The following is a 72,089-nucleotide window of genomic DNA, read 5'->3' as shown; positions in this document are numbered from 1 at the left end:
AAAATAAACATACATCTGGCCCGCAATTCAATTTAATTATTTATGCTTTATTATGTTCGTTTTCATATTTTATCTTAACTTGTATTTTGGTGTGTGTGTGTGGTTTTTGTTTTTTTTTTTGCTTACGCTGCGTTGCCTGCTTTAATAGTCTTCAGTAGCCTTCAACAGTCTAACCTTGCAGCCGTGGTGTGTCCACTAAACTCCGTAGTTATAAACATCCTGAGGTTAGCAGCGCGCTAACTGACCTGTTTATAATGTAATCCCAGCAGTGCCTCCGTGACGCTGCTCTAAACTGCTGCTGTTAGCTGCTTGGGCTGAAAGATGAACTGTAGAGAGCTGTATTATCCGGTTAGTGGGGTTATTTTATTTCATACACAGAAGAACTTACAAATTTTTAAAAACGCTCCAGACTGGCTCAGCTGAGCCCTGTAGCCCGTGGCTGGGCTGCAGCTCTGACTAAGCAAAGACTGCGGGCTTGTGGTGCTGCAGCTGCAGCTCCGACTAGTGGTTGGATGAGGAACTGCTAAATCTGAGGAAATGCTAAATCTGTCACAGCTCACAATTTTTGATTTTATATTTATTAAGCCTTATTTCAGTATCAAACGTTTTGATCAAAGTTAATATAACTTATAAATTAAAAGGATTTATGTTAATAGAGCAACAAGCAACCATTTTTCCATGCAACTGTAATATTTGATTGAATAAATAGTATATTGAGAGTTATTTAACATTAAGGAGTAATTACATTCATTTTGTATTACATCTGGTTACATTTTCTTATATTTATAAGTTACATCTGGCCCTCAGAGGACAGCCAATATGCCAATGTGGCCCTCGGCAAAAATGAGTTTGAGACCCCTGGTGTAGAGGAAGCAACATAAGTTATACAGAAATAATAAGTAGCAATTGAGGATTCATATGGAGAAAAAAAAGTAAAATACTTTTTAAACACTGAATATTAAACACAGAACCTACACTGCATAATCAGATATCATAAAAACTGATGCATTTAAATAAATATCCACCCATCAAACATTAGCCTGCATCTAAAACACTGTGTATGTTTTGAAAAAGTGTCCAGATAGTAGTAAGTTAATCTGGAGTAAATCCAGGCTGGTGTCCCTGCAGGGTGTTTGAGCTTGAGCTCTCTGTTGTCTGAACAATAATCAGCCTCTTGAATACAAACTGCATCAAACAGCACTTTCTACACCTCTCCCCCCTCTCTCTCTTTCTCTCTTTCTCTCTCACATACAAACATATATACATATACACATCTTATACCAATACTAAAAATGATATGGCAACACTTTACATTAATTCCACATTTCAGTTTCATTCAAATTGAATCGAGTAGTGAATTGTATTCAACATGAATACATTTTTATTTCTATAAATACATTTACATTTACATTTACGGTATTTAGCAGACACCCTTATCCAGAGCGAAATGCAGACTCTAGACTCTTCCGTTCCTAACCACAGGTTAGAATGTATTTGAATAGTGTGTCATTTTCAGCACTACAGTGGCACTGATATGGTGGTGCATATATATGCCCTATATTTTGTGTTGTGCTGGTAGGAGTGGATCAGACACAGCAGTGCTGCTGGAGTTGTGGGAGTATCCTATGATCACTGATATATAAATAGGTCAGAAATCATATTTGGTGGAATAACACTGGTTTTTAATCACAGTTTTTATGCATCTTGGCATGTTCTGCTTCACCAGCCTTACACACTGCTTTTGGATAACATTATGCCGCTCCTGGTGCCAAAATTCAAGCAGTTCAACTTGGTTTGATGGCTTGTGGTCATCCATCTTCTTCTTGATTATATTCAAGAGGTTTTCAATTTGGTAAAACCAAAGAATGTCATCATTTTAAGTGGTCTCTTATTTTTCCAGAGCTGTACATCATAACGTTTTTGAGATCTCTTCATGTGTATATATGTATATAGGGTTTTCTACGGTGGCCGAGAAAGCCCAGCGCAGTGCAAATTGAAAAGCGCTGCAAAAGCACAAAACACATCCATCAAAATTACAACACAGGCGCAGCAAATAGAAAAACGCGCTGCAAAAAGAAAAACGCGCTGCAAATAGAACCACAACACAACGGAAGTGAGTCACAACACAACAGAATTTTCCCGGGGGACCTTAAAAGATGCTGTACCAGCTGTATACAAAGGACAGTAAGTGGCAAACAAGCTTCTGAAAAGTAAGTTATGTTTATTACCTGTGATTACCACGGTTGTGTGCATATTATTAAAAGTTCTGCTTCACAAAACGCCTTGTTTGCCACTTATTGTCCTTTGTACACATAGTGAAGTCCGAGACGTTACTGAAGACGCACCCTAGCTGGTACAGTATCTTTTAAGGTCCCCCGGGAAAATTCCGTTGTGTTGTGACTCACTTCCGTTGTGTTGTGACTCACTTCCGTTGTGTTGTGACTCACTTCCGTTGTGTTGTGGTTTTTCTATTTGCAGCGCGTTTTTCTATTTGCTGCGCCTGTGTTGTAATTTTGATGGATGTGTTTTGTGCTTTTGCAGCGCTTTTCAATTTGCACTGCTTTGGGCTTTCTCGGCCACCGTAGTTTTCTGTGAGAACGGCAAGGTCTCTGGAGAAACATCCAGGAAGCAGCAGTGCAGAGAAGTTCCTTGAGATGTTTCAGATAAACATGGGGGTAAAAGGATGTGTTAGAGCAGGTCATGGCGCACTGATGCATTGCCTTCCGGGAACTTTGAATGAGGGAACAGCAGTAATAAGGGCACAGTTCAGACAAGACGTTTAGGACAAGTCTCAACTCGTCTACATAACTGCATACTTACATCATACAATCTAACTCCTGGGGAATGACTTATCTGACAATAGCAACAACAAACATTGGGGGTTGTTGTATCACTATCAAAAAATGTAACTTTTTAATAAAATGTAAAAAATAATAATTTATTTTTGTCTTGCATTTATTCCCAGTTGCCAAGCTGATCTGTTTGCGACCTTTCTCTGCCGTTTGAAAAGATAAACAAACCTCGAGGAACACATAAACAAATTATTCTGAACAAACATCAGTATGAGTTTAATTCAAACAGACAGCAGATTTACACACCACTGCTGCAACAACGCTCTATTCAAATGCCTGTACTCATCTGTACCACACACACACACGCAATCAAATGCCTTTGTTCACCTCTAGACGACAAACATCTCTTCCCAGCTCACACTAAATGCTAAAAAAAAGATATAAAGATATATACCCAACACATGCTGCCGCTTGAATGTATTTATTTATTTTTACCCAATATCGCTACTTAACCCAATCGCTTCTATTTACCCTGCTGTTAAAACACCTCTAAGATCTCTACCCAACACAAGCTTCTACCAAAACACCTCTAAGCTAGAGCTTAGGCCTAAACTCAGGCCAAAAAAATTAAGCCTGACCTGGCCCAAGCCCGATTAAATGAGATTTTTTTTTGTTAGAGTGTTAAAACTCTATAATGTTAATGATGTCATTTAACATTGAAACACTAAAGAAGCACAGACCTATTTGTCACCGGGGAAAGGACACACACCAAATGACAAAAGAACTTTTTTTCCGGGTATTTTATTCTGATTTTTATTAGAGCTTGTACTCAATTGTACTCAAAATAACAAAAATAAAAAATATAGCCGCAAGCGGCGATTTACGGGGTTCGAGCATTACAGGCAAAGAGGCCCCTGGAGGCCAGTTAGGCTTAAAACATGTTGCTGGTTGACCGGCATCACCAAACTGGATGACCAGCATGGCAAAGGTTGTTGGCCAGTAGGACCAAGCTGGATGACCAGCATTGCTATGATTACAAAGCTGAATGACCAGCAGGACCATAATGACCAATGTGAATGACCAGAATGACCTAGCTGGATGGGCAGCGTAACCAATCTAGGTGACCAGCGTGACCATAATGACAATGCTAGATGAGTGGTGTGAGTAAACTAGTTGAAATGCATTGATAAATTAAGCTGTTGTGTTCATCAGGTTTTTTGTGGTCTCTTGCTGCACTCTAGTGGGCATTTGGTGAAACAACTTCAGTTCTTATATTGAAATATACAAGCCACAATTATCCTGCTGAGAACCTAGCAGTGAGGCATAAAAGGGCACATATCAGTAACCAATAATATCAATAATAGTGTATAAGTTTTGACCTGATTAACATTCAGCCTGTCAAAAGCTTACTGGAATGTGATTGGCTTATAGTGACTACAAAAGTGTCCATATCAAATTTTCATTTGGTGTACCATTAGTGCATGGGCCGTAGATGATAATTGCCAAGGATGATCTTGATAGCTTGTATGGTTCTAGAGAAACAGCTATCGTGCATTGGCCCCGCCCCCTGGGGGTGTATGTCTACTTAAACTGACAGGGTATCTGAGAATCATGTGATGATCAAAGGACTGAAGTGGTATTAGTGTCAGGTTAAGCATTCAAAAGTTATAAGTGTTATAAGACATTTTACTGCACTGTGGTAGAACTAATTTGCATATGGCGGCCATATTGTTTACAAAGGTAAAGATTTATTAAATAATTATTGAGGAGCAAGCTCTGCTAAATTGTTTGACACCAAACATGTCATGATTGGTCAAGGAGGCAAGGACAAGATCTCAAAAGTAGGTTTTGCATATTATGCAAATTAAAAAAAATAATTAAGTGAGTGAAGCATAAACAAGAATGACCCAGGTGGCTGAGCATCATGAACAAGAAGGATAAAGATGTTCAATTAAGCAAGACAAGCAAGATTAAATAAGTTCAGCAGAGCTTTAATTTAGAATAATTCACCTGTAGCTGTTTCACCAAATGACCACCAGAGCGCAGCAAGAGTCCACATATAACCTGCTGGAAATCTATCACTCTATAAGTAAGACAGAACATTCCCTATTAGTGTGTTTCTATTTATTAAAAAGAGAAGAAAAGTCCGATTGGGCTCCAAATTGGTAGTCATGATCAAGTGGTCTGTCTATATATGTGTGTAAATTTGTGTGTTGATAGGGTCAAAGGTTCCTGACTTCTGACCATTTAGGTTTGAAAAAATACAGGCTTGAGGCCTACAAAATGGCTGTTGCTCTTTGGCCATATTAGAGGCAAAAAATATCTGATTTGGCTCAAAATCAAGATCACAATATCAGTCTATATATGTATGTAAATTTCTGTGTTGATAGGGTCAAAGGTTCCTGACTTCTGTCCATTTAGGTTTGAAAAAAGCAATAATACAGGCTTGAGGCCTACAAAATCGCTGTAGTTTTCCAGCCGTTGTAGAGGGAAAACATGTCCGATTTGGCTAAATAGTAGCTTCAACAGTTTTGGCCTGTTTAAAACTTTGACAGAGTTTTGGCCAAATAACTCTGAAAAGGCTTTCACGTACATGTTTCTTCAAGGTTAATGGGCCTCAAATAGTTAAAATGTCAAGATTTTTTCAATAATTATTTACCTACAGGGTCTCAAGATCGCATCAAGACCAAATTTGTTGTTTGACTTAAAGACAAGTTCGAAAAGAGCCATTTTTACGCTTTTGGCCATTGATGAAAATCTTTGCATTTTTGGTAAACATATGTAATTACAAAGTTGTAAAGGCTACAGCAAAGTATACAACTAAAAAAGAATAACAAGCCTAGGCCACTTGTACCTTTAGATATAACTGATTTTCTGCTATAGCGCCCCCTAGAGGTCAATCAATGCCATATTTTAATGGATGATAGAAGGCCCTCATATACATGTAGGGTATGAGTATTGTCCTGATTGGTCATTGTTTAGCCTGTCAAAAGCTTGCTGGAAACTGATTGGCTAATAACGATCGCAAAAATTTATATATCAAATTTTCCTTTGGTAAGTCATTAGGACATAGGCTACAGATGATACATGCCAAACGAGAGCTTGATAGCTTGCACGGTTCCTGAGAAACAGATTTTTAGCTTTGGCTCCGCCCCCTGGGGGTGTATGTCTACACCGATTGACGGGCTACCTCAGAATAATGTAAGGATCAAAGGTCTAAAGTGGCATTAGTGTCGGTTTAAGCATTCAAAAGTTACAGCTGTTAGAGTAAATTTGGGTGTGCCACGGTAAGAGTAATTTAAATATGGCGGCCATATTGTTCACAAATTTCAAGATTTTTTTGATAATTATTGAGGTTGGGACTCATGTCAAGATTGGTCATTGAGTTTAGGACAAGTTCTCAAAAGTAGGTTTTGCATATTATGCTAAATAGCAAAAAATCTAAGTGGGCGGAGCTTAGTGGTTCTATTGACCTTTTTGATTTGCCATTAATCAAGGAATCATATAATGCAAGAATTTTTGCTCTAGCTATCAGGGCGTGGGAGTTACAGGGCAAAAGGCGTTTTGCTTTGCCATAGTGCCCCCTTGAGGCCGATAGGGCTCATCTTTTGAATCTGAGTAGCGGTGAGAAGTACTACCATATGACCAAGTCTCAGCCCTGTAGGCCTTACGGTTTCTTCTGCCCGATCACTTCTATGGCAGAAAAAGAATAAGAATAATAATAATCAGAACAATTACAATAGGGTTTCTAGCACTACGTGCTCGAACCCCTAATGAATACACTGTAAAACCCTAGCTTAGAACACAGTACAGTATTTGGTAGTGGCACTAATTACAGAAAATAGACAAATAACATTAATACCACATTAATACCATTAACAGAGCTCTTTTTATATTTGTTTTTAAGCTCACCTCAATTTACTCAGCTTTACTCAACAAGACTTGAGCATTTCATCAAGAGAACTTGGATAAACAGCTTCTGTAACCCAGAAAAATACAAGGCTTGACCACAAGGAGCACACTACCCCACAGAAACAATGCCATCTACCCGCATCTGGTTGTGATTAATTCAAAATACATGTTTAGAAAGGCAATATAGGCATCTACTACTGTTATAGGCCAACTAAACCTTATATTGTTCAGTATTTCCTGATTTTTACCTCTTATTTCATTAGGATGGCTCTGGATGGATCCTAAAATGGAGCACCACCATTCACTGCAGCTTGAGCCTCCTTCTCTACCATGCTCTTAGCTCCTCCCTTTCCTCTCTCAGGGTGACAACACTTCTGATTGTGTTTCTTAAAGTTACAGACACACATTTTAAAGGTGCATTCTCAATTCACCACCTGGCTACATATTATTTAAGAAAAATGGTTATTAAGAACCGATCTCCTCATCTACTCTAATATAATTAACAATGTTTAAGATCATAAAACACTTTCTAAATTCTGAACATATAGCCAAGTGCAAAACACAAAAAAACAGCAATAGGGCTTTGCACGAAAAATCGGAGGCGTTTACATGTGTGCAGTGCTCACTGCAGTTCCAGAACTGATTTTAACATTCTAACCTGTGCAACATTTTTGTTAAAACACAGTTTGATTTAATTACTTTACTATATTGTGATTATCATATCATAGCTTTATTTAAAATAAAAATAGCATTAAAACAAGAGCCCGACCCGGCCCAAGGAAAGTGGTGGGAAACTTTGGTCAGATTAGGACAAAGAATCTAAGCTCTGCTCTGAGCATTTCACCCCAACACCCACCACTGACAAAATGACTCTAGACATCTCTACTCAACTTAAGGTGCCACTAAAATGCCTCCAAACATCACAAAGCAACACACACCACCGATCAAATACTTCAGCTCAAGTCATGCTGCCACCCTCAAACACAAGCTGTCACCAAAAAAGCATCTAAAGAGCTCCTCCCAACACAACCTGCCACCAAAATGCCTCTTAAAACCTCCACTTAGAAAAAACTGCCACCTTAATGCCTCTAATCATCTAAACATAAGTCAGTCTGCCAACCTAATGTCTTTTTTCCCTACCCAACACATGCTGCCCCTTGCACTGTTCTCACTGTCTGTCAGATGTCTCTAAAATTAGTTTAGAGATATAACTTTTCACATTGAATTTTAAGGTGTTTATTGAGTTGTGTCTGAATTCTTTATGATGTTCATTTTAATTTTACAGAGACAGTAAAGGCTTTCTCAACATTTCAGTGATGTGAATGAAAGCAGTCAAAACTTATAGAGTTTCAGAAACAACACAACTAATATTAAAGTGGAGGAGAATATGACCCTGTAAAGGATAAACTAATATTAAAAGCAGAAGCCTGGGGGAGATGGTCTCATGATTTGAGGTTTAAAGAAGCTGGGGACGCAGACCTTGTGGCAGAAATTCCATTACACGAAAATATTTTTGGAAAGTATCCAATTCAGTGATATTCAGGACCTAATGAACCAGACTGGTTTTCCCAGGCAGCTGCGCAAACAGTGACGGCTGTGTTTTCTGTGTTTGCAAACACCCGGCTCTTCGAAATCCATCGTGAAGTTTTTTACAGACCTTTTATAATTGTTTCAATGGAAGAAAATATAAAAAGTGAACAGCGTGTTTGTCTTCAGATGACTTTGCATAGCAACAAACAAGAGAGAGTGAAGAGTTTGTGTTGTCTAAAAGTGCACAGTGTGATTGTGCTGTTAAGGAGCAGGACGATGACGAACGGTTTGGGAAAGTTTATTGTTTATATCATGAGTTTATACTTCATATATGGCTCAGTGTCCATACACAATACATCACCCAATTGTCAGTTGTGTATCTTTTCTGTGGACATTTCCCACTGCACTTTAAAACCACTCAGTATTAGTGTTTGTAACAGGCTTTAAATAACAAGCACTTCATCTATTAACGTCTCATAATACTTTAACTATAGTTGTAACATGCAACAGATCTGAAACAGATCTGCTTTAGTGATCATGAGAAAACCAATGGCCTTTTTATTATTTAACAGACATACAGGTGCTGGTCAACGAATTAGAATAATTTGAAATAGTGCAATCATGAAATTCTTTGAATGCATTTTTTGTGCAGAAAGCAAATCAGGTGTTCACCGCACCTGTCCTACTCATTAGACTAATCACAGAACTCGTTACCTGGAAAAAAATTTGCTCAGCTGAGCTTTCCAAAAGGCCCATTTAGGCCATTTAACTGTGACACTGTTGTTTTATTGAATAAGAATAATGGAGAAACCGTTTCATTGAATTAGAATAATTTTTATTATTTAATTACAATCATCACTTTCTCAGTATTTTGTGGCTGCCCCCTTGGCTTGTATGACTGCCTGAAATCTCCACGGCATCGATTTGACCAGCTTGTCGCAAGTTTCCGCACTCACAGCTTCCCAGGCAGTGGCGATGTTCTGCTTCAGTTGGTCCAGCGTAGTAGGCTTTCTGTCGCGAATTTTCCGCTTGACGATGGCCCAAAGGTTTTCAATGACATTGAGGTCAGGCGAGTTGGCCGGCCATGCCAAAACTTCAAGCTGTTTTTTAGTGAACCAATCTTTGGTCGACTTTGCCGCATGAGCCGGTGCAAGATCCTGTTGAAATATGAAGTCTTCTTCGCCGAACTGTTCCTCAACAGTCGGAATCAGGAACGTTTCCAGAACATCTTGATATACGGCAGCATTGACAGTCTTCTTGAGGAAGCAGAGTTTCCCTACACCTCGAGCGGACATGCATCCCCAGACCATAACGCTCTGGGGAAACTTGACGGATCTTTTCACGCACTCGTGGTTGTAGGTTTCGCCACCACGACGCCAGACACGAGGACCTTGGTCACCGAAGGAGATGCAGAAGCGTGATTCGTCACTGAAGACCACTTTCTGCCAGTCTTCAGCAGTCCACTCGCCGTGTTCTTTGGCCCACTTCAGCCGTTTCTCCATTTGTTTCTTGTTTAGCATCGGTTTTACTGCTGGAACGCGAGATTTGAAGCCGAGTTCGCGCAGACGACGGTAAGTGGTTGATCTGGAGACGTCAGCGCCGGTCTGCTTGTTCCACAAGTCGGTGAGCTCGGAAGTGGACTTGAACCGGTTGCTGACTGCGATCTTTCTCAGCTGCTTGTTGTCGCGAGCAGAAGTTTTTCGGACGCCGGAACAGTTGGTGCGCTTGCTGCAGTTTTTCTTGAGAGCTTTGCAGACGGAAGACTGGCTGATGTCAAAGGCCCATATGCTGGCTTGACTCATGGCAAAGTCATGCTCATGACTTGGAAATTTTAATTTCTGTTAAATTGTTGGCAAAACCAACAACACAACAAAAAATGCCTTTTCATACAGAGAGCAAGTAGATTTACAATAACTGCTAATAAAAAGCAATAAATGAACATTCTGTGACATGTTTATCCAGGAAAAACTGTCAGTAGCATGTACTTATCTAATTGTATTTTTTATGTGTAAATGGGAGGTAACATTTTAAACATGACTGCAGACTGAGTTACACAAGATGAGTGGTGTCATTCATGTGTGTGCACTCATCTCATGACTGCAATATTTTTGCAGTAAGCAGAGTTTATTTACAGTTATTCAGAAATTAAGGAACGACTTCAGACATGATTGCATTTACATTCCTTTATTTTAGATTTATTGAGCCACTTATTCAAAAATCTACGCAATCAGACAGCAGTACAATTAGTCATAGTGCAAAATGGCTAGATCTCAAAGTTGCTGACGCAAAAATGGGAATTGTGGTGATGACTAAAACAAGTTCTGACTAAAATGAAACTGAGGAGAAAGTCACCACTGATACTGGAGTAGCAGTGAGCCAGTTAGCATCTGAAAACACTCAGGAGAGAACAAATCCATCAGAACGTAACTGAAGTATAATGAAGCTGAGGAAATGAGGAGAAGGAAGATAATTGCTACACAATACTGTGTGTGTGTGTGTGTGTGTGCCTGCGTGTGTTAACCGTGTGAGGAGTGCTGACGTCAGACACAGTCTCACACTACTTGTCTCAAAATATCAGCATTGCAACACACATATACTCAAACACACCTGCTTCTGTCCTGCCTGTCTCACACATTGAGAAGAGAATCCACAGAGACCAGAACTGAGAGGATCCACACTCTTCAGCCAAACACAACAGCCCACTGTTTATTAAGTTACCACACTTTATGACACTCGTGCTAGGTTTACCCTCTTTACTATTCAGCTACAGTTAAATTCACCACTTGTTTAGTGGTGTTTTTTTTCTGTGTTACTGTATTAGTATCTATTAGTATTGTAAAAAATGTTAAAGATTGATTTGAGGTTTGAAAAAACAAACATTTAACTCAATAAATTCAGCTCAGCTGGTTGTAATTATACAATATAGGTTTTTTACCATTCCTTAGTGAGGCAATTTGTAAGGTGATCCACTTAAAACTTGTTATTTTTTTATATTTGCAAATTGTTACATTTGAACCATTTTACTATTTTATCATTTTTTTAATTTAATGATTTACATTTTATGTTTTTTTTATTTTATCTTTACCTAATTTTTTTAACAATTCTTCAGTTTAACTACTTATGTCACATCTTTTACCTGTTTTCTGTCTATTCTCATGTCTGTTATTCTCACGTGACCCGGCTTCTCTGTGTTTCTCCCCTGGTGTTTTTCCACTCACCTGTGTCCATTTGTAGCTCCGCCCCTCATTAGTCAGTCCCCAGGTGTTACCTGTTCTCTTTCCCGCCTTGTGTGTGTATTTAAGCGTCTCTGTCATTAGTGTTAGTTTGTCGGTTCTTGTGCGTTTGTACGTCTGTCACAGCTGTGTATATCCCGTCTGTTATTTAGTCTCCCGGTCTCTGAGTTTCTGTTTGGTTTATGTTTTGTTTTCTGTTCTATAATAAATGTTACTTGCATTAGCATCCGCTCTCCTCGTCCTACCTTCACACTCATCGTTACAGAAGAACCGACCTAAAACCATGGACGCTGCAAGTAATCCGTTTTATGCATTCAGGCTGGCGATCCGACCCACTCCATTCTCTCGCGGCGTTCAGGAGGAGTATGGGACTGAAGACTCCTCCACTTCCCGGCGCCGGAGGAGAAAAGGGAGGCGGTGGCACTCGCAGCGTGCTCAGAGTTCCTGCCTGCCGGAAGAAGAATCCTTCCGGAGGGAGGATTTTCTTAGGGGGGCGCTAAGGATCGGTGCAGTGAGCCTCGGGTCGAGCCATGAGTGCCCGAGGCAGAGGACGCGCAGCCCGTGGGACTTCCTGGGATGTGCTCCCAGTAGCTCCGAGGAGGAGGAGGAGCTCTACCCCGCACCAGCCCGTACTCCATGGCCGTATTCCCTGGCGGCTGAGAAGCCGCGCTCAGTGACTTTCGCGGCCGAGATGGCGCGCTCCGAGAATCCCGCGGCCGAGGCGCCGCGCTCCGTGACTCTCGCGGCCGAGGCGCCGCGCTCCGTGAAGCCCACGGCCGAGGGGCCGCGCTCCGTGAAGCCCGTGGCCGAGACGCCAAGCTCCGTGAAGCCCGCGGCCGCAAAGCTGCGCTCCGTGACTCTCGCGGCTGAAACGCCGCGCTCCGAGAATCCCGCGGCCGTGACGCCGTGCTCCGAGAATCCCGCGGCCGAGACGCCGCGCTCCGTGAGGCCCATGGATGGGACGCCACACTCCGTGACTCCCATGGCTCATCCGCGCTCCTCGACTTCCGCGGCCGAGACGCCGCGCTCAGTGACTCTCGCGGCCGAGATGCCGCCTTCTGTGAAGCCCACGGCCGAGTCGCCGCGCTCCGAGAGGCCCGCAGATGGGAAGCCACGCTCCGTAACTCCCGTGGCTCATCCGCGCTCCTCGACTCCTGCCACCCCTGAACCTGAATGTGGTGCTCCCACAGCCCCGGAACCTGCATACACTGCAGCACCAGCAGCTCCAGCACCAGCAGCTCCCGCTGCTCCAGCTCCAGCACCAGCAGCTCCAGCACCAGCTGCTCCAGCTCCAGCACCAGCAGCTCCTGCTGCTCCAGCTCAGGCACCAGCAGCTCCAGCTGCCCCTGTTCCCACTCCAAGAACAATGTTTGGCCCTAGGCCCCGTGTCCCTAGGCCAGCTAGACCTCCTGACTTTGCCCCCAGTAATGTGCCCAGGCTAACCCCACAGACTTTTGCTGGTCCTGGGCACCCTCTTGTGTTTTTTGTGCCCCTCTCTCTCCCTGTCATGGTTCCCGTGTCTGTCCATGTTCCAGTTCCTGTCCCCAGTGGTTTTTCTGTTCCTGTCCCTGTTACTGTGTTCGTGTCAGTTCCTGTTAATGTGTTTGTTCCTGTTCCCCTGTCCAATCCGGTCCAGTCTACTCTCCCGTCTGCATCCAACATCAAGTTCCCGTTCATGTCCACTGTCCAATCCCCTGTCCAGTCTCTGTTCGTGTCCAGTCCCCAGTCCAATGTCCAGTCCACAGCTCCATCCCCAGCTCAGTCCACTGTCCAGTCTCCTTTCAAGTTTCCTGTCCAGCCCTGTGTCCTGTCCCCGGTCCAGTCCCAGTCTCCATTTGTGCCACATGTCCAGTCTCCGTGCGCTGTCCAGTCACCCATCCAGTCTCAGTCTACAGTCCAGTCTGTTTTCCCTTTTGTGTCTAATCTCCAGTCCCGGCTTTTCTCCCCTGTCCAGTCTGCATTTCAGTTTCCTGTCCCATCCTCTGGCCAGTCTCCTCTCTTCTGTGCTCAGTCTTAGTCTTGTTTGGTGTCTTGTTCTTTGTTTTCCACCCTCTCCTGACCAGCTCCTGGGGTTTTGTTTTTTCGCGCCCCGGGAGTTGCGCGTTAAGGGGAGGGTTCTGTCACATCTTTTGCCTGTTTTCTGTCTATTCTCATGTCTGTTATTCTCACGTGACCCGGCTTCTCTGTGTTTCTCCCCTGGTGTTTTTCCACTCACCTGTGTCCATTTGTAGCTCCGCCCCTCATTAGTCAGTCCCCAGGTGTTACCTGTTCTCTTTCCCGCCTTGTGTGTGTATTTAAGCGTCTCTGTCATTAGTGTTAGTTTGTCGGTTCTTGTGCGTTTGTATGTCTGTCACGGCTGTGTATATCCCGTCTGTTATTTAGTCTCCCGGTCTCTGAGTTTCTGTTTGGTTTATGTTTTGTTTTCTGTTCTATAATAAATGTTACTTGCATTAGCATCCGCTCTCCTCGTCCTACCTTCACACTCAGCGTTACAACTTAACAGTTTTACCTTTCATAGTTTTGCTATTTTTTATCTTAGTGTTGTGATGATTCTGGGAAGATTTCAGGCTGTGCCCCCATGGTGCCACAATTGCGGAGATGTTGACTGATGTTAATGAATGTTAAGCTGTTTTTTTTTTTGGATCCAATGGCAGACCACTACCTCTATTACTACAAATGAAGAGCCATCATGAGCAGTGCCCTCAATGGCTCATGGCTGGTTAAACAGAACTTTTGCCTTATAAGGAGCTTTTGTCTTTCCTCAAATGCCAACTTAAAGTAAAAAAAAAATTTGAAATAAACAGATAAAGAGTGTCTGTCTAAACGCCCACAGCTCCAGTCAGCCACACACAGATAAAACACAAACTCCTATTTGGACTGGCTCAAACATAGACTTATTCATAAGTGAATCAAATAAACCACAGTTAAAATAACATCAGTTTTATAGTTATTCTGGCTTTTGTTTGTTATAGGATGTGTCTCATTATCTAATGAAAATGTCTGAGATCTTTTTTTGCCCTTTTCAAAAGAAAAATCTTTTGTTAAACAGCCTTAATCAGACAGAGTTCTGTTCCAAAACTCCAAGCAAGCCTGTGGCACTCTGATGGAATTTATTCATATAAACTTTGACTCTTAACTTTATCCAGCTTAAGTGCGAGAAGATTGAAGGAACATTTTTGCAGGATCGCTGCTCCTTGTAAACTGTTTGAGTGTTTTTGTGGCTGCCAGGCTAAATGGGCAAAGAGCACGAGGTCTCTAATTCAACCAAGATGTGGTACATTAGCAGTGGAGTGGACCAGATGGAGCATTTTATCATTGAGCAAAAAACTAACAAAGGCACTTTCCTGAAACCACAAAGGTCAAAAAAAAGAATTAGCATAGGCAGTGTAATAATCGTCAAAGTAGATATATGCATATCAAATGGAGGATATGTAAAATCATATCATATCAGATGTTTTATAATGCATGCTAAAAATGTAAATGTTATACACTAGTACCTACGCCAACCCAGTATCTACAGCTGCATGCTGGATCAAATCCTAGAGTTTCCTACCTACCATCTACCTATCTAATCCTGTAACAAATCAAACAGTAATACCACGGATATTCCTATAGCCCCTGCAAATTGTGATGTTAAAACCAGCATGGGTGGGATAGTACAGTGAGTAATTGGATGCATATGCAAGGATATGGGTGTGGATGGATGCATAGACAGGAGGGGTATAGGATGATGAACGGGTACAAGGTATGGGTATAGATAGGTAGGAGCAAGTAAATGGTAATATAGTTCTTTATAGAACAGATAAAGGTATGGATGAGTAAATACAGTATCAAATGAATGAGCATTGATGGATAAGAATATTTTAGTTGTGGGTGGTGTTAGTAGTTTTGAATGGGTAGGGTATGAATAGGTGTGGAAATGGGCAGTTATAAATATGTACTGTAGTGAACGGGAAGGGGTATGGATAAGTATAGATATGATGGGTAGAGGTATAGTTTTGGAGTTTGCAGTTTGGATAGTCTGACATCAGTGTAAAAGGGTATGAATAAATATGGACAGATACGATTGGGTAGAAGTATAGATAGCATGGTTTGGTGTTGAGGTCATTAATGGTTCTGGGTGTTGATTGGTTGGGTAGAGATTAGGGCTGTGTATTGGCAAGGACTTGGCAATACAATATGTATAACTATACAATGTTTATGATAAAAATTTATTTCAGTATATTGTGCTAGTGTATGCAAGGCACTACACTGAAATCATTTAAGAGAAAAAAAATGGCATGGCATAAAAAACACATTATCCTATTTAATAAATCTAAATAAAAAGTTTATATGGAATCAGAACACTGGGATGTTACATACCATATGTTATATGAACATACCAGTATGGATTGATATGAATATGGAAGGCATATGGTGGCATGGATGTATATGGGTATTTGCGGATATAGAAGTTAGTGGTATGAATATGGATAGGTATGGTTTTGAGTAGGTATAGGTGGTATGGATTGGCACAACTTTATGAATACATGGATGAAAGCGTAACTAAATCCACGTGATTTTAGCTGGCTCCAGCTCAAATTTGAAAAAAAAATTTAAGTGGTAAAAAACAGAAGGGGTAGTTTGGCAGGGGCACTGGGTGATGTATGGGTTTAGGGGCAGGAAAGCAGAGCAAGCTGAGCTGCTGCTGTGGGTTATAGCTAACAGATTTCCTACCAGAGCAGCCAGAGTGAGCTGCTGGCTCTAACCATGGATGAGCTGATGTGAGGGGTCAGAATGGTAGGAGATTTTAAATAATATGTATTGACATCTAAAGAAATAAAGCAGATTTCTTTAAATGCTGTCTTGTTTCATCCATTCTGAGATCAACAAGTTGAGAGGGAGCTGAGGTGTGCTGTTAGTCAACAACAACAAAAAACACTGACCTATCCACTGTAGCCTAAGCTGGCTAACTAGTTACTTGATGTTCTTTAGCATTTCCAGTATCACACATTGGCTTTTAACACTACTTGTCTGAATTCAAGGACAAAAAAGGCTGTATCGTACCATACTTTTTGTTTAAATAGAATGCAAGATCAGCCCTCATTGGGGATCTCGCAGCATCTCTTTTATGCTGTTTGAAACAAATGTTATCTGTTCAGCATTCACAGTTTTAACAGAGCACCTCCCTGACATTACATAATGCTTAAGACAGAGAGACAAATAGTTTCCACTCCTTTAGTCTGAGTGCATGCTAATGCTGCACTGACATTAACAGTGCTTAAGAAGCAAAGATGCAAGAATAGTTTCCACTGTATCACAGATAATAGCACGTACAGGCTACACCAGTACACTGAGCTGGAGTGATTTTTGTATATTTACACAAACACCTCTTTTTTACATATACTGAGAAAAATCTGTTATGACAATTTTATTAGCAATGTAGGTATATGAAAAAGAGAAAACAGTGCTGCACTAATAAAGTGAGAGCAGTTTATATTTTTATAAATTAACAATGACAAAAACCATGAATAATATCAAACTGCACAGTTTATAACAGATCACAATCTAGAGGCTTGTGCAAAACATTGAATGATACTGAATTAACAATAAATATAATTTCATTACTTAAAAAAAAGGTTAAAATGTGAACAATTAACTATAACTGTTTTTTTATGATGTTTGGTTTAATATTTATAATATGTTACACTGGCAGCTGCTTACAGCTAGAACTGTTTAGATGTACTTTCTAAATGTCTCCGACTCTGAGGAGTCAGTGTTTATCTGAACGGAACAGTGAAGACAGTAGTGAACTGCAGTCGGACTATAAACATGTGATCTAAAAGACACAAAGCCATCATTAATTCAATTATTACGATTAGCAGTGCAATTCAAAAAGGATTTGCCAATCCTCATTTTACACAGTCAAGTCACAATATTATAACCATCTCCTCGTTTCTACACTTACTGTCCTTCATATCAGCTCCACTGACCATATTGAAAAAATATGTAGTTCTATAATTACAGGCTGTGGTCTTTTTGTTTTCTCTGCGTACTTTATTATCCTCCTTTCACCCTGTTCTTCAAAGGACAGGACAGACATGGTGGACAGTGGTGGTCCTCTGGGGTCCTGGTCATTGGAGAAAAGTGAAAATGGAGGATAATAACGTATGCAGAGAAACAGTATGCTGGACTACAGTGGAGCTGATCAAATGACAGAAATTAAGATGTGTTCATAATATTGTGACTTTATTGTCTATGTTGCTAATGTGTAAACAAATCACATTCAACTCAGAACAATCTTGGAATGCATTACATTCATGTTTAATCAGGGATACAGTTTATTTGCCTGTAATAAATAAAGACTAAATAGAAAATTTTACAAAAAAAAAGCACTCTATGTAGCTCTAATTTCATCTGTCTCCAAGAAAGCAACACATATCTGGATGATAAGTCAGGATTCCTTGTCCCTATAGGACATATTTGCATGATGTGACAACAACAACAAACATACTAAACATAACGACCATTGACATTCTTTGTATACACTGAGTATTTTTTCTGAATTATAATGAAAGCTAGAATGGAATATGGCTTTATTTATGTTGTTGTATGTTTAGATAACCCAGTGACCATAGAAAAGCATGGACAGTGCAATATCTCTCAAATGTAAAGCGCCTACATGTCTAGTGCCTCTGCTGTCTGGGTGCAGTATGATGTATAGCTCCACCTATTCACATATGTTTTAATGATAAAACCCCCCTTTTCATCTAATTCCATCCATTTCCAGTGTCTAATTCCAACAACTGCCACATTTTTTAATTCGCCCCTTTTTAAAACACCATTCTGCTATACCATAACAACTTAAAGCTATTTAAGTTAGTTACACTATAATCATTTCAATTGTAACAGATCTGGTTGAAGGGGCAGGGCTACCAAATTAGTAGTTTTTTCCATCCACCTTACATCTCTACTGAGCAGACTCAGATTTTGGTGCAAATTGTTGCAAATTTTACAACACTGCAGCCATTTTGGCTTCATTTCTATTGAATATTCACAGTGCCCCTGTTTCCACATTCATTAGACTAAGCTGTGTTTATAGTTTTTAAGAAATTTGGTGTAGACAGCTAATCAAAACACGGCAGAAACTAACAGATAAAATCCAGCTAAAGATTATACCAGATGTACAGCATATTCAACAGTACTGATAATACAGTTATGTATATATGTTGATATATGTGAACTAGTTTCCACTTTTTTCACTACCAGTCTGAGTTTTAAATTAGTGTATAAAGACCTGCATGACCATATATTTTTTGTTTTATTAATTAACGCACATTATATTTGTTAATATCCTTTACTTGGATTTAGATCAGGTCAATATTTTGACACATTTATTCAGAAAACCATGAAATTCCAAAAAGGTTCACATCCTTTTTTCTGTCTAATGTATGTGGACAGATATGCCACACGAGTGTGCAAGGTGAAGAAAAGAGACAGAGAAAGATTACAGTTAGAGTGCCATATGTGAAATGAGGGGCAGGCAGATGTATTTTACAGATCAGTCAGATAAGTTCATAACAGCCTGACAAACCAAGAAAACCAGTTTTTGTACGTTTTGTTATGCAAATCATTAACCTTTCTCAGTGTTTAGAACTTGGCATCACTTTCATGTGCTAATTGCTATTTCACCAAGAAGTGTTCTGAAGCATTTCTTGAATTTTATAATCTGTTAAATTAGCTGGATTAGTTTCATCTGAGTTGTTTCTGTGAATAGTTTGGTTTAAATTCAGTATGTATCTGCAGTGTGTGCAGTTTTTATAGTCAGTAAGGATTTGAGTAATTTTACTCTGGTATGAAAATGCAGTGTGTACATTTTACAGTATGTTTTGTACTGAATAAATTAGCCGTTTGAGCCATTGTTGTAGTCTGAAAGTATTTTTGCACTATAAGGCACACTATCGATTAACGTCTATTTTCTGGTCTATTTTCATACATAAGGTGCACTGGATTATACACTTATACACTATTATACACTAGTAAGGAACAGGAGTGTGGTCATGTTTTCCTTTTAGCTCAGCAGGTTTTGCCACTGGGGGACAAGGCCTGTAAAGCCAGTTAAGTAAACAAAACTATAAATTTCAGTCCTGGACGATAATCTACACAGATTTCTCTTCTAATAAACGTTTATTTGGGTGAGTAAAGTGCATTTATTTACAGTAAACATAGAATTCCAAATTTCCACTAAGGCTGTATGCAACAGCATTAGCAGCTAACCGCTAGCGCAAGCCGCAGTTAGTTGCTAATGCTGCCCGACAGCTCTCCACTGAGGAACCCTAAGTGTTCTGTTACGGTGATATCAGGGCGAGGTCAGCTAGAGGTTTATTCCACGTAGCTTGTTTAAACACTGTAAACACGCAGACAACAGTTCCATAATACTCAGCTCTGAATGGCGAAAGAGCTAGCACTGTGGTTAGCAGCTAATGCTAACACCGCTCAAGTCTCTGTGTTGAAGAACTATACTGAAATTCCTGTATAACTCTGTACTTCAGAGGAGTGGCTTTACTGCTCCTTACAATCTGATTGGTAAAATTCATACATAAGGCACACTGGATTATAAGGCACACTGACAATTTTTGGGAAAATTAAAGGATTTTAAGTGCGCCTTTTAGTGCAAAAAATATGTTAATTAAAAATCCAAGGCCAATCAGAACCCAGCAAATTAGAAAATTGCATAAGATTCACTAAAAAAACAATAAAACTCTACTAGAGCTAATGTTCACACAGAAATATGCCCAGAGTTTAAACTTGTAAACATCTAAGGCCGAAAAAAATGAAGGACACTGGGACTGTGGATAATCCTGCAGATGGTCCTGTAGTCTGTCTTGCATGTGGTCTTTTTTACATTTTATAGTCCTCAAGATGGTCTTGCGGAGGGTGTATTCTTGTAGCTGGTAGTCCAGAGGGTCCTGTGGATGGCCCGGTTAACCTATGCTTATATTGGTGGTCTATTGATGGTGTTGCAGCAGCCTTTTAAATAATCCTGTAGATGATTCTACATGTGTGCTTGTCTGTCTGATACAGTCCTGTCAACACTCCTGCAGGTAGTCCTGTTACACAGTCCTATAGACTGTCCTGCAGGTGGTGTTTTGGACAGTCCTTTAGACTATCTTGCAGGCCATCTCGTCCTGTAAAAGGTACTGCGGATGATCCTGCACAAGGCCTGGTAGGGAGTCCTTTAGAAGGTCCCACTGACGGCCTTACAGATCCCTCATGGGGTGTATTCTATTCAGGTCCTCTTTCACAGTGGCTGAGCTTTCATTTCTGCAGCTCTATGGGTGGGTTGGACGACCAGGACTCTGTCTGCGTGTGTGTGTTCAGTATCTTTTCCCGGGTCGACTGGGATCTGAAGACTTTACACACCATTCCCCAGAGCAGGCGGGGTACTGGTGGACTGAGGATAATGTAGACCCAGGGGTCAATGATTGGGTTCACGGACAGCAACAGCATAGCTTTGAGGTCCATCGCATTGTCACTTGAGTTCATATACACACGGATCTGTGGAGAAAGAGAAAAATATTAGCACTCAGAAACAAAGATGCAGGTGGATTTGATTGCATACATATATACATACATAATTAGACCACGGTTCATTTTGTTCAATCAATAATTTTTTTAACATTTTGACACATTGTTAGTCTAGTTTAATGGAAAAAATACAATTTTTGTTGTTCAAATTGTCAACAAAAGATCCTCAAATCAAATAATTTCAATAATTCAAATACACAACATTTCTAATGTAGTGCACCCATGTCTAATTTTAAGGAATTTAATTTATAATAAATGTGGGAGTGGCCTACTGCAAAATATACAAAACAATGGTTTATTAGTTTAGCTATACTTTAAGTATTAGATAAAAAAAATCTCAAATAAAGACAAAAATTGCAAAGGTCAACCTGCTGTGGGCTGCACTGGGTAGTGGTGTTATGATAAAAGCAAGAAGGCAGCGGGGTCATAAAGTATATAAAGCAAGTATAGATATAAAGTATAAACACCAGGCTATAGTTACATTACAAACCTGATTAACTCTTATCTTTTTCTCAGATTGAAATATTTGGCTAAATTTCGAATCTGTCCCTGAAACAAGGCATGAGCACATTCCTACATTACAAAAACTTTATAAATGAGGAGTTCATTGGCTAAAATATGACAGGCGTGTTTAAAGTCATATGGTGTCTGTTTACAGATATATTTCCGCCTTTCAACAAAAAGACCCAATAGGCTGATGATGCCACAAGAGGGAAAAGGTTAAAGTGCTACTGGGGAAGTCTCTGGCAACCCCCTACAATATGCACTACTGAGCAAAACACAACTATTTACTACAATTAATGAGGTTTCGTCAAATAAAAAATATGTGGTTTCCCCCCTTCTTATACCTAACTGCCCAGAGGTGTTGCTGCCATGTAAATAGACTTTCCTGTAAGGACTTTTTTCCTAGTCACCAACATCACTATGCGTATTTACACAGTAGGGGTGTAACGGTACAGAAAATTCACGGTTCGGTTCACACCTCAGTATAAACCCCACGGTTCGGTACATTTTCGGTATGGTTGGTGGAAACAATAAAGAGGCTGGGCATTCTGTATAGCCTCACCATTATTAACTTTATAATAACAATGGAACTTCATTATAAACATGTTTAATTTTTTTGAGGAATGTTGTAATGGGGCACTTTATTGCGCCACTTTATTAAGAACAGACCAACAGCATTACTTTAACTGTTTTAACTACAAATATTTTTTTCCTAAACATATTGAGAAATAGAGAGAGAGGGGCTGTGCAAGAGAGAGAGGGCGAGTTTACGCGTACTGAACCGTGACCCCCATACCGTGACGGTTCACAAAGAATACACATAGCGTTACACCCGTAGCACACAGGCAAAAAGACGTTTGAAATCCGATCAGACCCTCCACATTTGTGCAATATGCCTTTAAATCCTATACTTATCCAATCTAAGACCCCATATGAAAGTCACACAACTATGATTTGAAAACATTGAACTGAACTGTCAACAAAGCTCTGAAAATATCAGTCACAGTCTTTTCAGCCTAGTAATGTAAAAAAAGCAAACAAAAGTGATCACACTTTTTATCCAGTAATTCAGCTCTCTATAAAGAATCCTTCAGTTGACATATTGTTCACTTCATCCCACACTATATTGCTCCCTATAAGAAGACTATAAAACACAGACAATAATTCACCACTTTCAAGTAAGACTCATAGTTATTTGACCTTTTTATGATTTGATAGAATTATACATCAAACTACACCAATGCTGTGCTGTGTAAATGTGCTTAAACAGCCAATAATTCAGAGGTATTTGTAGATGTAAAATAGCAGTAATTTTAAACGTATGCTGGGTCTTGTGCGGAAAGTGTTCAAACAAGAAGTAATTAATGAAGCATGAATATACGCACCATATCACACCCCTGAATACATGCTCAAACAATTTAGACAGCAGTTCAGCACTCTGCAGCGAAACCCGCACTCTAATCTGACATGAACATACACATCCTGCTAGTGAAGTCACATACTGAAGCATTCAAACGAAACTAGACAGTAATTCAGCAGCTCTAAAGTGAAACTCATTGAGCCGTTTGTCACGAAGACACACACTGTGTTTCTAGGTTCTTTTAAAATCTTTAAAGGGGGATCCTAATGGGTTCTTTAGTGCTTTGTGACAACATGTGTGTTTCATTACCACTTTGTTTACAGCCATGAGACTGAAGACAGTCTAATTTCATAGTTTGTTAGCACTGTTAGCCTAGCAGCTCCAGATGTACATTTAAAAAGCACCAAATATGCCTTGGCTCATTGATTGCGTCTGCTTCATCTGTGCAATAGTGCACAATTAGGGCTGTAAATTACTTATGGTGACTACTGTATAGGTATCAAAGACATGTTCATTTAGACATTTTATTTATAATGTCTTGATTGCTTGTTTTTTAGGTTTTTTTTTTTCTTTAGTTCATTGCTCCACTTATTTTTTGCAGTCTGGGTTTAATTTTTTGCCACCCTGTTAATGAGGAAAACTTTCAAGACGTGAATTTAAAGAAAGTTTTCTAACTATTCATTAATAATGTAAAATAAATATTTACCTAAGTAATATTTCACTGTAGCATTTATTAGCAGACTATCACATCTTGCATAACTCATATAGAAGCATCTTTTTAAACACAGATTGCACAGGGAAGTTACCAGCCAATACTCTAAATTAAAGATCTGATGTTAGATATAGACATGAGTTGGTTAAGAGAAACAGAGAGTGAGGAGAAGAAGGAGGAGGAGAAGATGATAAAAGTATCTTCTGGATGTTGAAGTTGACTTCTGGAACTAATTGTGGTGCTACTTAGATCCATTGTTAAAGGGCTAGATAAAGAAATATCTACATTTGCATTTTCATTGTATTGAAGAATCATTTACCAAGATAAAGACTCTTACAGCTTTCAACAGACACTTTGAGATAGTGAGATAATGTCTAATTTATTTATTTTATTAAGAGTAATCCAAGAAAATTGTTATTATTAAATACATCAAATACATTATTTAAATAACTGAGGTGGTCCTATGCAGAACCAGTGACTGGCTTTACTTAACAAGAATCTGTACATTAACTGAAAGTTCAGAAAATATTCAGTTTAAAAGCTGCAGTTTACAAACTATTTCACATGTGTGGTATTTCACAGTATAATGTAAGGACACATTGTGATGTCGTTGAGGACTAGAGGTCTCTTCATCAGGTCAGATTGGGTCAATAAATGGTTAAGGGGGACAGATATTGGACAGATTTGATGTCTGTTTTAGGTTTTCTGGCTAAAGTAACAAATTATATTTTAGAGTATACCAGTCTAATAATAAAGCAGTGTTTCTAAATTCTGGTCTTGGAGTAGAACCACAAGCAATGGCTATTTTGGTAGTCAAATATTCTGGCGATCATGTTTTGATTAGTTGATCTAGTTATTTCTGTCATGCATGTCTTTGTTTCCTGTTACTTTATAGCAACAGCAGAACATGGGATTTAAATGCCTTTTAAATGCTGAGAAGAAATTTAAATGTGAAATGTGCTTATATTTTGTGATACAGTATATATATGGGAAAACATGATGGTATGCAAAAAAATTATGGTTGATCACAAGCCATCAAACCAAGCTGAACTGCTTAAATTTTGCACCAGGAGTGGGATACGGTTCCACCAAATACTAATTACTAATCATTGCAGGTATCCCTTTCCAACTTAATGTGTTGTTAATGAGCTGATTAGTTTGATCAGGTGTGTTAGGAATATGTAAAACACAAAAAAGTGCAGGGCAGTGGACCTCCAGGACCAGGGTTGTGTACCACTGGGTTAAGAAACGCTAGGTTGAGATAGGGTCATTCAGAGGTTAAGAAAGTTGTGAGCAGAGCAAAACGTGATGAAATGAGACTGGATCCTCACCACTAAAGGAAGAGAGCAGATGACGAAGGCGATGGTCATGAAGCCCAGCAGCACCAGGTGCTCCACCTCCTCCGTGATGGAGAGGGAGCGCTGCCCCCTGAACCTCCTGAAGGAGCTGCGGTTGGCCTTGCTGCGGCGGTGCATGAGCAGCAGGTGGTAGCTGACCGAGGCGTTGCACAGCACGGTGCACGCGATCATGATCAGCAGGCACGAGGCGTACACGCTCTTATAGGCTATATGTCCCGGTCTCCTCGAGCTTAGGTCGATGAAGCACCACGTGCCCGGGCAGTACTGCACGTACCTGCCGAAGCAGTCGTCCAGTAAGGGCGCGAGGCAGAAGAGCGCGCACGCCAGGTAGACCACGGGCAGGAGCACGTAGCCGCAGCGCATGCTCACGCGCCTCTCGTACAGGTACGGGTGTCCGATGGCGAGCCAGCGCTCCACGGCCATGCCCAGCAACAAGGCCAGCGTCACCAGGCTGAAGAAGGTCATGGAGAAGCCGAAGTGCGCGCACACGGCGCGCGTTCCGCTCATACCCAGCAGGGAGCGGTTCTGCGCGTACGCGGTGATGACCAGCGGGCTGACCGAGAAAGTGCCCAGCAGGTCGGTGATGACCATCGCGGTCACGAGCAACTGGAACAGAGAGGCGCTCTGCTTCCTCCGCCGGACCTCCAGCAGCACGAGAGCCACCACGTTCCCCAGAACCCCCGCCGCGAACATCGCCGCCGAGGTGCGGGGCGAGCCGGCCAGCACGTCGGTGCGCTCGCTGCAGTTCATAGTTCCCATCGTCATCTCTCGCGCTCCGTACACTCCTCACCGCTGCTCGCCGGGCTCCATACTGCCGGAGAGACAGCGCACGCCGGAGTTTCCCGCTGTAACGCAGAAGTTACTCACCCAACACAAAGCAGCTCCCAGAGCGGAGAGTGAGGGGGCTGGGGGAGGGGCGGGGCCTGGGTTTGGGCGTGGTCAGCAAAGTATAGATGGGGGTGAGGTTTCTGTGTAAGAGGGCGTGCCCTCTGTTTGGGAGTGACCTGAACAGCGTAAGGGGCGTGGTTTCTGTCTAAGAGGGCTGGGGGTTCTGTTTGGGCGTGGCCTGAGCAGTGTATGGGGCTGTGGTATTTGTGTAAGAGAGCCAGGTCTCTGTTTGGGCGTGGCCGGGACAGTGAAGAGGGAGGTGTGTTTTCCGTATAAGAGGGCGTGGTCTCTGTTTTGGAGTTTCTGGGTGAGTCACCAGTTTCAGTTTAAGCTTTTTATTGGTAAAAATGGTACATCAGCGTTTTAACGTTCTGCTTAAAATGATAAATATGAAATACTTTAATAAAAAGGCTGTAATTTTTTTTAGACAAAGTGGTACAGTACCAGAGAAGTCACATTATAATGGAAGCCTATTTCCACCACCTAAAAATATCTATTTTTTTTATCATGCTGTTCTGACATACCTAGTATTTCTACTAAGAAATAGTTTTAAGGTACTATCCCATTATTTTGAGATACTATCTCATTATTTTGAGATGTTTTAATTACCTACTGATTATTTTAAAGTACTATCTTATTATTTTGAGATATCTAATTTTTGAAGATATTATTTAATTGTTACATACTAAGTCAGAATTTTGAGATTTCGAGGAGAAATTGAAGGCAAAATGTATATGTCAAAATAGCGACTAAATTAGTATAAATAATTAGATAGCAAATTATGTTATAATTTGAAATATTTACTACAGGTGACGGGAATGTACATTTCAATTGTCAAAGACTATGGGATGATGAGGATTTTGGTAGTTAAACCAATAAATAAACCATATAAATAAATACTCAATCTCCTGACCCATTAGCACCAGATTGCTATTAGTATAAGAACACTAAGTTTGCAAAGGTTTATATTGAAAAAAGAAGCACATGGCCTTGGAGGAAATGTACGTTTGTTTAAGGAGACAGCAACAGAACTTGTGGGCAGTTCCCATCTACAGGGCTATCAGTGGGTACATGTCCAACTGATATTTTTTTGGCCCTAATACGCTGTCGTAAAATGATGTCAAATCACTAATACTGTTAAAGATATGGCTCATTTCATTTTAGCTTTTACAGTTAAGGAACAGTATTTGTGTACCAAAATAGTACTTATTCTTTTAACACTCCACTGTCAGTCAGTGTTTACTACAGTGTTTACAATATTTAACAGTACAGTCAAATTGTGTTTTCATACACTGAGTACACTAAAATATTATATACCCATTTGTCTATGTTTGTGGTGTGGATTATAAGCAAACGACAATATGCAAAGATCATAAAGACAATAGGCACTAGGACAATAAATGTTTATTTGTGTACACATGTGAATACATATTGTCTGTGGCTCTAAAAGAAATCACAGAGTAAGGGTTGCTTGTTCACTTATGGTGGCCATTCCCAGTATTATATAAGGGACATATAAGGCATTTGGTGCTCTTCCAAATGAATTTGATGTATTTAATGTAAAGTTATATCTGTCTGTTCCGTGCTGAAGTCTAAAGTAGGAGTCGCTCCACACTCTACACTATCCAAAACTCCCTCAGAAATTTTGGTATTTTTATGGCCTGTGGTCAGGCCATCCTCTCAATCTAAATTAGCACTTTGTCTCATCTCATGAACTCCACTAACAGTGCAGGCAGTTTCAGAAAGAGCTACAGAGTCGCACGATGAAGACCTGCAGAGTCTTAGTTTTAGTTTTTCTAAATTTCTATGCAATAAATGCCAATCCAAACGACAAATTCTTCCCTTTTGGAATATCTGAGGGAGATGCAGCTCTACAGACGGGTGATGATGAAGTGTCCCAGCCGCTGAAACTTAAAAGGCCTCTGCAGTTTTACGACACGCAGTTCAACGTTGTTTACGTAAGTGCTCGTGAATTTATTGTAGTATTTGCTGTGCTGCATACAGTGTGTAATTTGGCAAAGCTTTAAATGAACAATAGACTGTATTTTTTTATCTGCATGAAGTAGAACTTTTATTTGTCCTTGGTTTCCCCCCGAGCATAAGACTTTTTATGACCTTTTTAAGTGGCGCTTTGTACTTTTATCAGCAGAGAATCTAAACTAAAGTGGTCTGTTGTGTTTACTGTAACTGTTAATCTGATATCTTCCATTAAATGTACAGAAACATCTGTTTCTGGTGGGCTTCTCTTTAATGTTCTGCCATTCTCTTCTTATCTGCTCATTGAATCATCTCACTAGCTGTGATTCTCACAGTGCAAAGAGTATTTTGGTGAGAGTTAGAGTGGTTACAAACAAAGCACAAACAAACTAGTTCCAAGATAATTAATCTCAAGCTAATCAACCATGAGCTAACAAATGATAGGCTAAACATTCATAGTCTAGCCCAGGGGTGTCCAAACATTTTTTCAAAGGGGGAAAACATTTTATATTTATTGTTAAGCACTCAGTTGTAGCACTATAACTTCAGCAGGCTAATCTAAAGAGTAAAAATGTCATAATACTGCACCTTTGTTAAATATAAAACATTTAAAACAGGAGTCTTCTGTCAGTATTTTTCTTGTATTTTTGCTCAGTTGCTATGCATCACCAGACCTATGGTTTAAAAGCTGTAGTTATGACATGCAAGATGTCACTTAAGTGACATAAGTGACCTAGTCTGTTATATTGTGTAACATCCAGTCAGAGAAACTAATAGCTCTTTCTTTTAGCTAACTTCAAAAATACAGTAGTGCCACCTTCTGCTGCCACTGTTAAGTAAAAGCTAAAAAAAATGGCAGTACTGGTCTGGCCAATCAGATGCTAATTTATCAAAGTATGCAAAGTAGTAGACAAACTATCAATAAACTAACTGCTCACAGACAAAAGTATATAAACCAAAATTACAAGTATATGTAAAATAATGACATCAAGCTAAATAATTACAGGGCAATTAACATAGGAAAAGTAATTATACCTTGTTCCTGTTGCTTTTCTCTTTTCTCTTTTGCAAAATGGCACAAAAATGAATATTTATTAACATTTGTTTATGTATGTACATTTGATATTTACTTTAATAATAATTTGAAGTGGAAGTAATGTAATAAGTGCTGTGATGATATTTTTGGATTGTTGGAGTCTTCTTGAAGTATCTTGTATTTTGTCCTTTGGCTGAACGTGCTAGGTCAGTCTGATCTGATGTTGTCGGCAGTTTTATTTATAAACTATTTTCCAGAAACTGAAATGGATGATTTCTAATTATTTTGAGATCTGTTAAAATCCCTACCTATACTTCTCTGCATCTACATCTTCTTTCTGAAGACCTCAGAGAGCTCTTTGCATCTAGCCTTGGTGACCCATTCACTACAACACTTAAGATCAGTAGTAGTATAATACATGTAGAAATAGAAAGTGTGCATTACTATTTATTACATTTTAATTTGTTTTCTTTAGTTTAATTTGCATATTTGTTTTATGTCAGTAAAGTCAAATGTTTAATTGGATGCCCTTCTTTTTTCAATTTTTTTTTCTCTATGTCTTTGTTATTTCTTTAATTCCTTGAGGTCACAAGGGCCAAACCCTGGGGTTGAATAATATTTGTATTTTGTGATGATATCACATTCAGACTCTGACGTTCTATTTGTTTGTGTTAGACCTGGTTTAGTGATGGTAATCCATCTCTTTCATTCCTCAGGTGGGCACCAATGGGCTTCTGTCCTCTCAGCCTCCCCCTAAAGAAGATCAATATTTGAGCAGCGGGTTTCCTCTGAGCTTCCCGGCTGTTGCACCGTTTCTGGTGGATGTTGACACCAGTGTGGGAAGAGGATCTGTGTACTATCGCTCTGACAGCTCATTCAGCTCGCTGACTCGGGCGACTCAGGCCATTCAGCAGGCCTTTCCTGGGAGCCAGTTTAGACCCACTCACTTGGTCATCAGCACATGGGATCATGTGGCCTGTTTTAAGGAAGATGCATCAAAAGGATATTGGGTAAGAAGAGTCAGATATTTTTTACCATATAAAGTTTGCTTAAGATGTATCATTGTGGACTAGGGGTGTGACGAGACACTAATATCACGAGACGAGACGAGACACGATACTGGGTTCACGAGAACGAGACGAGACGAGATTTTAAAAAGAATAAAAAAAAATATCATTTTTTTTTAAATAAAAGAGTTTTATTTGACAATCATATAACACAAACTTAACAGACTGGTTTCTCCCACACATTGATTCTATAAGAAATAGAAATAAGAATAAGAATAAAAATAAAACTTTTCTAGGTCTTATAAAGTGCAAACCACAACCAGTCATATTAAGCCTATGGTTTGTGTTTTTTTCTCCTAAATTTCATGTAATTTAACTATGCATAACCATAACCAGTCATATTAAGACATATTAAGATATTAATATATTAAGACAGAACATTTTTTTTTAAATACAGTACAGAGCTAAGGTATTAGTACAACTGCGGAGCTCACCTACTGTCGCGCGGAGCTCTTTAACTGTACTGCTGAGCTCACCTACTGTTTTTTTTTTTCCAGCGAGACCGGTTTAAGCTTGACGAGAAAGTTGAGCAAGTTTCTGATCATGAGCAAATCCTAACATAGTTTCAACAGGGGTATCTAACTGTTTGCCCAAAGCTGTACACACCTTCAAACTAACAACAGAACATGTTTTGAGAGTTTTTAAACACTACATTTAGAATGTTTTTAATTTATGAATAAAAAAAATCAAATGTTTGACCTGGCCATGTCAGGGTTTTTTGCACAGAAAGTCTGACAAAAGCACTTTCTGTGACTGAGTCTGATCTTTGTGGTCTTTTTGAGGTTTGAGTCAGATGACTCATTCTACTTTTCACTCAGGTTGTTGTTGTGAGATTGTTGTGCAGATATTATTTGAAAGAAAAAATAATGTATTAAGTAAAAAAAACCCTTGCAAAATGGATGCATTTCTTCTCTGACATCTAAATATTATTCAGTAGTGTTAATATTTTTAATTTTAACCACTGAGCATTTTGTTTAATTGGGTCATGCATAATTTGTGTCCTATGAAGCAACTTTTATCTATGTCTAATCTCTTTCATCTCTGTTATTCTCATCTGCATTTAGGTAAGCAGCTTCCAAGTCATTTTGGCAGGAAATAAGACAGACACTTTCGCACTATTCCTGTATGCTGATAATGGCACGCAGTCATCTGAAAACAGTCGTGACGTCATGGGTGCAGAAGCTGAGCTTGGGGTTCTTGCAGGCTTCAGCAGGGGAGACACGTCCGTCACAGATGAACTCTACCACAACCTGTACAGCTCGATGGAAAGTGCCAGCAAACTCTTTCAGTGAGTGCCTATAGGTTTGATCTGGTGAAAAAACAAGTTACACAAATGAATCATGCATGGTATTAATCATCAAACACGTGCCTTAACAAAGCTTAAGTTAGCTTTTTATTTAACAGCTTCTTATTAATTATTTTTTGGTCTGCTGTTCATGGTGCAGGTGAACCATGCTGATTGGTGGTGTATATGCTTCTGTTACTTTTGTTCCAGTGCTAAAGCTATGGAAGCGAGCACTAAACATGGGCTGATTTACCAATCTGGGTTAATTTTAACAGACTGAGGGGCATGCTCTTTAGTCACTAAACAACCTGGTGAATGCACACAAACACATTAAGATTTGCAACATTAAATAATTACATTTGACCAGTAACAAACAGGGCTGCCATGTCAAAACCTTTATTTATACAACTGGAGAACAACAAAATCAGTTCCATATAAACTTAACTAGAATTTATTTTTATATATGTATTTATAAAACCTTTCTGATTAACCTTTAACCAAAGCTCTTGTGAATATAAATGGCAATAGGGAGGCACTTATTGTTCGATTTGAAGGACTTGTAAGACAGCGATAGTGTGTTAAACTAACCCCACTGCGTGGGGGCTTTAGCTTGGCTTTAGCGTGCCAAGACGCATGTAAACTATGATTATAATCATAAAAGCATCTTTATCGGTATTTCAGCCATTTCCCCCTTTTTTGCAAATGAATGCTCTAAGTGGCAATATTTTTATTTGGAATTTGGGATTGTTTGAAGTTCATAAAATAAAACAATAATTTTACTGAAACAGAAACCTATAAATAGCAAAATCAGAGAACCTGATTCAGAAACTGAAGTGGTCTCTTATTTATGTCCAGAGCTGTATTTATATCTGGTTGTAAAACTGGTGGGTGGCATGGTGATGGGAACACAAGAAGATGACCAAAAGCATGTGGTCAATAAACCTGTTTAGCTACAAAAAATATAAAACTTATTGCAGGGTACCGTGGTTATATATTATTAATAAACTGAATCTAATGCACTATTTATGACTCACAGGGAGGGAAACTCGGGTATTAAAGGCTTGTGGATTTTCCATATTGGAAGCAGCCGCTACTCTTTCCAGAAGATAATAGGTGCTGCTGGTCCACTGGCCGAGAGCACTGAGAAACCCATCACCACAACACCCATTCAGGACCATAATATCCCGGAAGAACACAATACAGTCACACCTGCACTCATCAGAGATGAAGCTGAAACTACCCCAGTGCCCCCAGTAAACGGCAGCGCATCCCCCAGCCTGTGCGGCTCAATCCTGCTGGACTGCTCCCAAGACGGCTACTGCACTGACTTCCCCCGCGGACCCTGCTGCCTCTGTCGCTCTGGATATTACGGCAATGGCAGACAGTGTTTACCCATGGGTGAGTTTAGAGAAGGTCATGCTAATTTACTTCATTCCTTAGAGACTTTCTATACTGGACTTAGCTTCATGAAGATCTATGTGTCACTTAAGGTTCTTTAGGGGGTTCTTTGAATAATGCCTTACGAGAAACACTGTTGGTTCCATAAAAAAAGTTGAGTTTCTGCATCTGCTTTGTTTTCTTCTTTGACTGACTTGATATACTCATCATAAACAACTATATTTGTTGATCCCAGAAGGAAGTGTTGGATAGCAATGCTATTTAGAGAGACATTAAAGGTCACCAGGGACAATGAATGATTCACGTTGTAGGCTGATATGGGCAACACTTGGTCATATTTTTTGAGCCATACCCGTAAAAGTAGTGAAACAGACATCTAAAACGTGTATGTGTATTCCTGCAATAATCCATCTCATGTAGCTTGAATATTCGTACAGTTCCTGCAGATTTTGTGGTATGGGAGGTGGTTTTGATAGCAAGTTCAATAGCATCCGACACATTTTCCATTGGGGCTTGTTCTGTTGACGTGTCTGGCCATGACATAGTATCTAATTCTTCGGAGTCTGCAGCAGTGTGTATGAGCATTGTCCTGTTGGAATAGCACACCACTGGATGCAGAGCTTCTTTACCATACAATTAAGCTGCCGAAGTGCCTGTAATGAAAACCAAAGATGATCTCACATTAAATGAAATTGTCCCTCACACCATGACACCAAACCTTATTAATTTGTGACGCATGGCAGCAAAATCATTGATCTTGGCGCCACACACAGATTTGTTGGTTGTCTGCACCAAAACAGACACGGAACTTATCACTGAAGATGATCTGCTACTATTCTGAGACACTCCACCATAGTTTGGCACCTTCCCATCACTGTGTCCCCAGTTGTTTCATTCAGCCTAGGTACAGTAAATGTGTGTGTGTTCACTCTGTGGTTGTTGAAGGTGTGTCTCAGCGTCTGAATGGAAAGCTGAGTGGTCACGTGTCTGTCGGAGCTGTTGATGTTCAGGTAGACAAGGCGGATGTCCACGGCTATGCTGTGCCGGGGGAAGGCAGAGTTTACGTCTCTATCAGTCCCATCCCTCCGCAGGTTGGGTGGGCTCTCATGGCCGTCAGTCCACTGGTCTCCACATTTGGCTGGCTGTTTGCCCTCACTGTGCAAAACCATCAAAACGGCTTCAGTATTACTGGTAAGATTTAATTAAGCATATTCTTTTTATTTTTGTTTATGTAATAATTTAACAAATATCCTAAAGGTATGCTGACACAAAATAAAAAAATAAAGTGGCCCAAATTCAGTTTTCTCACCAAATCTGATTTTTTTTTAAGGTTGTTCAGAGTGATATTTTATTGTGCCTCATATTCGACATTTCTTCAGAAATGGGCTGAATTACTGGATTTCAGATATTTATCAGATATATATCAACATAAAATGTCAGATTTAGGGTGGGTTGTGTTCCGTTCACATTGCCACACAGATACCTGTAACAATCTCTGTAAAAAGAAAGAATTTGAGACGCTTTTACCTGCTGTGCAAACCAGGCCCCCATCCTCATTTGTTCCTATTGTAGCTGGTCAGCCAGGATATGTTTGGTGCTTGTTTAAATGAACACTGGAGCTAAGAGGCAGTTTAATTTGTTTTCACTCTATCTATATAAGTAGACTTGCTTATTTTAGCAGATACAGCAGGCTGCTGTAGCTAACAAATACATGCACACAAACCACCAATTAGCATTTATTTAAGTATTTAAGTTATAGTTTTTAACACTGTCTAACACACTTTTACCATAAGATGAATAAAAAACAGTGTTTCGTACAGTGATTAAAACCACTAACACAAAACCAGAAACTGAATGGGGAAACTTTTATTATTTGTTAGCTACATTAGCTTTATAGCTTTAATGCTAACTGTTGGTGGGGTCAAGCTTCCATTGCTTGTTATCTAAAATGCCTAAAATGTGTTTTTAACCTTTTTTTAGGTGCTGAGTTTTCACACAGGGCAGAAATGACATTCTATCCAGGGAATCTTCGCTTAAACATCACTCAGCAGGCTCGGGGCATGGACTATCTCAACCACCTGAAAATGGAGGTTCATGTCAGCGGAAACTTACCCAGCATTCCCAGTGGAGCTAAAGTTCAGTTCCAGCCTTTTAAGGAGACACTTCATTACAATCAGTCAGGTGACCCTGGTAAGTCATCAAAAGACCCTGGTAAGTCATCACCAAAAGAATAAGATCAAAGGAAAACTCTTTCAATCTTTACTAATTTTGATTAATTTCAGAAAGTCTTGATTCTAAAACTAGTATTCACATTTATTGTGAACCATTTATCTAAATATTCAACAAATGATCTTTAATGACCATGACGCAAATGATGCCTACAACATGCATTTAAATATATTTAAACATGACACATTTCTATAGTATTTTAAGCGAAACATTGTATGTTCTATCACTTACAGTTTCAACATAAAAAATGAAAATGTCCTTAATCAAACATTTGGACACCCTGCTTGTTTTTAGCGCATATCAAAAGGTTCTAGTTTAGTGGAGTTTGCACATGCAGCTCATTTCAGGTGTTCCCCCAGATTTTTCAGGCTGAGGGCTAGCTTGTACCTCTTGAGATTTGTTTAGGATTATTATCTTGCTCTTGAAGCAATCTTCTTTTCATGTTCAGCTATATTTTACAGACCATGTAAATTTTGCATGCCTCCTGTTTTTGAATAGAATTTCTTATTTTCTCCTTCCATTACTGAAATGTTCCACATACCACTGGCTGTAGCACAAAATGTTATTGATCTTTTGCCTGCTTAACAGTTGGAAAGGTGTTCTTTTTTATTACTTTCAGGAACCATTTTACCTCAAAAATATATTTGCTTAGAGCATCCAACAGTTATTTTTCACAGTACAAAATGCATCGGGCTTGTTCCTTTGCAAACGTCTGATTCTGAATCTTGTGGTAAGGACATGCAAAAGATCTATTTGTACTGGTGTCGCTACATATTAGAAGAAAGCACCACTAATTCCAAAGCTAAGTATCTCAACTGATCCTCTACTTAATTAACTGTTCACAAAAACTGACATTTTGACGAGGTACTTTTGCATGTAATTTTATGTATGTAACAGACAGATGCTTAATAACGTTCAGCTCAGGGAACTATAAGGGCTGTGGCAGAAACTACAACTTGTGCCTCTTGAGATATACCTCACAATCTCAATCCCTATATATAGAGCAGTGGTGGTTTAGTGGTTAGAGCAGTGGATTGTTGATGATATTGAACCTGCATATCAAATCCAGAGCCCTTAGTTACCTTGTTGGATCTTTGAACAAGGTCTTTTACTCCTAACCCATTTTGCGCTCCTGGCTGGAAAAGCTGCCCATTGCACTGGGCACATATGATCACAATATCAATGTTTCTGTTCACTGCATGCCATCTGTTATCAACCAAAATAGAGAATGTGCTTGCTTTGTTTGTCAGTACATCTACTCTGTTTTAGGAAATACTAGTAATGAGAAAGGGTTATTTGACCTAAACAGAACCTAAACAGAAGCTTTTTGGTGCTGAGTAATGCCATTTTTCCATCCATCTACAAACAGTCTTCCATCAAAGAGAATTATACTTTCAAATAGTTAACATGGTTGCATACAAAATATACAAATAATGCTTTTTTCATATACACATATACAATACTGTGTTTAAACTGATGAACCAAACACTCCATTTGCTCTCTATATGCTTTCAAACCAGCTCATTTTACAGGACCTCTGAACGTGGTATATGTGATATATAATACCAGACTTTCCAGTGATGGAAGGTATTTGTTGTTCTAGAATCTCCCATAGCCTTGGGCCACAGTAGCCTTTCTTAATTCAGTCCAGATCACTTACTTTATGCATCAATGAGCCTTAGGTGTCTGACTTCCTGTTGCCAGTTCTTGGTCTGTTAAACCTCAGACCAGTTTGAACATGTCTCAGTTTTCAAAGCCTAATTTACTTCCATTGCTACTAACCAGCTGTTATTGTTGACCTGTTAAACCTTTTAGTTTACTGTGTACCTTTGTTGCATTTGAGATCACTAGATTTTGTGTAATTATAGATTATTTACGAACTTGAATGCATAAATCCCATAAATAACAAGCTGATTAACTGATATATTTATTTATATTGTTTTAGTAATAACATCATCCAGTCTGCATCAGTACATGGTGGTGTCAGAGAATGGCGGTTCTGAGACGTTCTCCTATCTGCTACATCAGAACATCAGTATACAGGGGTGTGAGAATGCTCCACTCACCATCCCCGACTTCCATCAGCTGAGTGTGGAGCATGTCATGGTTATGTACAGCAGTGAAGGAAGCATTCTTAAATACTCCATTATTAACACTGTGGGACCTGTGGGAGGTAAGCTTTTAAATAGACAAAGGAAAACTCACCTTTCTACATTACCCACTTGTACAACTCAGTTATATCATTAATTATTTTTTATTTTTATTTTATTTAATTATTTGCATTATTTAACTCACTATTTAAATCGGTTTGAATCGGTTTAAGGAATAGGTATCATCTAATGAGTTTCCTATCATTTTCATTTATTACCATGGGGATCCCTTTTGATTACATATCTTTTTTAGAAGGCCGAGCAAAGCCAGTATACCATTTCCAGCTACAGAAATGTTCATTTCAAGCATAACAAACAAATATCAGACAATCTTCAATAACACATAAAAACAAAATTTAGTTTAACAGTAACACTGCATTGCATTCCTCTTTTTAACAGGCTTTTAAAAAAGTTTTTAAATTGGTCAGGGTGAGAAAATCATTAAGCTGTAAGTTTTTATGAAGGGTATTCTATGAGCATTGAAGGAAAAAAACTTTTCTGCCCAATTCTAAACTCATTTTGCGAAGTCTTCTAAATAAGTGAGATAATGCACTTTGACATTATTAAGCTAATTATTTTACATTACTACCTGCTTTCAACTGGATTAGAGTGATGCATTATACCTGGCTGCGGTAACAGTGGTTCCAGATACTAAATCATTCAGGTCTGTACACATTAATGTTTGTGTTTTTAGACAAAAATGATTCACAATATGTTCTAACCCACTTTGGTTTATGTGCTTTGAACAAATGAAGATTAATTTATAATGTAACTCAAATGTTGTGTTTACCTGATACTGTGACTAACTGATACTGGGTGTGTGATCAGGTGAGCTGCCAGATCTGGTGGAGCTGAATCCGTGTCAGTCAGGGAAACATTACTGTGACCCCATGGCCCTGTGTCTGCCGGGAGAGGGGCTGCAGTACCACTGCCAGTGTGCCATGGGCTTCAGAGGCGATGGAAGGAACTGCTATGGTTAGGCACTCTCTTTTATTAAACATACACACTTATTTAAATTTACACTGTTATACATTATTATACTGATTCATAGTTTCAGTGAAATATTGCTTTAATGTGATCAATGGAGGAGTTCTGTATCTCTTGTGTGTGTGTTTAGATGTGGATGAGTGCACTGAGGGTCTGAGTTCCTGTGGTCCTCATTCAGAGTGTGTGAACATGCCCGGCAGCCACCACTGCCTGTGTGAAGCAGGCTACGAGTTTGATTTCGACTGGAAAGTGTGTGTGGGTGAGTCTGAAGCAAAAGCTTCTTTCTGATTTTGGCATCTAAGGGTGATTTTTACAGTAACCCTTTTTTCAGACCTGGGTGCGCTTTTTTCAGAGGGTTCGTTACGTTTTGTCAAGTGTGAAAGCTGCTAAAAACTGAATTTGGTGATCTAGAGTTCGCCTCATGTGGACTTGTAAAAAGTGCCAGGTTTGGAAGCTATCCGAGCCCGGATCCATGTGTGGGGTGGTGTGTTTGGCTAATTTTGTAATGTGACGTTTGCACTTATTGCGTTATTTCACTTTCTATCAATTAACAATTCTTAATACATAATAATTCCACACTTTAGTAGGAAAGGAGCGAGGAAACTCTCCCCTCTGTGGAGTCCTAACAGCGTTATCTTACAGAATGTATAATAATCTTCTGCTACATGAACAGCTTCTGGTTTAAAGGAGCTTTAAAGGAGCTTCACATGTACTCCAAAAACGCTGTTCCTCAAAACTCATAAAAAAGTATTTTTAATTCAATACAAAAAATTAAACACAGCCACCAGCCAAAGAGTTTATCAAACTACACACAGAAAAGTGACATGGTTCACAAAAAGTTCTCATGTGTGAAATCAAACCAGTGATTATAAGCTCCTCCCCCAATCAAGCCCAGAATTGGTTCTGTGTACAGACTTATTTATTCAAGGCAAGTTTAAGAAATGCCTTAATTCTTACACACATTGTCCTTTTTGTTTTACATTCCACCTTAAGTGGTGCAGCTGCTTAATTCTGGCACTTAATGTATTAGCTAAGTTATGTGTTCTGTTTCATCCTTTTAACTTGTACGTCTTGTAGCTCTAATGCTAATTAGTGGGATATTTGCATTGCATCTTAGCTACAATAGCATCCTAACTGCTGGGGTATAAGTTTTCTTTGCTAGTAGATAAGCTAGCTACATTAGCCTATTAGCTTCAATACTAGTTGATGGGGTGTAATCTTCAACTACTTATTAGCTTTATTAAATGAATAACCCCAGTGCTATGAGTTTTATGGGTGTAAGCTTTTTTGTTACAAGTTAACTACATTAGCCCAATTGTCTCAGTGCTAGATAATAGAATAAGCTTCATTAGCCTCATATCTCCATTGATAATTGGTGTGGAATAATCTTCTATTAGCTGCATTATCCTCATAGCTACATTGTTAGCTGTTATGTGTTAGCTTCATTAGTTAGATACTAATCCGTGGAGTATAGAAATTAGCATTTAAAGGTAAGGTACCACACAAGTTTTGGTTGATAGGCTATATTTGGTGTAGATGGTACTGAGTGTTCTTTGTTGTTTTTGCTGATGCTCTGTTCTCTGTGTGTGAGAGTGAGCGTGACTCCCTCAGGGTGGTACAGTGTACAGTGGAGTATTGCAGTTTGTACACCCATCCCCAAAGATAAATGTTTCAAAACTCAGACCCCACCCTCCTGTCAGCAATTGTCCTCAGGCTGTTCACAGCTCCTTTATCCCACACACAGCGTAACACAACAATAACAATAACGGCTGCTGTCAGCAAGATATTACATTATTATTACATATTAAAGGACCCATATCTTGCACTTGTACATTTTGTTTCTCCTTGGTTTCCTCCCAAAAATCACTTTAACTCTAGAATTAAACAGAGATGCAGCACTGATGTAGAGCTCTCTTCTGAGTTGAGTATAGTACTATGTCTAGTGTACTTTGTTAAATAATTATTCATTTAAAACCAGCTTATTTTGTCATAAATGGTCTGTTTGAACTGACTCATCACAAGTAGAGACCTGGCACTATCTTATGCCTTGCACAAGGAGCATTGAGATTATACCATGTCAAAAGTCTATTTTTACACTTTCCGCCTGCATGTGTAATAGCAATGGTGCTCGTAAATATATGTACATTGATGGGCGTGATGTGAGTGTACAGGTAAATTTCTGGCGTATGGATACCTTGGCAACGTAAATTCTTAGTAAGTTCTGTGGATTACTGATGTCACTTAAACAATGATTTAACATTGTTTTAAAAAATCATGAGGAATGGAGTAGAATTCAAACAGGTACTTGCAAAGCTTTTTATGTAGATTTTTGCATGATCACAATGTGAACAAATTTCAATTACCTTGGTCATTTAAATCATTTAAAGATTTGTTGCTAAATATTAATGTGTCTTCATTTCTAGTATTGAAATCCACACCTGGAGTTAACCTGAGCAAACTAACCAGACACTGGCATATATAAAACCATTCTTTTAGTTTTAAAAAGACAAGGCAGTGTTACAAGAGCATGAGCAAACAATAGTCTAAAGGCACCAATCTTAAAAAAAATATTATTGACTTTCCATGTGGTCATGTCCTTGCCCATAAACAAGTGAGGGTAGATACCTAAGCGAAACAAAGGGTAAGCCAAAATACCAAAGAACAGGAAACAGAATTAGGCCCCTCAACAGGAAACCATAAGTTGGCAATTCTTTGCAATGCCTGACTGAAACATATTGGCCACATACGTTTCATTGGGGCCACATACGGTGGCATTCTAAGAAATCAATAGGAGTCCATTAAGTCTATAGAGGAGGTGAAACATCCTATATCTCTAAAATATTACTGAGAAACAATCCTGATTGAACAGCTTTCTTTTTAACAAATGTAACCCTTTTGCTGCCACCAGAACGTAATAATGGAATCAGCCTATACTACAATAATGGAGTGTACAAGCACTACTAATACATTTTAGAAACTAATATTACAGATATGTATTTTTAATTCCTGGAAATCATTAGCCCTTTTCTGAGCACCTTTAAGGGCCACAATATTCCCCATTGAACAAATGCAATGACATGTGAAGTAATGTTTGATGTTCTGTGTTGTGTGATGACAGATATTGACGAGTGTGTGCTGAAGCTGTGTCACCCATTGGCTTCCTGCTCCAACACGCTTGGTTCCTTCCACTGCCGCTGCTGGCCTGGCTATGAGGGGGACGGCTTCCTGTGCCAACCACAGAGTATAGATTAGCCCATTATCAACACACAAACAGCTTTCTTCCTGCTCTGATGCTACGCTACTGACAATCACTCTGCTTTTAACAGCTTCTTTGTGTTACTTTATCTTTATTGTTTGGATGGTTTAGTTTTGTACTTTTAAAGTGAATGTAATGTAATGAAATGTAAACGTAATCAGTCTGATAAGACCAGTATGGGGTCTGAAGTTAGCTTCTTTAGATCTACATATGAGCTACGGTATTAAAAATAAAACCGTAGGTAATTTTTCTGTGCGTCACACATGTTGATAAATAACAGTTTGTCAGACAAAGAAACATAAAGTGTTTTAAAGTTTATTAAACAGCAATGCAAAGTTTAACCTTGCTTTTTATTTTCCAGACTCTTATTCAAATTCTTTATTACATCTAAATAAACTGCTATCCATCCAGGCATCTCTATTATATGTTAATGTAGATTTTTATGTTAGCTATTTACTTGTTTGTTCTCCACCTAATTTTCCATCTTTTGTTTTCTATTCCTTCTTTGTTTACAACAGTAATAAACGTATAAAATACAACTAGCTACTATATATATCAGTGTTCACAGCTGTAGCTACTTCATGCTTCATACAATAATACAATTTTAAAATATGATCATTAATCATTTAATATACATTTGCCACATATTCTTCCCTAGATGGAAAAAACTAACGCTTAAAAGTGGCTCTGGCAAAAAAGCCAAACTTCAGACCACAATTATCCAAAAAAAATCCTAATGATTAATTCATCAGACCGCAGCATATTTCTGTCTGATCCATCATTACTTAGCATAACAGTTGTGACTGATAGTCAGTGAATTTGAGCAGTGGTTACTCTGTTTATTCCCCAGAGCAGGTGGAGCTGGTCATGTCAGTGTGTGAGCGCCACAGAGACAGTCTGTTGAAGGGTCTGCAGAGTTGGGGGGGTGACGCCATGCTGCAGGATTACATCCCTCAGTGTGATGAGAAGGGCCAGTACAAACCACTGCAATGTCTGGGATCAACTGGACACTGCTGGTGCGTGGACAGCAGGGGGCAGGAGAGAGTAGGAACACGGACGCTGCCGGGGACAGCACATGCTAACTGCGACCAACCAGGTACAGCATTGCACTACCTGATTTTACTAACAGTTTACATTGATACACATTAGACTAACTGTCCTCTCACTGGCTAGTTTATTTAAAACCTGTCTTGTACTGGTATACATAAGACTAACTGTCCCCTCATTGGCTAGTTCATTAGAAACCTGTGTCTTGTTCTGGAACTGCTGTTGTCCAGATATTGTTGGGGTGGTGGTAGAGTCTCAGCACAGCAGTGATACTGACATGATATGGTATCCGAATACAATTATTTTCAAAAACTAGTTGCATCCAGAGGAATCAACCAGCATGAATTCAAACTTGATGGGTAATTGTGCCAGACTGTCATGAAGTGACTGCCAGATCACCTTTGTTTTTGATTAATGGCTCTTTCACAATCCTTTGTTAAGTAATTGTGTTCCTGCGACCTGTGTTCCGACCTTTTCTGAATGCACAATCTGATGCAATGTTTCAAAACGCCAGTGCTCATTTTCATACTGCTGCTGTCTCATTAGTTTGTCCACACAGATGCTATGCCATGGTTAGCAGCATCTACAGACCTATCCCTGATTAAAAAATGTGTGGGATGCTTTTTGACATGCTTTTAACATTCCACCCCTAGTGCACAATCTTCATATACTGTGTGAGAATGTAGAATTTGCATTTTTAAAATATTTAAGCTCTATGTCGAGACATATGGCATTGAGTTACACAAGTGTTACATATTACACACTACTTCTGTATGTGTAGGGCAATACATATGAGCATTAGCCTGTATCAGTCTGTGGTCTGTGGTCAGAAACTGACTACTGATGAAGGGTTTGAGGATTATTATACACTGTCTTCAGTCTGTAATTGTATTCCAGCTAGGTGGCACTGTGCTGGTGCCATTAGTGCTATCACTCATTAGCCTATAATGCTTTAGTAACGTGCTAGATAATGTTTTTTCTTCTAATATCCTGTTGGAGTTTTATTATCTGTTTCGCTCTGGGGAGGTTCAGAATGTACTGAGGCACATCTGGGACATGTTGGTCACTGAGCACTTAGCATGTGGTATGGAGCTGCTGCTATATTTGGAAAATTATTCCCACATGAGCTTTGCTGTAATTAACCGGTCCAGAACCATTCAGAAGACATTCACTTCTATTACATGCTATAAAAACAAATGCACATGAAATAAACACCTTGTACTTTCCCTCACTGGCCACTTTAATACAAACACGTGCATTTTCACTGAAGCACATGTGTTTTGTGACTTCACTAACTGGACAATTTATTAGGAATAACTACATTGTGTTTCCACTTGCTGGCCACTTAATTAGAAACCCCTATCATCCACTTCTACTAACCGGCCACTTTATTGAAAAAGACCTACCATGTGTTACCACTCAGTGGCCAATAATGAGAAAAACATCTACCTTGTACCTTCACTCACTGGCCACTTTATTAGAAACCCCTACCATGCACTTTTACTAACTGGCCATTTATTAGAAACGTCTATCTTGTGCTTCCACTAACTGGACCCTTTATATGAAACAACTATCATACACTTCTACCCACTGTCCACTTTATAAAGAACACCTTCCTTGTTCTTCAACTTACTGGACACTTTATTAGAAAGCTCTTCTGTGTGCTTCCAGAGTTTTAAAAAAGCTCAGTTGAACCACATGAAGTAGTATTTTAGGTTGCCATATTTAGTATTTTGTTTGTTGTGCCAAGATAGTTATGTCATTGTGGTATGAACACAAAATGTTCATATCTTAAGAAAATGATCCTGTTATCTTGAAAAAACAACTGAGTGATAAATGCATGAGTGGAGATATCAATGGCACACATATGTGAGAACAGAGAGAACAGAGTAAATATAATCTGTGAACTTATAGAGATTTTTGGCCTATGTACACACATACTGATAATAATCAGAAACAGTCTTTGTGCTGGTGGATTGTTTGTTTGTGTTAAGCTGGGTGAGAACAGTGCGATCTGATCTGGATGAAGTGCTGAATAACCTATACGTCATTAAACATGAAAATGAATCTGTTCTGTGAAGGCCTCAGTTTGTTAGAGAACACTAGTAAACAAACAGCATCATGAAGACCAAGGAACTCACCAGACAGGTCAGAGACAAAGTTGTGGAGAAGTTTAAAGCAGGGTTAAGTTATAAAAACATATCCCAAGCTTTGAGCATCCAAATAAGCACCGTTCAAACCACCATCCAAAATGGAAAAAGTATTCTGGATGTGCAAAGCTGATAGAGACATACCCCAAAAGTAACTGTAATTGCAGCGAAAGGTGGCTCTACTAAGTATATAGGGGGCTAAATATTAGTTCCTCCCTGTTTCTGTTTTTCCATCCTTCAGTTTTAACAAGCTGCTCAGTCCTTACAAAATTTGGCTTTAACATCATACTTTCCTCTTGGGATGGCGTTTGTTAATGAATAAACAATGTTATATTTGTGATGCACAAAAACTGTTAAAAATAAAGGTACTACAATGGCTTTCTTAGGCTTAGAAGAACCATGTTAGATGTTTCTTTTTTTAGTATTTTAGTTTTTTTGTATTTTACTTGTAGTATTTAGTATTTCAGGCCCTATTTATTTAGTAATTTTCACAGCTTGACCAGTGGTACTAAAAGAATCTTTTACTCCAAAAAAGTTGATGATTTTAACGATTTAAAGGCAGAGGCTGATTGTAAGCCAGCCGTGAACATTTAATAATAACTATTGGTGTAATATTGGAGTTTGCAACCTTATGCAAACAGAATATTCACAGAACATGTTCTCTTATGGAAAAAATATTAGTCCTGTAGTGAACATTGCTCTGGTTAAAAGTCATAATCGTCCAAAATAAACAAAAGCTGCTTTATCAGAGAGAAAATAATCTGTAAAAATGTGGATGACTTCCATATGAACCAGGAAATCCAGAAATAGAATAGAGCCCCAATCCCCCTAACCACCACCATCGCTGCACTCATTAATCTAATCTTATAAAACTGCTCTACATTATATTCAATCTATAGCATATCAATGTTTCATAATGAAAGTAAAATTTAGTAACTGCTTTATCTCACTGGTCTCAATATTGGAACCCCATTGTGAAGTTGATTAAGTGAGTGTGATTAAGATGAAGATCATGATTTATGAGCTAATAAAGGTCAGCGCTGTGAGACGGCTCAGTTATTTCTGCTGTTATTTTTGGTGTTTCAGCCCCTCTGGTCCCGAGGGCGGAGACGTTGTGCGAGCGCTGGAGGACCACTCTACTGAGTCACTATGGTGGCCAGCCTGACCCTCAGGACTACGTGCCCCAGTGTGACGCACGTGGACACTTCCTATCTGTGCAGTGCTACGGCAACAGCAGCTACTGCTGGTGTGTGGATTCCCAGGGCCGGGAGGTGATGGGAACACGATCGCATGATGCAGTAAAACCTGCCTGTATGTGTGTGTGTGTGTGTGTGTGTACACAAAAGAGCCATAATAACTGGAAATGCTGATCCAATCTCAATGTTAAACAATTATGACAATTCCAGACTGAATGTCTGACTGTGACTAATTTTTTTTTATTTGTTTTGCTTTTCGTTGTATCATATTCATTTCAGTTAATTCCAATCTCTACTCTCTGGTTATGTTCAGTTCAATGTAGGGATGCATCAAACTGTTTTTTTCGGCCAAGACCCCAATCCGCTTTTATTAATTTAGCCACTTTTTCACCATTAATTAAATATCAAATTTGTGTTTCTATTACAAAACTGCAGTTTAAAAATATTAAATGAACAGCAAACATCCCAGTCAGTTTCAAAGTCGTAAATCATCCAAAATTGTTCATTTTTCACTTAATTGGCTTTATATTTAAAACACCATTTTGCCATTTTTTAGCTGAATTTTTTTGTTTGCAGTATATTTGGTGCGTCCTTGGTTCAGATAAATTATTTTCAGTTCAATTCTGTGCAGTTTCATTTTGTTCATATAATTTTCTTTTAAAATGGTTCAATTCAGTTTATATAATTTACATTACAGAAAGTTTTCAGTTTAGGTCAGTTTATAGAGCATAAAAGCTGACAAAAGTATCTGAATTTGCATTTTATGTATTTAAATTAAGTGTATCTCGTTTAAATAATTTTAAACATTCAAAGGTATAAATATTTTGTCATCTTTTAAACTGCAAATCATAAGATCAGTTTAGTTATATTATTTGGAATTCAATTCAGGTTGGTTCAATTGTAAATAAATAATATTCAGTTTAATGAATTTTAGTAAATGTCAATACAATTCATTTAAATACAGTTTAGATTCAAGAATGCGGGATACGTGGTCATATGTTCTTGTTTCAGTTTTGCCAGCAGTTTTAAAGTAGCTGCAGAGCAATCAGTCAGTGATTTTATTTATTAAATGGAGGTGACCTCTTTAGTTTATAGTGTTTGAATCACCATCACTGCTGGTTTGACTCCCATCCCACCTTTTTAATCTGCAGGTATCTCGTCTGTCCCGTTGGTGGTTCAGTCATCAGTATATCCAGTAGTGACCTCTTCACCCTCAGGACCAGCACTTCTTTTTGCCCACGGATCAGAAATCCAAGTAATTCCTTTGGATGATTCCCATCCAGTCCAGGGAAAGTCCGCTGTGCTGCTGTCTGAACATGTAAGCTGAGCATATTAAAGTTACAAATCAAATCATATAATCTGATCTGATCTGATCTGTTTAGTGAAACATTGGAGCTACAATGCTAATGTAGCTAACAAGTCATAAAAGCATGTACCACACTAAATAGAATAGTGACTGTTAGTGACTGTAGTGTGAGAGTTTTCAGGTTAACAAACACTGTTTTTTTTTTTCAAATAATAATTATACTTTTAATTTTAGCCTGATTTTAGAACGATATAACCCAGAGGAGAAAAGATAACTGTACAGAACACATTTAACAGCAGGCACTAATGTGTGTGTGTGTTTGCTCCCTCAGGACTCTGTGGTGGTTGGGATTAGCTTTGACTGCCAGGAAAACACTCTGTACTGGAGCGACATGGCCAGACGCTCCATTAGCAAAGTCAGTTTAGTGTTTGGTGCAGAGCCAGTCACCATCATACACACAGGTAACTCACAACCGCTAAGAGCAACAGTTTCAACCATATCCTTTTGTTTTGTGATAAAGTGATTATATCTCGATGCTTCTTTGAAACAAAATGGTGCATTGGAGCATTTACACACAAAAGGTACCACAAACATAGAAAAGTTCAATTTCTATTTACATCTATTTCTGTGATATCTATTTATCTATTTATCTCACTCTTTGTATAGTGTCTCAAGTTCTGAGATATTCTTTCAGCACGGATTGCTTTTGAATATATCCACAGATTTTCAGTGATATTTAAGTCCAGGGGCTATGAGAGTTCAGACTGTGTCTCTTGAGGAAGTTAATGGTAAATTCTGGGGTTCATCATTATTCTATTATCGAACCATACATTTTTCAGCCTCTTCCTTAAAAGCAGCACTAGGTAGGATTTCCTTGATTTTTGATCTTTTTAAAGAAGTAAAATTACAGCTTTAAACTCACTGCAGCGCTGCACTGAGGTGTAAAAGGAGGAATAGCGGTCCTTTCGTGTCTGTGCCAGAGCTCCTCTGAGCTCAAACCAGACTCTGTAAGTTTTCCGAGACGGCCGCGACCAACGCTCGCGAGAACTGCGACCTGCTTTCCGACCTTTAGTTCTAACAGTTCTACAAGAACTACTAGTTCATTCTTTACAAACTAACATACAGACACTCTGGCAGAAGCTGGAAAGAGACCGAATATGTCGGTAAAAGCCAAAAAACAATAGAGAAACTAATCCGCCTGAAACATTTATTACACACTACAAATGTACGGGGCGCCCACAAGCACAAAATCTCAATCCTACCTAATGGAGCTTTAACAGATGGCTTGACAACTGCATCCAGGAATTTGTTGTTTTGTGAAAATTTCCCTTCACACATGCAGTATTGCCAAATCCACTTGCTTTAACACAACCTCAAATCAACTTCCATGCTTCACATTGGCAATGGGATCTGGTTTCTATTTTTTTCTACCCCAAATATACCTTTGCAATTTGTGGGGTTCATGTTTGATTTTGCATTGTCTAGATTTGCTGTTGCAAACTACAAAACTAATAAAAATATTTTTTTTATCTAAACAGTTGATGAGGGCATATTGCTGATCTTAATGGGTTTAGATGACTTTTTAAATTCTTTATAATTATTTACATAGATGTGGTCACTCCGGAGGGTGTCGCGGTGGATGCTGTTCACAGACTGCTGTTCTGGGTGGACAGTGGAAGTGACCAGATCGAGGTGGCTGATTTAAACGGCCAAAACCGGAAAGTTCTTTTTGACACTGGCCTGGTCAATCCAAGGGCCATCACAGTGGACTTCACCAGCAGGTCAGTGACAAAACCCAGAAGCTTCTTCAATAAACAGTTTTAAGCAGCTTTTGCCTAATTCTGTTTTATTTTTTTTTAATGAAGCTTTCCCCAACTTTTTTTTTTCACCAGTTTTACTGTTTTATTTGATTGTTGTATTTATAGAATTACTTTATTTATAGTATTTTTTAGATTTGTTGGAGTTTAATACATTGTTGTATCGTAATTCATAATAATTCTTTAGTTTTTTCTTTTTTTCTTTTCTCATTTAATTGTTTTAGTGTTTAATCCTTTAAATCATCTGATCTGGTGAATCATGTTTTATATGAGCGAATATACAAACTAACAAGATAAAAATTGCCTAGATTAAATTTCATAATTTAAGGATTAAGTTTCATACTTTAAATTTCATAACTTAAGTGAAATTCAGTGATCTATTTATTTCCTATGGTTGTTGAATCTGTCCTTCAGTACTCTGTTCTGGACGGATTGGGACCGTGATGACCCCAGAATCGAGAGTTCCTCTCTGGATGGCCTTCGCAGAAAAGTGTTGGTTGGTAAAGGACTCAAACTGCCCAATGCCTTGACCCTGGACCCTGTAACACACCAGCTGTGTTGGGCAGATGCAGGTGAATTTTAATTTAGGGATTTAAAGCATGGTGTCTGTCTGAGTGTTTTTTTGTATAGTTTGATTCAAATGAACAACATTGATTTCTGTTAAAGTGTTCATTTGTACTCAGTCTAAGCAATCTATGCCCAGGTTTATATATATATATTTTTTTTCAGATCTAGAAGTTTTCATGATCTTCCAATCCTGCCAAACTAGGAAATAGCATAGAAAAACGACTATTCAGTCGTTTAGCTTCACATTGGTGTGGACGGGCAATCTGTATCTGTCTATTGTTAAATAACTTGAGCTGAAGGATTGTGTTTCTGCTGTCCAAACACACACAGGCACAAAGAAACTGGAGTGTGTGGCTGCAGATGGAACAAAAAGGCAGGAGATAAACAGTGAACTTAACTACCCGTTCAGTCTGACCGTTTATAACGAACACATCTACTACACTGACTGGGAGAGGTGAGTGAGTCAGGCTCTTCTTCTATAATGATATTCATACTCTTATCTATAAGAGTACTGCGGTCTATTACTGTAGATTATTAAACCATTGAGCCAGGAGACATTCTTTCCTTCACTGGTAACCAAGACTATGTTTAGACTGCCAGCCCAAATCTTGTTTTTGCCATATTTAGATTGTATCCAGATTGATTTTTGTAGTGTGGACAGCCAGAAACCACACAAACCTTTGAAGGTGGTTTGCAATAACAATCGGATTTGTACAAATGCGTCTCAGTCTAGATTCTCTGCAAGCTCAAATTAGCGTGTCTTTTTGTTTAAGCTAAATCTGAAACAGTTTTCCCTTCATTCAGCTCTGTGGAGAAGTTTCTGTTTGTAAATGTTCTTATACACAATGATTTGCCAAACAAATAACTGTTTTGATCATATATATTTGGTTTCTTAATCATAAGGGGATATACATCACAATTTCATTGTTATTAAAGCTGTTTTTTAAGAATGCAATCTTGAACTTTAATCTTCTCACAGAGATGGAATAATGGTCATCAACAAAGTAACCGGAAATCATACAGAATATCTCCCTGTGGCAAAAGACAATCTGTATGGAATTACACTCATCCCCTCACAGTGTCTGTAGGTGAGTGTAAGTATAAATAGTACAGCCTGTTCTCTCATAATATCATAAATCATTGTTGATCAATTTTAATCTACTTAAACTCATGTCTAACATATATCTTCCATATTTCCTGCTTTTTATGTTTAGGCCCTGTGAAAGAAGTCCTCAGCAGTGCAGAGCAAAGTTTTTCTTTCTTTGTGGAGATTTAATAAAGCTTTATTTTAAAACATGTATTAATTAAAAGCAGATGTCCAACAATTATTTACATCTAATTATCAGCAAAGAGCTTTCATACAAGATCCTCAGATCAGGTGTTTTTTCCAGCAGATGGCGCCACTAACCCAGAGATAATCTCTATCGCGTGGCTCACATATATGTCTAGTTGTATGTAGAGTTCCCAAACATATAATTCAATAGATGCTTAATGACAGCAGTAAATATAACCTTCCAAAAAACGACAGTCTTATTTTATGTATCTTTTATTTATTTAGGATATTTAATATTTAAAAGTATTTTTTTCCCAATTGCAACAATATGAATAGTTATATATAAGACGTTTACTGCTTTTATTTCTTTGCATTATTATGCTATTATATTCTGATTATATTAGTTAATTATTTTGACAGTCCCAGTAATTGCTTTATTATGCTATAATATCATCATTTTATAATGGCATAAAATGGTCTTTACATTACAATAATATGGTTCATTTTAAAATATCTAGTTGTGGTCTCTAGTATGAATGAACGGCATGTCAGCTGTTTTTTTTTTTGTGAAAAAAAGTACTGAGGTGTTTCTATTTAGCCCTGCGTTAGATCACTGAATAACTGGTCTCTAAAGAAAGACATGTTTTGGGTCTTGCTCATGAATATTCATACATGCACATGCCTCTGATTGAACAGCACTGCGTCTGCGGCCGGTCCTGAGCCGAGGTGGGCGAGGCCATGAAAACGTATTTCTGAGACTTTTCTTTTGCTACCTACTGCAGACAATGGAGGCTGAGAAACAGTTTCATATGCAGCATCATAAACAACTCAGAGAGACCTATAGTATTTCACGAGGAAAAAATGTACCTTTAAAAATATCACTAACTTCTGTATAATCATGTGTACTTACATTACAATTTACTGTAAGTGTGTTTGTAATGTATGACTCCAATTACAAGATACACTGACATGCTATATGTTATGAAACAGACACTAGTTTCACGTCTAATGACTTCTGCCATGTCCCATGGTAACTAAAAATGCTCCACTGACCTGTGTGATAAGTGTGTGGATTTCTGCCAGAATTGCTTGTCTGTTCGCATGGACAATTGACATGGACCAGGTAACACTAGCCACAATCATTACCATCTACTTCACTGTCCACTGGGGGCAGTCAATTTAGCATTCTATGTGTAATTCCTGGCACACCAGTTGACACTGTGGGTGAAAGAATTGTTAAATGCCTGAACATCTTCAGAAAAGAAATATATCCCAATTAACAGACACCCACTATCGGGCCTTACTCAAACTCTGCTAATTCACAGGCCTTCTCAAGCCATTCCCTGTAGTAGCACTTCATGATCAATTCACATACTGCTATCCTGTGATTTTTGGCACGTCACTGTAGCTTAACGTGTCTTTATTGGCTCTCTGACTCTTGGCATTCCCAATAAAGACTATAATCCAATAAAGATAATACTAACGTTTATTAATGTAAGAATGTTGATTTGTACGAAGCAATGCAGCATAAAACAGCATGGCTTAAACAAAATAGAAAGTGTGAGGCTGGTGGAATGCTGGACGGGTCTTCAGTTCCTGTAAAAGAACGCTTTAATATCCTGAACAAACAGGCAGGGTTTACCCTCAGGATGCAGCAGCCGCCAACAAAACACCAGCTTTCAGAGTGAAAGGGGTCCGGACCGCCCAGCTAGAGCAGGCCGCCGGGTTCAGACAGTCTTTACTCAACATTGTGGACACACTTTGGTTTGGGGAGAGGGGGGGGTGGTCTGTTTAAACCCGAGCCGCCTGGTCACTCGGTCCACAGAGTCCTTCAGAGAACCAGAGAAAGCCCCCCAAGGCCTGACTGGCTAGCTTCTGTGTTATTGGTTCTGGTTGATGTTTCCTATTTGGTTGTATAAGATTTGTGGTCAGAAGCTAGGTTTCAGATGAGCATATCTAATGCGTATCTGATCTTTTCTAGGAAATCCAGACAGTGAAAAAGTGTATTTATAAGCAGCGTGAATTTTTTTTTTATTCCACAGTCAGATTCTGACTCAGCCGTTTCAGCAGAAAGCCTGCTGATAGCTCAGCTCAGCACAGATCTGATGTGGTAAAAGCTGGACTGGACTATTATAACACTGTTTAAATGAGAAAGTGATGAAACAGCTGAAACAGCTGGACACGGTTTTGGAACCTTATCATATTGCCTTTTGTAAACTCTAAGCTCTAAGGCCCCACTCACACCTGGCATCAACTTATACATAACGGAAGCAGATCTGCACTAGACTCTCTTCAGATAACACAATAATTCTGGCCAAGTCTGGCCCACATCCTCCAAACGAATCCAGACCACTCGCTACATGGATTGATGGCAAGTGGGCGGACCACACCCGTTTGCAAGTGATGGGCCATCTTTGCTCCAGATTAGAGCCATGTGTCAGCCAAAAGTGAAGGACAAATGTGACCCTAACTGGACCAGCTAACCACTAAATGTCTATTCATATCTAAAACAAATCTGCACCAGACCCTCTACAGATAAAATCATTATGATCCACATCCACAATTTCTATCTAGAGATGTTCATTCAAAAGTGAACCATACTACTGGGTCTAAACCGGACCAGATGCTACCCACAAAATATAAGCCAAATCAAAACAGATCTGCTTTAGTGTCTCTACAGGTAACAAAACCATTCTGGTCCAGGGCTGGTCCACATCCTCCATTTCGTCTGGCCCTCTTGCAGCATATACTACCAAATGCTACCTAACATTAGAGATATTTATACTGGCCAACTTCAAAGGAAGACCATCTTGAAGGACCCCACACACCCAGGACACCACCTGTTCTCCCCACTGCCCTCTGGAAAAAGATACAGGACAATCAAAGTTGAAAGTATTTCCCCCATCGTCATTATGTAGGTCCATGGTGTAAGCTGTACTTGCATATTGCACATTTTACTTCATATTGACATTGCTATTTGTATAGATCGCTGTCTGTTTATTTGTTGCTGTCAAGCGAGAGCTGCTAAATGATATTTCATTGTTTCTTTAAACAATGATCATAAATCGATTCTGATTCTTAAGTTGCCACATAATATGCATTATTCTATATATATAAAATATTAGGGCTGTAAAATGATAATGTTTTAACAAGATATTTAACTGTAACATAAACCCACTCACACTTGACATCAAAGCATGACCTAGATGATCTGATCATTATTGAATCAAGACTTTAAAAAAAACATGACAAAAAAAAAAAGCTTGGTATGTTAACCTCTAATAAAAAATAAATTGATCAGAAAGAGCAAACACAACATGCCAAACGTCTTGTTATGCAGACACCTCATAATTGCATAATTGCTGATATGCTGTTAAGGGAAGCCTTCAAAATGGTCTGTGTGCATGTACTCGTGCGTCATGAAGCCGTCTGCCAATGGTGCTGGCACAGGATAGTGTATTTTTTCCAGTAAAATCATACTGTAAGTAATGGTTTAACAATGTGTCATTGTAAAAATGGAGAATGTAATGCGTCTTGGGACCTGTATATATAACTGTAACATTTGAGGGGGAAAACGAGTGGATATATTTAAGACTTTTCCCAGGAATCCAGGCAAATCTGACCATATGCAGAAGCTTCCTAAATTTGACCGAATAATAGATTGTACAAAGTAACATATGGAATTATTTAAAAATCTAAAATGATTTAGTATGTTACAGTTTTACATTTCCCTACTGGCCCATGACAATTTTTATTGGCATAATGGAAATTATGGGCATGTTCATTTAGAGAACTATGGCTAGCTGTAATTTTATAGTACTTAATTGGCAAATAAAGACCCTAAACATTTAAAGTGCTTATGGCTGTTGTAAAGAATAATTACAGTATTATAATGTATTTATTTATGCTTAAACTTAGTCTAAAGAGCTGTAATACTTTGTATTTTATTTTAATTAATTTGTTAATAATTAATCTTTTTATTAAACAGTAATATATTGTATGTAATCTTTTCCAACAGTGAATAACTGTAATTTCACAATAATTTATTAGCTGTTGTAAAAAGTCCTTATTTTCTCGCTGTTTCGTGGCATGTAGAAGGTCATCTCAAGCTTCGATAACCGTTTTTGTCACATATGATTTAATAAATGTTATAAACATGTTATCGCCATGAGTGTGCAGGTTTGCAGCCACCTAGAATATCTAACTGCAAACCGGTTCAGCCCAGTCCAGGTTCTCAGAGCATATAAACTGTGCAGAGGTTTCTGTGGCCCTGGGTTCCGGGGTCAGTTTTCCAGAAGCTCTCATGTAAACCGTTTTAATCAATATGGATTCTCACCTGAACCCAATCTAACCTAACCTCACCCTGAAATACCCTCCTCCTCTAAACTGATCTCAAATGACCACAGTAAAATGAAGTCAACAAGGCTCCGCTGTCATGGTTACCCGGGCAGGTGAGCCACACGGCTGTGCGTCAGATAAATATGGAACGGGTTAATTTCTGAGGTCCCACTGCAAAACAGCTAAAAGGTCAGTCTAAAAGGTCTGCAGATGTGGAGGGAGATTTGTTACTAAGATAACTAACAGGACCCTCTTTTCCAAGAGCAGAACATGCTATGGGCTGCAGGACTGATCCATACTGTAAAATGGGCAAATAATCATTTGAGTTCTCAAAAGTCCCGAAAAAAAAGGTTAAGATGGGCCTTTAAGTTTGTAATGCTGCAGTGTCATGCGGACAAGATGTAGGAGCACTGTGCAGAAAGACGCTATATAAACACATGCTGACATGTAGTCAGTGTTGGGAAGTAACGGATTACATGTAACGGCGTTACGTAATCAGATTACAAATTATAAGTAACTGTAATCCGTTACAGTTACTGCTTCAATAAATGGTAATCAGATTACAGTTACTCTGCTAAAATTAAAGGATTACATTGCGGTACTTTGCTATTTTTGCTCTTCCAACACTGACAAAACGCAAATAACATTTTGCGGTGAAATCGCTCTGATATGAAAGGGAACTACTGTCTGCCCCTCGTCCCATCTCGCTGCACACACACACACAGGGAGGAGGGGCAGACAGCGGCTCCGCACACACAACGAGACGAAATTAACTGACATTTTGGTCAACGAATAAAAACAAGACGAAAATGTTTGGCAGGGACGAAATCCAATCAGAACTGATTTAGTTCTGTGAAAGGTAGGGACCAGTTAGGAAGAGATCCAATCACTGCTACTTTAGCGAAGGTGGAGAGGCGGGATAAGCGGGGTACTCATCCAATCAGTACCCGCCTCTCCTGCAGTAGCACCGCGCGCTCAGTTACAAACCCGGGAATTAAACTGTCGTTACGGAGCTCGACTGGAAGTTAACTCGACAGTGTTCAGCAGGGAGAGAGAGAGAGAGGGCCGATATATTTCTCCTTTGACGTCGCGAAAAACAAGATAACGTGTAAACCGCGTGGAGCGACTCCATCTCCGGTAAAAACACCACTAATCTTTCAGCTTCTGCAGACCAGAGTCACACAGATCTCCATGCAGAGATCCGCGTTTTAATGCTGATGTTATTTCATGAGCTGATGGGGTGTTTAACTCAGCAGTGCACTAAAACACAGAACTGATACAGAACCCTAACTCATTAAGATCAGATCATCTGTTTAGTCTCACAGTGGGAAAGATATAGCTAGTGTTAAAGCAGGAACAGGTCAGAAAGGAACTCAATAATATATCCAAAATAAAACAATAAAATAAGTCAATCTATGAACCCAAAAGTCTGTGTAAAGTTCCTTACAGCACTTTCTCATAAGTTTCTCACTTTAACTCATGAAGTCTCTCAGTACATCCTGAGAGCATCTCTACAGGACAGTGTGTGAAGGTGTGTTTTTGATCTCATTTATAGACTGTAGCTCCAGTAGGTGTGCTGGGTTAGTGCTGGAGATAAAACTAGATCATTTAAAAGCTGTTTTTGCATCTACAGCTCTGTTTAAACTATAATTTAACTATTCAGTTGTTTTATGACCTGATTTCTAGAGCAAAATTTTAAATGTAAAATATATATAGTCACACACCTATAATAATAATAATAATAATATACATTAAATCATATATAAATATATTTCACATTCAAACATTAACAATATTACTCAAGTGGTTATTAAACGTTTCATTTCATATAAGTGTATAGTTAATAATTCAAGGGAACTGATGAAAAAGCATTTACATTTACACCCTTTACATTTTAGTCGACTAAATTTACTGTAATTTTAGTAGACTATATTCTTATGACATTAAGTCGACTAAAAATAAGTTGACTAAATTACTAAATTGTGACTAAAACTAAATGCTATTTTCGTCACAAGACTAACTAAGACTAAATCAAAATTTGTTGTCAAAATTAACACTGGTGGCAAACCTGCAAATAGATAGCTTACAGTTGTTGTTACATTGTTTGGTTTTAAATTGTTTTATTATCAATTTATAGAAGTGTTTCATAAAATTGTTTGATGAAATGGTTTCATAAGTATTTTTATAGAGTGATTGAAAAGGCTGTTTTATTTGTCTATCTATTAACTGGAAGGAAAAATAAAACAATAATATGCAAGATGTGGTTGCTACATTCATTCAGGCTTAAAAAAACGACAATATTGTAAGTAATCCAAAGTAATCAGATTACGTTACTCACTTGAAGTAATGTAACTGATTACGTTACAAATTACATTTTGAGTGATGTAATCAGTAATCTGTAAGGGATTACATTTTAAAAGTAACCTTCCCAACACTGCATGTAGTGTACTGTACACTCTGTCATGTCTAGCATGTGATCTTATAAATGAAGAGCTAACACAGTGCGTGTAATGCAAATATTGACACTGATGAAATTTGTTTTAGCCATATAAACAAGCTTCTGCTGTTTATGTTCTACTAGATTAATTACAGCTTAACTTCCTTTCTGCAGAGTCAGCCAGTTAATGTTAGTGCACAGCAAATCCAGTCACTAGTGAACCTTATAGTACTGCTAACCAAAGCACCACACACACACACACACACACACACACAAAGCAGACTCAAAGAATAAAAGTGCTGGGTGATAATGATTTAGAAATGTATGGACCAGTATTAATGGAGAAACATAAGGATCCTTAATTGTATTATAGTTAAAACTTAGGTTTAGATTAGGTGTAGGTTATGGTTACACTAAAATTAGGTGTAGATGAAGATTAAGGCCCAATCCCATTTCACCTGTTGGCCCTACCGCTTACACCTACCCCTTCTTTTCGAGTGTACCCTGGGTAAAATGGGTAAAATCCTCCCCCTAAGAATTGGGACAAACTTTTAAGCACCCGATACGACATCAGGAGCGCTAAAGTTCAGTAACCTAGCTGCTAGTTAACTAGTTAACTTTAGGGCATTGTATGTCTTCCTTAATTCATCTTTTATTTTATTTTATTTTATTTTTTCGTTCCACCTTAAATGCTGCAGCTTCTGCCGGCTGTTGTTCCATTAAGGTGGAACGGAAAAGTATAAACTATTGAGACAAACTCTTTTTTATGCTTGTTATGAAGAGTTTGACCCTAAAACATTGAAACTACACATTAAATTATGGTAAAATAGTGAATCGGGACACACCTACCCCTTGGCGTGCACACGCCAAACAGAGGGGTAGGGGTAAGGGGTAGGGCCAAGGGGTGAAATGGGATTAGGCCAAAAGTGTAGATCAGTGTTTGTATCTTAAGTTTAGGTTAAGGTTATATTTAGATTAAGGTGTGATGTTAGGTTAAAATTAGGTTAAAGTGTAGATTAAGAAGTAGATTAAGTTTAGCCTCAAGTTAAAATGTAGGTTTGACACAATTTAAAGAACTGCCAGTTTCACATTTAAAGAATTTAAAGATACAGGTTTTGAAAAAGCTGCTGAAACACAACAGCTTTCTTGTTTCTCATTCTCTAAAAATAATCATAGTTCTCTCTATTAGAATAATTAAATTTTAAGTTAAGTTTTTTTAGTTTGTTAGCATAGCAACATCACTTCACACTTCCCATTAGCACCAAACGATAATATATAACTCGATCCTGACCTCAACGCTGCCATTCAGACCCAGAATAAGGAAGAATCTGAAGGTATATTTGTGTCTCCCGGGGAAATTCTGTGTGGTATTTACGAGAAGTAAAAGCGGAGTTCTCCTGAATTCTCCTGAATTCTGCGGCTTTGGGAAAACAGGCCACATTCCTGATGCTGTCAGCTGAAGAGTGAGTGCATTCTTCATGCAGAAACCCAACAATCACCAGCTTTTCTCACAGAACAACAGCTGGGTTGCCTTGGACTCGCCTTGCTCCTCTATTGTGGTGAGGGGTATGGTGATGATTACAGCTACACTATGATTACACACATACTTCCTTCAGATGATTCAGCCCAGATCTGCTGGTGTAAATATGACCACACTGTGAGCACACGGCTGGCTTAAAACCAGCCCACAACAACAATAAAGCACTATAGCTTCTAAAGTTAGTGCAAGAAGACAAGCAGCACAAGATCAGCCTCCAGAAAGAGTCCGGCCTGTGAATCAGGGTCATGATAACTTCATCCCTTTTTTAATAATTTCTTTAATTATAATAATACAATAATAATAGTAATAATATTTCTTTTCTTTTTTATGCTCAATTTGTGTGTATGTTGTGTTTTAGTAGATTTATGTTTATTAATTGCAGTATAGTTTTATAATAGTTAATTGTTAGTATTTTTAGATTTTGTTAGGTTATATTTCAGTTTAGTCATATTTAGGTTAAGTTAACGGTAATATTGTTTGTTTCTCACACTTTCTGCCCTCCCTTCTGTCTCTGCTCACTCTAGGAACTCAAATTCCTATATTGCCTCCCTCCGTCATATGCTCCACACTATCCAATTAAAGACAGTTCCCAAATTTCCAGTCACCTGACTACTTATCTCATTGTGTTCACCTGTGTTTCCCCTGCAGCCTTTGTGCAGCATTTGTTTCTCATTCTCATTGCGAAGTATTGCCAACTGACTGACTATTGTTTATGACCTTTGGTTTTCCTTCAGTCTAACCCATGTCTGCTTTGTTATAATTTATAATCTCTGCCATTAAAACTGCCAGCTATTTTTTCATGATGGATAGGAAAAGGTTTGTTTAATTTTTATGTAGTTTCAGTTTTGGTTTTGAGCAGGGGTGATTTTAGGATCAGAGGTTTAGGGGTGCTGAGGACCCAACAAAACACAGCCCTACTACTACTTCTTTAAAAAAAGAACATGGGCTGTAAATGAAATTGAGGAGAGTTCTCAGGAGGGGTGTGTGTGTCATATCAAAAGTAATAGAATCATTCAGACACACAAACTAATATGCACAGGAGACAGGCGAGTGTGTACTTTAATTTTAAACAGATAAGGAGATAAAACTGTTGGGCACACATTACATATTCTTATCAAGCATTCCTGCCCCAGCTACATTTTCTGTTATCTGGTCTAATTTATTAATAGCTAAAAGCAGAATGCTACTCAAAACTGTGAGTCCTGCGATTTGTGTGCATGTATATACTGTATATTTTTATGGAATGTAACACTGTTGTACCTCAGTGCACTCTATACTCTACAGTAGGGTTGCAACGGTATGAGATTTTCACGGTATGATAACCGTCTCAGAAAATACCGCGGTATCACGGTTATCACGGTATCACAGTTTGTTACATATATTATTAAACTGACCCTTAAAGAAATTACAACAAAGGTTTTTTGTTCAATTAACTATTTATTGTAGAAACCTGGAACAATTATATAGATAATGTCTCCTTAAAAAAAAATAAGCTGTACACAATCAAGTGAAGGAAACCAGCTTTTTGCACTACTCTTAAGGGCATTAAGAGTGCATATAAAATATATATATATATATATATATATATATATATATATATATATATATATATATATATATATATATATATATACTCACACACATACATACACACACACACACACACACACACACACACACACACACACACACACACGTTACACACATTACATGTCCTCTAAGAAGTATTTAAAATATTCAGTACAATTATTTAAGTTTAATATCTGATAAACTGAGCCTGGGTCAGTGTCTGATCAACAACTCTTGTAAACGTCCGTTTTACTGCCAAGTTGGTATATAACCAGATACTGCAGAAAGAGGGGATTTATTTCTGACATGATCCTCACAACAGAGATTTCTATTTTAAGGCTTTCACACCGAGTCTGGTTTTAACACATGAAAAACAGGCACGTCAGAATTTGAAAATGAACGCATGTAAATGAATGGCGTCTTTCACATCCAGTCCGGCCAGGACCTTTACACGAACACGTGAATCCATCGTAGCACACACTTCACGCCGGCACCTGCGTGCCCAAATTTCGGATAACTCAGCGCTTTTGCGGGCGCTTACCGCAGGGGTTGTGCACGACTACAAAGAGGTTTTATTTAGGTTCAGATTAAAATTATAAACTAAACACATACTTTGCGCTGCACGGCGGGGTGGTGTTCTCGGAGATGGGAGAACAGGTTTGATGTATGTCCATCTTTAGCTGTGACTTTACGGCCACATTGATTACAAATCGGATAACCATCCTCGGGTGCGTTCGGGGGGTCTCTGAAATAGTCCCACACTGCTGATTTTAGTTTAGCCTTATTTTAGGCGGACGGAGATAATGTTTAGTCTGATGCACTTTCTGCCGTTCTCACCGCTGTGTGCTGAGCAGCTGAAGCGGAGCAGAGTTGCGCATGCGCGGGTGAGTTTCTCCGCTGGCTTGCCTTTTACCGGTAATAAGCAAACACACACGGTATGATAACCGTGCATTTTAATACCATGGTATACCGTGAAACCGGTTACCGCTGCAACCCTACTCTACAGTGGAGTTAATGATGTAGACAACAGTTCAAACCAGTTCAGTGAAGGACAGTAATCCAGTCTTGCCCTGTCTGCTGCAGGAGTGGACAGATCCTGGGAAACTCTGCCTTCAGCAGCTCAGCTGAAGTACTTCTGGGAAATGTAGTCCCTGTGCGGCAGTCCTCAGCATTTGCCTCATGACCTTTGGCAAAGCTGTATTATTTCCAGGCTGTAGGAGTGTAGAGTGTTGCATTACCCTGGACTCCACAGCCTGAGCCTTATCTCCTTATTTCCTTTTCATGTCTGATTGTCTACACCTCATTTCATATATAAGAAACAATGAACAGATGCATTGTCAAATAATTTTATGGGAACAATGATTCACTCTGCTAATGAATGTACATTAACAGTACCTCAATATATTATTGCAACCACATGTTTATAGCAACCACAGTACACAGTTACTAAATTGTGATAGTAAATTAACAATACCACAGTAACTATAGTCTAGTAGTATACTACAGTAGCAACTATGAAATACCAGAACCATAGTAGAGTTGTACAGTTACAAAAATACAATAATAAAGCTAATACATTGACCAAGTCAAGTCAGCTTTATTTATTAAGCACATTTAAAAGATATCAAATGACAACTAATTGCTGTACAATAAAAGAAAAATCTAATTTTAGGATTAAACCAATATAATATAAAATAATTCAAACATTTAAACATGTTTTGATGTTTGTCTTAAAAGTTTCTATGGTAGAATAAAATTGTATGAAAGATGTCTGACTGTACCAAAGATCAGGTGTAGCATCGAAAATGCCCAGTCGCACTTAGGGCCTTATTTAATCCTTACCACATTGGTCAATTGTGGATCACACAGCTGTATTTAGTGTCTGTGTAGCTTTGGTACTGTGAGGGCACGATTTACCTTGCTTGATTTTAAACGCGCAAAAGGCATGTACTAATTTTCTTAATTAATCAAGGGTGTGTTTGGGGCATAACATGAAATAAAATAGACTGTTGACGGGGTGAAAGATAGCAATGAGCATCACAATGCAGGGTGTCCAAAAGGGCCCCTAAACTTCAACCAGAAACATGAAATTGCTAAAAGCTGCTCTGGTTTGGGGAACACAATGACCGAGAAGAGGAGTAAAAAAAGAGCAGGTCTGATATGCTGTTTGATTTCATACCACCTTAAACTCAATTTGGAAGCACACAGGTTCTTTATGCCCATCAGAAGCCTGGCAGCTGCAGGTGTGACAGGCTGGACTTTTTGGAGATTAAAAAAGCTGCAACAAACAAAGCTATTGATTCACTTCTCAAATGTGAGAATGGACTAAACAATGTTTTGCATTTACAGATTAGGGTCCCAGATCACTGGCCATAGTATAATGATATCCGTTTTGTCCCAAAAGGACAGAGAACGTTATTTGATATCTAACAATTTATGTCAACTTAAAGCAATTTGCAAGGAAGTTCAGTGATCCAGTATCCCCTGGTGAGAGGAGAAGATAAAGGTTCATGTCATCAGCAAAATGCTGTTAGGGAAAAAGGGCCTAAAACAGATTCCTGAGGGACAGATTCCTTCATATACACAGTATAATAGTGACCATAGTTCCAAAGGAATTATATATATATCCATAGTAATCTATAATGAAGTTAATTTCTATCATAAAGACAATATTTTTAGGTGCCTGAATTAATAAATATGTCAAAATAAAGCATTTTTTTAATAGTCGTACTAAAGTTTGCAGCAGTAATCATAATATACCAAAAGATAGATAGATAGATAGATAGATAGATAGATAGATAGATAGATAGATAGATAGATAGATAGATAGATAGATAGATAGATAGATAGATTAACTAACTGTGTACATAATACTGTATAACCTATAGTAGCCAAAGCATAGCAGTGTAGAAACCGTGAAATCAAAGTATCCATTAAAAGTGTTACAGTTCACAAATAGTACGTTTTCTGTTTTTTTGTTGTTTTTTTGCACCTACAGAACCTTTTGAACCTTGTCCCTATTATTAGGAATTGGCTCTGTGATCACATTGTAATCTTCACGCATTAGAAAAAATAAAAAATATCATTAGTGACAATTACTGACCATTTCAAAGCATTAGAAACCACCAGGGTCCAGCAGACCCCTTTAATTATTTGTGTGATGTTTATCAGCAGGGACCCATTAACCCTGGGAAAATCACAGTAAACACACAAAGCCTCCACCCCCGTACAGTATACTGCTTTATTAATCAGAGGACAGTGCTTTACATCATCACGGGTCACAGATCTGATCCATCCACTCCAAACATTCCCACAGTGCTGTGCTGTATGAATTCTGGGGACTTGACCTTGTTTCAGCCCTATACTAGATTGCTGTTTACTGTCACTTCCAAAAAAATTGTAGTATTTTCTCTCACAACACCAGCACACACACACACACACACACAATGGTGGATGCATAGTTAAATGTTTAGGTAGGCATTTTTGGGCAGTATGATCAGTATCCTCCCAATTCAACCTTCTGTCATGATACAAATGTTACAATGATACAAAGGATTCTAGATCCAAGAGTTTCATTGTTACCATATGTAGTGTAATCTATGCAATATTAGAGTGTTCTGCTCCCACCTCCTCTTTGAATCAACAATAAGGGCCGTGTTTTACAATCTATCGGCGAGACGTCAATTATGCAGCCTGATTTAGGGCACGTCAGTGTGTTTTTGCTATCGTAACGACAGGAAAAGTATGCATGTACTAATTCTCTAAATTAGTACGCAAGTTAGGCACACAGCTGTTGAAAATTCAGTACCAAGATAGCCAATGAATATCTGACGATTGACATCTGTCTAGATTACTTTCAGTCAGTGGCGCACATTTGTTTTCCGTTGCCAAGATAGCAATACACCAGAAATTTACCTGAACACATTTCACTTCCAGACCACTAGGCCCATCAATATACATATATTCACATGCACTTTTGCTGTTTAAATGATGCAGGCCCAAGGTGTGGAAATAGACTGTTGGCAGGGTGTAAGATAGGGCCCTAAGTTTATTAGGCCAGACTTACAACAACGGCTTTTACAAGTGATTTTATCGTCGCAGAAATACATCCAACTTGCTAGAATTGCAGCAAGCTCCTGTCATCCTGATTATTTGGTATATGGTGATCAAGATGATGTCTCTTTCTCTTAACTTGACATTGCAATAAAATCTACTTTGTTTAATATTATAATTTTTTTAGGGTGTAAAACCAATAGATAAACTCTCTCCAGCACCAAACAGAAAGCTGCTGTAAATTTGCATCAGAGATATGATGGAAAATAATCTCCAAAGGACTCTAGTTTGGTATTGTAAATATTGGCCCTACAATATTCTCAGTCTTTGCAGAGTAATGATAAATTGTGTTAATATATGAAAGAGAGTCTCATCACCACCAGTGAGCAGTCCAATAACTGTTATATTAGTAAGCAAATTTGATGATGCTGGTGATGGTATGAGAGACAGCTCAGTCATACAGTCATGTGACTGTAATTAATAAAACCCATAAAAACATTGTCTTTTTAGCATATTTGAATAAGAGAACATTTGGTCTTCAGTTCCTTAGTATTGAGAGATAGAGGTAGTAGACAATGAAAAAAGAAATAAACTTAAAAATTGGTTTAATCTTGATTGTTGAAGTCAGTGGATCATCCTGTCCAGATCTAAAGAGCTCAATTTGTAAATGTAAACCATTAGAAATCAGCATCACAACAAGTGCATTTCTCAAAACAGTTGTGCAAACAACAAAACTCAATGAAATACCTGCAAAAGCTTGTAACTCACTCAGAATTCTTTGTTTTTGCTTCAAAAGCAAATATTTATGTCAATCAACTTGTCAGTGCCATCAGAATGCCTAGTCTGTGTTTCATTGCCTATGAACAAAGCAGTCAAAATACTTAGTCATGTTGGCAACAGTGCAACAGTGTACAGTGTAGAGTATATTCTGATGAAAACAAGCTTTTGATTAGAATCAAATTAATCAAAACTGTGTGTGTTACACACAAAATACAAACTTACACAAAGCATAGTTTATCATGACTGTATGTGGGAGACTGACAGCAAGAAATTGGACTGTAATCAAAAATTTTGAGTAATATTCTTTTACTGTATTGTTTGCACTGCAATTTGTTGAAAAAAAAATCTGACAGAAATTCAGGAAAGACAGACAGCTGTTTGGCAGCACTCTATACATAACACAAAAAAACTACAAAATTGTAAACTTACTCTAAACATTCAAAACAACCTGAGACAGCAACTTAAGCAATTATAGTGCTTTCTTTTTTATGCATTCTGACTCTCCTCTCTGTTGCGCCACATGTTTTCATCCACGTTACATTGAATATCATCCCTTGCAATGCTTTTGAACGATCGAAGACACAGTTGTTCTTCCAATATATATTTCGGCACCCGGCGACCAGCTTCAGCCATTCAGGGGCGGATCTAGCCATTTTGGGGCCCTAGGCAAAATATAAACAAGGGGCCCTCATTCTTGAAACACACACATAAACCAAATAACTAGAGATGGAAGGGTCGATCGGCAGTGTATCGGTATCGGCCGATTTTCAGCCAAAATACGGTATCGGCGATCGGCAGGTATTCTTCTGATTTTAGCCGATCTGATTCAGGAGTTTAGGGGTAAGCAGTTAATCAGAGCTGTGTGTGGATAAAACTGGTGAAACCGGTGAAACTGCTCGCTTACAGGAAGCTGCAGTTCCTCATCCTTATAAATATTTACACACAACTTATATCTCTGCTAAAAAGCGTTTATTTTGGTCAGTAACACTCGTGTTTATTTACTATCAGTGTAAATTAGTGTTTGCTTTGGCGTGGATGTAATTAGGGGAATCTGTACCAGGTTTGTCTGGCACCTGTGTGGCATTAATGTGGCATTTGGTCCCGCCCAAGATCGGTATCGGCGATCGGCCCATCGAGGTGAAAGACGATCGGCGATCGGAATCTGCCCCAAAAACACTGATCGATCCAGGAGGTGTAAAAAAGGAGGTGAATTTTGGCAGTGCATCTGCGATTCTTTTGCTCTCTGCCCGTTTCTTTCGTTTAGCAGAACCACTTTCATAACTCCGCTTCATTTTCACTGTGACAGCTCTCACTCTAGTCGCATACAGTTCCCGCTGTTTTGGTTTGAAGTCACGTCGTGTGGCACATTGCTACGTCATCATATTATGGACTAGTTCAGTGCAAGCAACGGAGGGGGGTATGTGTGTTTGGACAATTAGTATTTAGACATTAATTCAGTATTCTACTGATATTTCTGTTGTTTTTTTAATAGAAATATGTTTTTTCTTTACTTTACATAAGTAACAAATTAACATTGTTTTGGTGTATTTACTGTAGCTGGGATGGTCAGATTTGGGGGCCCCTATGGAGAACAGATTTGGTCGAGGACCTAGGCAAATGCCTAGGTTTGCCTAATTAAAGAACCGCCTCTGCAGCCATTGTAAGACCAGGATTTTACCAACTTTACCAACAAAGTTTTATAGAAATGTATAAATTATGCCTGAGAGATTATGATAACCTGTTCAGCACTTTCGCGTGTAATGACCGAGGCAATGACCTAAAGCCTAAATGTTTTGGAGGGTAAGACAATTGCATAGATAATCAGCACAACACATTTTGATGAGCACGACATAAGCAATGGATAACGCAAAAAACAGCTGAAAATTACTCGACTGAAAAAATACTCGACCATTTGCATGAATGACAAACGCATTTGCAATATGAGAAACACAATGAGTAATGCAATTATGATGTGCACAAGTGACAAGGAGATGTGGAGATTGAATGAACTGTATTGAGAATTTCAATTCTGATCTGAAAAATGTACCAAGCCAACTGAGAAAAACTGTAAGTTTAACTAGTTGACCTGATTAAATACTGAAAAAAACACTTCGGTTTATTAGGTTTATTGGTCCCTTTTTTTTCTAGCTGATAAATCTGATTGTAGACCACACAAAAAAAATAAATAAGCTAAAATGGTCATCCCTGTTTCCCTATGTCATCCTAGTCTGTTTGGGGGAGGCCCAGACCAACTACTGTCTACGTGCCTGACACACACACACACACACACACACACACACACAAACACACGAGCATTCAAGCATGCACAGACAAGCATATTTCTATGCATACTGTTCAGCACACGTACACACACTACTCACACGCATACACAGATGGTGTACGATTGCAGTGTTGAGTAGTGAGTTATTCCCAGAACGATTTCCCAACACATCAACATTTCCTCTGCTCATCTCTCTTTCTATCACTTTCTCTCTCTCTTTCTCTCTCTTTCTTTCTCTCTATCTCTCTCTCTCATTACATGGTCCAAATCAAAGTCAACTTCTTTGATATTACATACAAGTTGACTGGCCATAGATAGATATAGATATACAAACAGACAGACAAATCAATATAGAGATAGATAGAAAGATAGATATTGTGACCCCTGGTACCTTATTTGATGACTTTTAACAACCCACTCAATTGTAATTTAATAAGGCACACAGGAACGGAATAATGGGTGAGGTTTAAGGACGCATTTATTGTTTTTTTTTTTTTTTTTACGTGTCATACACACTAAAACAGGAAAAATCACCTTTGATTGAAAAACAATAGTGATTATAAGCGATCTGCCACAGGAAGGGATTAATAAATGCTAAACACTTCTTTGGGGACACTTCTTTCATACAATTACTGTTATCCATAAAATCACCAGACATAAGACTTCACATATATTAGAATCTGTGCCTATAACAATACTGGTTCCAATAGTTTAGGTACTCTCACTTGCTTGCTAGCTAGCTAGCTAGCTAGCTAGCTAGCTAGATAGCTAGATAGATAGATAGATAGATAGATAGATAGATAGATAGATAGATAGATAGATAGATACAACAACATACAGACAGACAAATAGACATTGATAGATAGACATAGATAGACAAACAGACAGACAGGTAGACAGACAGACAGATAAATAGATGTGGGTGTAAGAGTAGCTAATGAACGGCTATTATTATATACAAAGAATGAATACACATTGCTCATATTTATACACAATGCAGCAAATAAGACAAAGTGCAGGAGATACTATCAACTCAAACAGCATTTTTATTACTGGGTAAACAATCTATGATTGTGAAAGAGTTATTTGAGTGGCAGGCACACACGGTGCAGCTCCCGTGACTCAGACATGACTCCTAAACACACATTAAACCAGCACTATATTGGTAAGAACTCATTACTGGGGAAAAACCAACCCAGCATAGAAACATAGAGGAGAGCGTATGGGGTATATGACATCCACTCACTGGCCACTAAATTAGAAACGTCTTATAACTCCCTGTATAGTATGACAGATAGATTGACAAAGAGACTGGTAATTATACAAACAGGCAGAAAGATAGAAGAAGAGTTCTTATCTAGATAGATATGCATACGTACCACTGGCCACTTTATTAAACACCTAAATTATTCTTCCATGTCCTGGTCACTTTATTGGAAACAGCCGCTCAGTGCTTCCACTTCTGAGTACATCCAGTTAATGAACATCACAGAACGAGTGATTAATATAACTGATCTGAATATTAGACCTATGACCCCCTGCAGGCCTGTAAAAAGACCAGATCTTTTGGTCACCCACCCACAAGACAAACACACGTGAATTTGACTTGGCCGTTTGCTCTGGAGTCTGCTGCCAGCTTCTCCTTCAGTCCGACCTTTTGTTCTACAAATGCAGCCACAAGCCGAGCATGTTATTTCACAGGGAGGAAACAGCATAAATTATAAAACAGAGATAAACACAGGGCTGAGGAATACTTCAGAAACTCATGTATCAGTCTAAGCCTGGCTTTACACACTGGAATGTCTATACTAATTGAGGGAAATGTGAATCACATTTTTAGTGCAGCCTGTAAGAACGTGAGGCAATTCAAAAATAATCAAAACCACCCTTCTGAAAAATGACTAGTTACACAACTGGAATGTTTAAAGAATTCCTATTTATTAAAAAAAAAAGCTAAAGTTTACTGGAGGACATTACGCCAGTTTTCTAGATTACTATAGTTTACTGCAGGATATTACGCCAGTATTACAGATTACTACAATTTATTACTGGACACTACACTAGTATTATACATGACTACACTTTATTACAGGACACTGACACCAGTAGTATATCAGGATTTTCAGAGCTTTACTGTTTAGAAATTCTTGATCCTCAGTGTTTCATAAGAGTTATTTGGCGTTTATAACCACATTAATAGTCAGAATGAAATTGTAATTTCATTAAATCCAGAATTATATTAGAAGCACATTACTATCTATAATGAAATTCTAATCACATTAATATACAGAATAATATTCAAATGACATTACTATTCATAATGAAATTCTAATCACATTAATATTAAGAATTATATTATAGTTACATTATCCATAAATTAATTACAAACACATTAATATCTGGAGATATATTATAGTCACATTATTCATAATGAAAATATAAACACATTAACATTCAGAATTATATTATAGTCACATTACTATACAGAATAAAATGCGAATCACAATAATATTAAGATTTATACAACAGTTAGTTCCAACCTCACAATCTGATTGGTTGAGAAGTGTTCTAGCCGTGCTGATATATGTGATAACATCACGGCCTTCTCACACTAAACTTGTATCACTCCGCCGACGAGTTGCCGAGTAACGGCGTATACACACAGGACACCCGCAGCAGCGTTAGCTTAGCACAGGCTAGCGCTCAGCCGCGGCACGCTCGTCCACTAGACATGTATAAATTACCCAGATAAAGTGCTTTATTAAAAAAGTGACTCAAGTAGAAGTTGAAGTGTTCTTTAAGCTCCACACTTAAGTAGAAGTACTAAAGTACATTTTTCGTATTAAGTTTTTTTTTTTAAATAATGCAAAAAGTATTTTTTAAATAATGCAAAAAGTAGTACAAAATTTTAATAAAGTTCTAATAAGATGGTTTACTTAAGCACTGAAAGTAAAAGTACAGGACTGCGTTATATAGTTATTACAGAAAGCAGTGGAAAGTTGGCAGAGCTAAAGGCAGAACGGGAGCAGCGAGATCTTCTTATAAAATCAGCTTGATCTTCTGATTCACTCAATAATGAGGAGCTTCATCAAACCCGGTGACAGTGCAGAAAATCTACCACTCTGGCTTTAATGATAATGTGGGTTTGTAATGATTCATAACATTTGTATAACTGTAATGATTAATGATGTAGCACATACAGATACAGTATTTTACTACTTAAATACAGTAGTGAAGTAGTTCTACTTCGTTACTATAGCTCTCTGGGAGGCAGTGAAATGTAATCAGTGAGAAAACGATTTATTAGATTAGTGGTGTCAGTGTGAGGGTTCACTCTGAGCGCTGACTCACTGCAGCGGTGTCTCTCCTTCAATAGCCTTTATTGCATAAATTACACGGTCAGGAAAAACCCAGCAGACTCAAACAGCGATTGGTGACCACAGCGAGTGGGCGGGGAAAGGGGAGGGGCTCACCGCTGTGAGAAACAGCGCTGTTATAAAGAGGCGGAGTGGACGGGCTGGAGAGAGAGGGGGCAGCCGGAGTTTAACACCAGACTGAGCTCAAACTACACCAGCAACGATGACCACAACCGTCTCCAGCCTCTTCCTCGACTGCGAGGGGCAGAACAAGGTACTGAACCTTTAAACAACCTTTACAGCTGCTCTACAGGCAGGGTGTGTGAGTGTGAGTGACAGCACTGTAGCTGAATATGGACTTCACTGTTTGTCTACGTGCTGCTCTACTGAGCCTCAGTCTCACCACCATCAATAATTATTGATTACTGATCGATACAGAGTCTCGTTCTTAGTCTCGGTCAGGTTTCACGTTTCCACTGAGACTCGTTCAGCTTCAACTTCACACTGTTGAGCCTCTAAACCTCCTCAAACTCCTGCTCAGGGTAAAGTTTATGATCATTACATCCTCAAATCAGAACTGTAAATGTGTTCTTAATACAGCTGTGGAAAAAATGAAAAGAATCACTTCAGTTTCTGAATCAGTTTCTCTGATTTTGCTATTTATAGGTAAATGTTTAAGTCAAATGAGCATTGTTGTTTTATTCTATAAACTACGAACAACATTTATCCAATATTCAAATACAAATATTGTCATTTAGAGCATTTATTTGCAGAAAATAGGAAACGGCTGAAATAACAAAAAAGATGCAGAGCTTTCGGATCTCAAATAATGCAAAGAAAACAAGTTCATATTTATAAAGTTTTAAGAGTTCAGAAATCAATATTTGGTGGAATAACTCTGGTTTTTAATCCCAATTTTCATGCATTTTTATCATGTTCTCCTCCTTCTCCAGTCTTACACACTGCTTTTGGATAACTTTATGTCACTTCTGGTGCAAACATTAAAGCAGTTCAACTTGGTTTGATGGCTTGTGATCATCCATTTTCCTCCTGATTACATTCAGAGGTTTTCAATTTGGTATTTTATATTAAGCATAAATGTATTTTATTATTTATATATTTATTTCATCCATGTTGT

General features: G+C 38.5%; 3 protein-coding genes across 4 annotated transcripts in view; 2 read left to right on the top strand and 1 right to left on the bottom strand.

Moving 5' to 3' along the window:
* Window positions 1–20,358: 20,358 nt before the first annotated feature.
* ptger2b (prostaglandin E receptor 2b (subtype EP2)) lies at window positions 20,359–25,865 on the bottom strand. The gene is made up of 2 exons (XM_007252930.3): window positions 24,942–25,865; window positions 20,359–21,004 (listed from the first exon to the last, which is right to left on the bottom strand). Exons 1-2 carry the CDS (start codon window positions 25,731–25,733, stop codon window positions 20,765–20,767), a joined length of 1,032 nt encoding a protein of 343 aa, XP_007252992.2. The 5' UTR covers window positions 25,734–25,865; the 3' UTR covers window positions 20,359–20,764.
* Window positions 25,866–25,931: 66 nt separating this feature from the next.
* On the top strand, window positions 25,932–50,848 carry nid2b (nidogen 2b (osteonidogen)). 2 transcript variants are annotated; one of them, XM_022662320.2, is made up of 19 exons: window positions 25,932–27,814; window positions 29,586–29,879; window positions 31,001–31,224; window positions 32,258–32,619; window positions 33,565–33,810; window positions 34,600–34,809; window positions 36,794–37,021; window positions 37,827–37,973; window positions 38,116–38,244; window positions 41,104–41,226; window positions 42,092–42,337; window positions 45,525–45,749; window positions 46,786–46,952; window positions 47,272–47,401; window positions 48,550–48,721; window positions 49,172–49,329; window positions 49,655–49,778; window positions 50,304–50,412; window positions 50,539–50,848. In XM_022662320.2, the coding sequence occupies exons 1-18, from the start codon at window positions 27,620–27,622 to the stop codon at window positions 50,410–50,412; spliced, it is 3,489 nt and encodes a 1,162-aa protein (XP_022518041.2). In that variant the 5' UTR covers window positions 25,932–27,619; the 3' UTR covers window positions 50,539–50,848. The 2 variants fall into 2 exon arrangements, with proteins under 2 accessions (XP_022518041.2, XP_022518044.2); XM_022662323.2 differs by having other exon boundaries at window positions 50,304–50,418.
* A 20,247-nt stretch (window positions 50,849–71,095) lies between these two features.
* zfp36l1b (zinc finger protein 36, C3H type-like 1b) overlaps window positions 71,096–72,089 on the top strand; it is a 7,351-nt gene continuing 6,357 nt past the window's right edge. Inside the window, exon 1 of the mRNA XM_022662440.2 lies at window positions 71,096–71,225. Within this exon, the coding sequence (XP_022518161.2) occupies window positions 71,175–71,225 (51 nt within the window). The 5' untranslated portion in view covers window positions 71,096–71,174. The remainder of the gene's footprint in view (window positions 71,226–72,089) is intronic.

Source organism: Astyanax mexicanus, chromosome 1, assembly GCF_023375975.1.
Source record: "Astyanax mexicanus isolate ESR-SI-001 chromosome 1, AstMex3_surface, whole genome shotgun sequence".
NCBI lineage: Eukaryota > Metazoa > Chordata > Actinopteri > Characiformes > Acestrorhamphidae > Astyanax > Astyanax mexicanus.
This window is presented reverse-complemented; position numbering and strand designations above follow the sequence as displayed.

Excerpts from the sequence above, each read along its gene's own strand:
- nid2b (XM_022662320.2), top strand. The coding sequence starts at position 27,620 with ATGAAGACCTGCAGAGTCTTAGTTTTAGTTTTTCTAAATTTCTATGCA. Across the intron at positions 31,225-32,257 it reads AGTGCCAGCAAACTCTTTCA|GGAGGGAAACTCGGGTATTA; the intron begins GTGAGTGCCTAT and ends TATGACTCACAG. Across the intron at positions 33,811-34,599 it reads AAACGGCTTCAGTATTACTG|GTGCTGAGTTTTCACACAGG; the intron begins GTAAGATTTAAT and ends ACCTTTTTTTAG.
- ptger2b (XM_007252930.3), bottom strand. The coding sequence starts at position 25,733 with ATGACGATGGGAACTATGAACTGCAGCGAGCGCACCGACGTGCTGGCC. Across the intron at positions 21,005-24,941 it reads TCTGCTCTCTTCCTTTAGTG|ATCCGTGTGTATATGAACTC; the intron begins GTGAGGATCCAG and ends CTTTCTCCACAG.